Source organism: Amyelois transitella, chromosome 8 (genome assembly GCF_032362555.1).
Source record: "Amyelois transitella isolate CPQ chromosome 8, ilAmyTran1.1, whole genome shotgun sequence".
In the NCBI taxonomy this organism is placed as follows: domain Eukaryota; kingdom Metazoa; phylum Arthropoda; class Insecta; order Lepidoptera; family Pyralidae; genus Amyelois; species Amyelois transitella.
Genome location: NC_083511.1, coordinates 3,121,699 through 3,193,787, shown reverse-complemented (window position 1 = coordinate 3,193,787; position 72,089 = coordinate 3,121,699). Strand labels below are relative to the sequence as shown.

Here is a 72,089-nt window from a genome sequence, read left to right as displayed (position 1 = left end):
ACCGTTTTTTATAATACGAAACGTCAAACGTAATGATCTTGTCAATGTAGTTTTCGTAAAGATTGAATAAGTCACAATACAGTTTTTGCACCTTTCCACAATTTGTTTGACTCAATATTCCTAGCAATTACCCAAGAAACCTCATCATCTTTCCAGTCAGCTTTCATACATTCTAAGGTAATTCTTACGGCGAACTAAGTCGCGGGTAACAGCTAGTTAGTTATATAAATGTACTAGAGCGTTCATTGAAATTACAGTTACTTGTATAATTTCTTCATAAATAGGTTTTGCTCAGTAAATAGCAGCATAATTACTTGGAATTCGTAATTGAAAAGCTAGAGTTAATTTAATAAATGAAAAACGCTTTAGACCATAGAATTTGTAATCATAATAATGTCATCCATACATATAATAAAACTGTAACTCAACTTTGTCTGTACATTGAAGATATTTAAGAAAAAAAATTATAAGGGGTCTTTTTAGGGTCAATAGAAGCCAAAACAATTTTTTTTAGAATTTTTGTCTGTCTGTCTGTCCGTCTGTCTGTCTGTATGTTTGTACGCGCATCACGCAAAATCTACCGAACGGATCTGAACGAAATTCGGCACAGATATAGTTAGTAACCTGGATTAGAATATAGGCTACTTTTTATCCTGAAATTCTATCCCAAGGGGATGAAATAGGGGGTGCAAGTTTGTATGGAACTTCGTCATTTTTGATTTGAATCGATATAAAAAGCTATAAATAATTATACATACATACATACATATGGTCACGTCTATATCCCTTGCGGGGTAGACAGAGCCAACAGTCTTAAAAAGGCTGAATGGCCACGTTCAGCTATTTGGCTTAATGATAGAATTCACATTCAAATAGTGACAGGTTGCTAACCCAACGCCTAAAAAAGAATCCCAAGTTTGTAAGCCTATCCCTTAGTCGCCTTTTACGACATCCATGGAAAAGAGCTGGAGTGGTCCTATTCTTTTTTGTGTTGGTGCCGGGAACCACACGGCACCATAAATAAATAATTCTTATGTTTATTATAATGAAAAATGATGATAATGATTAAAAAAATAGCATTTTATTGATTTAATTCATTATGCTTTGTTTATTGATTTAGTTCCCGTGGTTTAGGTATTTATTTTTTGACCACTCGATACGAGATGGCGCCTCATGAGAATTTAAGAAATAACACGATTGTAGCCGCCGGCAAAATTTTTAATTAATTAAGTTTTAATAAAGTAATTTTAGTTTCGCCAGTACTTACTTCCATTATTATACTTACCTTTTTTTGTCTTTAGAATTTATTCGTTTTTTAACAGCTGCGCCCCCGGGACTTTGCTTTTGTAGGAAAAATAAGTTATGTTCTATTCCAGGCATTATTCTTCCCGTGTACGTAAGTTTCATCAAAATCTATCCAGTTGAATTTGCATGATTGAATAGCATCCTCAAACACGCACTCACGTAGGCACATCTATTTTTTTGCATAATATTAGTTTATGTCAATGCAAGGCTCTTAATCTAAGCAATCTTTTTATGGAAGCGAAATTAACGTAGGCGAAGCCGCGGGCAAAAGCTAGTTACAATAATAAAAATATAACATGGCATAAATGTATATCAAATTAAATAATCCGGTTAAGATTACGTGTTAAAATGATGCAACCATAAATCAAATTAAGTTAGCCGGTTAAGATTTAGTGTAAGGCTAGTAATAATTTCTTACTTACCATAGCCTTAGACAATCCATAACCGTATAATGCAAACATGCATAATAAAGATACCTGAAATAAAAAAAAAAATATCGAACGATCAGCACAAAGCCGGCAAAAGGTACACAATTTCACAATGTATCAGTTTGAAGAATTTTTCAATGGTCCCATCTGGCGTATCACAAATTTTACGTCTTCTATTCACGCAGAAGGATCGAAATTGGAGTCTTATTCTCAAAGGATTTCCGCTACAATAATATCGTAAATTTTTAGAACTACATTGTAAATCTGTATGTATTGACAATTATTTTGCAGGCAAATAAAAATTGTTATTAATGTGAATGAATCGTAAGCACTATGCAGTAATCGTGAAAAGATTTAGTCTCTGCCGATCTCTACGGTGTGATTTTATGAATGTGCTATATTTGTTTGTATTAAAATGCAGTGGTACAGTCAGAGAAAAATTACTACATATATGTATAAACAAGCTTATCCAAGAATCGAATTAAATTAAGGAGTGGATGGCACGCAGGGATAAAGCAAAACGGCGATATAAGAGATGTCCGTCTGAACGTAATTTGCAGTTTTACAAGATGCTTCGCAACCGGTGTAGTCGTTCATGTCGTGACGCCAAGAGACGTTACTTCCACGAATCGCTTGTGAATCGAAGCCCTGCCGAGACGTGGAAATTTTTGAGGTCTGTTGGTGTGGGAAAATCCTCTTCTTCTACTTTCTCTCATTTTAACCTTAATGATCTCAATAAACATTTCTCACATCACCCTATAAGTTTAGATCCAACTATTAAATCTGCTACTCTCTCCAAATTATTAGATATACCCACCCCCACTTATCCTGCCTTTGAGTTTTCTGCAGTTCTTCAAGATGACGTTACTAAAGCTATTCAACATATTTCTTCTGATGCAGTGGGAAACGACTTAGTATGCTCCAAGATGATCAGTTTACTTTTACCCATACTACTACCAGTACTAACTCACATCTTTAATTATTCATTTTCATCGGGTACGTTTCCTTTGGCTTGGAAGCGGGCTAATGTTATACCATTGCCAAAAACTTCTAATCCTTCATCCTTCTCTGACCTTCGTCCTATATCTATTTTACCATACCTCTCTAAAGTTCTTGAACATCTTTCACACAACCAGTTTTCTTCATTTCTCTATAAAAATAATCTTATTAGCCCATTTCAATCTGGTTTCAGACCTGGACATAGCACAACCACCGCTCTAATTAATGTAACGGACGACATCCGTTGGGCAATGGAAAATAAGTCACTCACTTTGATTGTGTTACTGGATTTCACTAGTGCATTTAATTCTATTGACTTTGACGTTTTGTTGGGCGTGCTGCGGTCAAGTAATATCTCTCCCTCTTCCCTATCATGGTTTGATTCATATCTTCGCGATCGTTCACAGCTAGTCCGTGTTGGTGAGTCGGTTTCTGATTGGTGTAAACTTAGTGCTGGTGTGCCTCAGGGCGGTATACTCTCGCCGTTGCTATTTTCGGTATTTATAACATCAGTCTCTAAACTACTGACATGCAATTATCATCTTTTCGCTGATGATTTACAAATATATTGTCATTTTAAAGAGAAAGACTCCTTGACAGCCATTGCGGAGATGAATGCGGAACTTGATCGGGTTTCTGAATGGGCGAAGTGTTATGGTCTCTTGGTTAATCCTGTCAAATCTAAGGCTATGATAATTGGTAGTTATTATATGTGCAATCAAATCAACATTGATATACTGCCAAGCCTGTACTATAATGGTTCTCCAATTGAATTCACCAAATCTGCAAGGAACCTTGGTCTTACTATAGATTCAAACCTTAACTGGTCGGCCCATATTAAGGAGGTTAGTCGTAAGATCTACTACTCTTTTCATACTCTAAGATGCCTTCAATATTTCCTACCTTTTCAAACAAGGGTCTCTCTCATGCAGAGTCTGATTCTTCCTATTCTGGACTATGCTGATGCGTGCTATCTTGATGCCACAGAGGAGCAACTGGATAAATTGGAACGGTTACAAAATCTCTGTATCCGTTTCATTTTTGGCTTAAGAAAATACGATCATGTTTCCATTTACCGTACTAAGCTGAAATGGCTTCCCATTCGCTTTCGTAGAAATACTCGCATTCTCTGTCTTCTTTTTAATATTTTATTTAATCCCGCCTTTCCTTCCTATCTTAAAGATCGTTTCTCTTTCCGTCATTCGTCTAATTCTCCTTGCAGATCCCATTTGCGCACCATTCTTACTATTCCTACCCACAAGACTTCCTTCTACTCTTTCTCCTTCTCTACTCATGCTGTACGACTGTGGAATTCCTTACCGCATGATATTCGCGATTCCCAAACTCTCTCTTCATTCAAACGACGAGTTAAAGACTATTATCTCTCCAAATAGACTTATATATATTATATATATATTGGTATGTTTATGTAGTTTATTACTGTCATTTATTTAAGTACTAGCATGTATGTTTAGTTAAATATGTTAAACGTTATTTATGCACACGCCATACCGCTCTAAAATTCATCTTTCCTCTCATGGGTCTACTGGAAGAGATTTCTTGTGAAATAAGTAGCACCTTTGTACTAGAATTATTGTAATAAATGCTCCTGTATATAATTTTGTGTACATAAATAAATAAATAAATAAATAAATAAATAAATAAATAATCGAACATTTTTTTTAAATTAAAGAGCTAACTCTGTTTAACAGCCGAACTAAAAATAATAGAGACGCCAGGAATAAGGTGTAGCACTAAGTAATCCACACCTATTATTGTAACTGACCGATGTCTGTTCATGAAATATTTTGACAGAAAATCGATTATGTGGGATCTGTTTTCTTTCAGAAGCCAAAAATCTAATGTTCATGTTTGTACCCACGCGTCACGCAAATAGTATTTCTCCAATTTAAATGCGATTTTTGGAAAAGTTCAACTTAAAAACTGATTCAAATGAATGATTTTGTGTTGTGAACTTGTCCAATTTTATTATAGTTTCTACCGGCATACCTCCTTTCATCTCAACTTTTACCTATATCGTATTAAGATATTGTTAAAACGTGTACATGTAAGAAAATACAGAATAATATTGGCCTTTATAATGTCTTATTTGTACATTTCCCAGAAAATATAAATTATTGAACTACAATGAAAATGCCACACTTCAATTTAAATTTTAAACAATTGTAACCGCATTTAATCTGATAATGAATTCAATCCATTGGAATATTAAATTATGCATCCAATTTTAACGTTTGGTAGGAAATTATAAATTTTTAATATAAAATTGTTAATAAATTTCCTGATCCTCTTGGCATGACAACCAGAGTTAATACTGTAATTAAATTAAAAATTTGTTTCATATAGATAGCAAGTCTATAACGTATTGTACAGACTCTAAAGCATTTGTATTGCAACATGGTGTGGTTAAAAATATTTTCTGTAAATGGTATTATCTCGGTGCGACAAAGAGTTGTTATTATTTGATAGCAGTCATTATTTCCATTAACCATAAATAAAAGGAGTGCCGTGAGGTTCCCGGCACCGCTACAAAAAGAATAGGACCACTCCGTCTGTTTCCCATGGATGCCATAAAAAGCGACTAAGGGATAGGCTTATAACTTGGGATTCTTTTTTTAGGCGATGTGCTAGCAACCTGTCAGTATTTGAATCTCAATTCTATTATTACAAACAGCTGAACGTGGCCTATCAATCTATATAAGACTATTGGCTCTGTCGACCCCGCAAAGTCTATAGACGTAACTATGTACCAAAGATATATTTTTTTTTATTTTATATTTTTATTTGTAACTACAAAACACACATACATATTAATGCATACTTACTAAACACATACCCAAAAGTATTTCTTGATCTTCCTTAACAGAAAAAGCAATCAGATACAAGAAACCTTATTTCGATCCGTTTGACACACGTCCTGTCAACCCTTATATTAGCAGAGCCCGCCCTTTTCAGCTCTACAAACCCTAATACAATTTCAAGTCACGCCCGATGTTTTTTTTTCTGAAGACTGTGTTTACCGATTGTTTGTTCCGTTTACAAGTTACCATAGTTGTTTTTAAACGATTCCTTTGTTTAATTTATTACTTATAGGTTTCTAGACATTTAAATAGGCCTGAAATTAAAAAAAAAAATACTGTCTAATTGCCCACTCCCTATGAATTGTTGTAAATTTTAACTCACTAGTTGTTAGTCATGAGCGACCATTTTGAATTTTTACAGAATTGTAAATATACCAAAAACCTTTTTACCGATTTTGATGCCTCACGAGCCTAAAAATCCTCGTAACAAATCCTAGTGACATTTAAAATTTCATCAAAATGTAACTAGCGGTTCGAAAGTTATTGTGTTACAAACAAACAAACATAAATATACACATAAACACACAAAAAAGTAGTAATTTTCACCCCAAGTTGATTGGCAGACGTCACCAGTGTCGCTCGCTTGGTCTAATGTTATTTCAATATCTATTAACTGCAAAGTTTCGTAAAACGTGATAAAAGTATGAAATTATATACACAATAAATAACCAAACTGAATCTTCTCTGTCATTGCTTGCATACCGAAAAATACAGGAGAGGTCATTGGCATTTTGCGTGAGTTAATTAAAATTCCGTTATTAACCCGGTTAAATATCATTTCAGCGAATGAATTAGCAATGAGTTTCATTACGAACATTTGATTTATAATTTACTACTCAAAGTTGAGCGAAAATCTATACATAAAATGTCTGTGCTTGAAAAATATTGAAAAATATTTCCAAAAAAAAAAAAAACGAAATGGTCTATTTAAGACCTACAGAAGACGAAAATTTAGTTTAGAATTTCTGTCTGCCTATATGTTTTTACTCGCATCACGCGAAAACTATTAATTACTACTACTATTACTCCGAATTGAATTCGGTTTTTTCCGATGTATTAGGTTTGGTCCAACTTAAAAACTGGTACACACAAATTCTCTCCCACACCCCTCGAAGGGGGCACCACAGTGAGTCAGTGTTGTCTATTAAACTTACCGTTTTTTATAATACGAAACGTCAAACGTAATGATCTTGTCAATGTAGTTTTCGTAAAGATTGAATAAGTCACAATACAGTTTTTGCACCTTTCCACAATTTGTTTGACTCAATATTCCTAGCAATTACCCAAGAAACCTCATCATCTTTCCAGTCAGCTTTCATACATTCTAAGGTAATTCTTACGGCGAACTAAGTCGCGGGTAACAGCTAGTTAGTTATATAAATGTACTAGAGCGTTCATTGAAATTACAGTTACTTGTATAATTTCTTCATAAATAGGTTTTGCTCAGTAAATAGCAGCATAATTACTTGGAATTCGTAATTGAAAAGCTAGAGTTAATTTAATAAATGAAAAACGCTTTAGACCATAGAATTTGTAATCATAATAATGTCATTTATGGTATAATCGTTTTTATTCTAACGTGCCGTGTGGTTCCCGGCACAAAAGACCAAACAGAATAGGACTACTCCATCTCTTTCCCATGAATGTCGTAAAAGATGACTAAGGGAGAGGCTTATAAACTTAGGGTTCATCTTTTAAGCGACAGGCTAGCAACCTGTCACTATTTGAATCTCAATTCTATCAGTAAGCCTAACAGCCAAACGTGGTCTTTCAGTTTATTCACTGTTCTCTCTGTCTATCCTGCAAGGAATAAAGCCGTGATTATATATATATATATATATGTACATATGTATTCTTAACATAAAATGTTCCTTTACCCCGAACATACCGTCGGTACATTTCTAAAAGTATCAGTTTCATTGCCAACTACATTTTGGCGGGGAAATAAAATTATAGAGTGCCTTTTCTGAGGAGAGCGTAACATGGACGAGTCGCAGCCTGAATACTAAACGGGCTTAGGTATCGGTGACCTGAATATACCACAAATGTAACCACTTCTCTGAATAAAACACGTACAAACTCTTTACGTTCGAAATAAATTTTTATTCGTATCGGCGATGTAAACAGCTCTTATTGGGGTACCTTTTGAAGAAATAAGTGTTACTGTTATACGAATTTAATATTTAACGTTGATTTTCTGTGCGTCCGCGACAATCTATTACTTTTTTACATACATATATTCACGTCTATATCCCTAGCGGGGTAGACAGAGCCAACAGTCTTGAAAAAACTGATAGGCCACGTTCAGCTATTTGGCTTAATGATAGAATTGAGATTTGAATATTAATTTTACTTAATAAATTACTAATTAATCTGGCGGCGCGACATAGTCACTGCATGCTAAAACCCTTTTCTTATATGCACCAATCCAAAAAAAAATAGGATCACTCCATCTCTTTCCCATGGATGTCGTAAAAGGCGACTAAGGGACAGGCTAATCAAGTTGCGCTTCTTTTTTTAGGCGATGGGCTAGCAACCTGTCACTATTTGAATCTCAATTCTTCCTTAAAGCCAAATAGCTGAACGTGGCTGAAAGTGGCCCGTAGCTCTGTCTACCTAGCAAATGATATAGACGTGATTATATGTATGTATGTCGAGTGTTGCCAATAGAAATATACCTATTCCTAACATAATTTTATAGTAGGTACTGTTATATTAGCCTAACACCTAAATATGAATAAAAAATGTTATTGTAGAATCTTAGAATTATGTTTTTATATTGTTCTATTTAACTTAACTGTAATTGATTATAGTGAGCAATAAACTTACATTATTACTAGCTGTGCCCGCGACTTCGTCCGCGTGGAAGAGTTATTATGGGCATCATTGACTATGAATAATTTTCCTGTTATTTTTTTTCACCTTTTCCATTACTCCTTATAGTTGCAGCGTGATGTTTTATAGCCTAAAGCCTTCTTCTATAAATGGTCTATTCGATGCAAATAGAATTTTTCAATTCGGACCTATAGTTCCTGAGATTAGCGCGTTCAAACAAACAAACTCTTTAGCTTTATAATATTATTATGACCATCCTCTTGGCGTAAGCCCCGGCTGCTTCTTCACCACACTTGAGCGCTCTCTGCGCTTAAGACCACGTTCTTGGACTGGGTAAAAGTCATGTTTTTATACCAAACAACTGCACTCTGACCTCCATTATCTTTTGCAGAACCCATATTGGGTTACGCCAGTTACAGATCCAGTTGCCTGAATTTGCAGGTTTCATAACGCTAATTGCTATCTTGGTAAGAACATCGATAAGCAAAAATCTATAGCTGAAGAGTTTGTTTGTTTGAACGCGCTAATCTCAGGAACTACAGGTTCAAATTGAAAAATTATTTTTGTGTTGAATAGACCATTTATCGAGGAAGGCTTTAGGCTATATAACATCACGCTGCAACTATTTAGAGCGAAGAAATAATGGAAAATGTGGGGCTTCAATGATACCCAAAATAACTATTCGACGCGGACGAAGTCGCGGGCACAGCTAGTCGTAAGATAAGCTAATGTGTATTCTCGAAAAAGTGACATTGGTAAATAGCCGTGGTAGAATTTTAAGCCTCTGAACGTTGGCTCTGTCTACCCCGGAAGGAATATACACGTGACTATATGTATAGATGTGTAGCGGTATATACCGCTATATATGTACGAGTATGTAGAATTTGAACTTGTACCACCCTGTGCTTCTCGATTTTTTATTCAACCACTGACACTCCTAAATTTAATTTAACACTTCTATAGTTTATACACTTAATTATATGTACTCATGAATACAACGTGTATTTCAAATATAGTAGGGTCATTATTAATGTGTTATGTGGTGGATATTTATGGCAATTGTTGTTCGCAATGACATAATTGGAATAACTGAAGTCCCCAAGTCCCATTACGGTCGGTATTAATAAGTGTCGTAATGTCCTATGCAATACATTTAAGTTTGTTAACGAATATACCCTTTCATATATATAATTATAAAATAACAATTACTCTTTATTGCACCAAAATAACGTGATTTACAGAAAATTAATGTACAGTTCATGATGTATGAAGGCGGCCTTGTCGCCAAAGCAATTTCTTACAGCAAACCTGCTAGTGAAGATTTCACAAATTGATTTGGGTATACGATGCATATTAAAACAGATACAATATACATACACGCTAAAAGGAATATATATAACCTGTAATATATACAAATTTTAATAGTCCTATACAAAAATTTAGTTTAACCAGAAATTTGACAGCTTGTTACGGCCGTGTGGTTCCCGGCACCAATTCAACAAAAGAATAGGACCACTCCATCTCTTTCCCATGGATGTCGTAAAAGGCGACTAAGGGATAGGCTTACAAACTTGGGATTCTCTTTAAGGCGATGGTCTATCAACCTGTCACTATTGAATCTCAATTCTATCATTAAGCCAAATAACTGAACGTGGCCATTCAGTCTTTTCAAGACTATTGGCTCTGTCTATCCCGCAAGAGATATAGACGTGACCATATGTATGTATGTTTGTTACGGCTTGCTTATCGTCACAGCAAATATCGCAAACCTTTAAACTTTTTTAAGCTGTTTTTACGTATCATTTTAAAGGTTTTGAAATACACATACATAAAAAGAAATTGCTCTCACATTTTCTTATTTAGTTCGATTCAAATATAAAAGCTTTTAGGGTTGTGAGGTAGCAATGTATGTAAAAAGTAGGATCTCTGTCCACGGTGGATGCAGGCTGCATACAAACTACAAATAAATTCGTTGCGGTTCCTGCAATACTTTTGTTCACAGACTTATAAAAAAATAGACACGTAATTCAATCAAAACTAGCACACATACATACATACATACATAAAATCACGCCTCTTTCCCGGAGGGGTAGGCAGAGACTACCTCTTTCCACTTGCAACGATCGCTGCATATTTCCTTCGCTTCATCCACATTCATAACTCTCTTCATGCAAGCTCGGCGGTTTCGAGTACTAGCACACATACCTTACCATATTTATGTAAGCTTTCTTTTTTCTGCTAATATATTTTTTGGTATATAAATAATAATACTTTTGGTAGATAGATAGTTAGATGAAACTCTTTATTGCACTATAAGAGTAAAACATACAAAACAACACAAAATAGACAAGGATGGTATAAAGGCGGACTTATCTATACTAATATTATAAAGCTGAAGAGTTTGTTTTGTTTGTTTGTTTGTTTGTTTAAACGCGCTAATCTCAGAAACTACTGAACCGATTTGAATAATTCTTTCACTGTTAGATAGTGTATTTATCGAGGAAGGCTATAGGCTACATTTTATCCCGGATTTCCTACGGGAAACGTCAACAATGCAGGTGAAAGTTGAATGAGTCGGCCATCTGCGAGCTTTCCACGCGAACGCTGCGCAAACCAACAAAGATATAGTAAAACAATGTACTAAAGATGTGAAGTACTAATTTTTTGCCACAAAAAAGTCCGCGAGAGCATATATCTATCTCTTAAGGTTTACTTACAATAACCACTTTTATGTTCATTTTTTAAGATTATTTTTTCATTATAAACATAAGTTATTTTGAAACCAATTTTCTTTAATTCAGTATTAATCCTTATCCAAATAAATATGTTAATTACTTTCGGCTGTTCATGTAGACTAAAATTGCCATTTACAGTATATAAATCAGACGAATAGGTTTTGAGATATAGTCGTTATAAGCAATTTGCAGCGAAACATTTAATACGGCGAACCAGCGTTCTTTCTAATACGCGTGACCGCCTGACCGAGTCGCATAACAATTAGCAGCTATAATTGATAAAGCCGAGGAGGGTGTTTGCAAAAATAAATATGATGTCCAAAATTACTATTCCACGCGGACGAAGTCGCGGGCACAGCTAGTCGCTAATACAATCTCTTCCAGTTTTTCAATTATAATTCTTGGTAATATTTTTATTAATATTGAAAATTAAGCAACTATGTGCTTATCTGCTTTACATGGTATTTAAAGATCAACAATCATATAATAGTTTCACACTAGTGTATATATGTATATCCAATGAAAAGATGAAATAAGGTAGGTATTTCATTTTTTTTTTCATAATTACATCTGTACTAAAATAATAATTACATCTCAGCCTAACCGAATTAAATTACATACATACATATGGTCACGTCCATATCCCATGCGGGGTAGACAGAGCCAACAGTCTTGAAAAGACTGAATGGCCACGTTTAGCTATTTGGGTAATGATAGAATTGAGATTCAAATAGTGGCAGGTTGCTAGTCCATCGCCTTAAATAAGAAACCCAAGTTTTTAAGCCTATCCCTTAGTCGCCTTTTACGACATCCATGGGAAAGAAATGGAGTGGTCCTATTCTTTTTTGTATTGGTGCCGGGAACCACACGGCACCGAATTAAAGTGTTCTCAGTAAACGTGTTCACTGTATCATGTCTATTTTATTGTTGATCTGTGATTACAGTACTCGTACCAGTATTCGGGTGAGTCGTGCTTGAAAACCGAAAGACCCTGGTTTTTAATCCCGTCGCCGTCCAAATTGAGAGGGGATGAGTTCCGGACGTATTCTGTTTTCGAATATTTGAATTTAAACTCAAAATACTCGAGAGTAACTTATGTTCAAATTCACATTAGTTACGATAGATAAAATAAGGGTGTTATATAGGTTGACGTGTCTTCAATATATATATTTTTTTATTTTGGATTAAAGGTGATTTTCGTGCGAGACAAGCCGTTTAAGAGTTGTGGGGATTGAAAATGGTGCAGGAAGACCAAAAGTCGGCGAATATACTTGAGTGAAAGCTCATTGATCGGCATCGATGTTTTTGAAACTGATAAGAGCTTCTTAAAATACTCAAATAAAACTTTCATAATTTTTCATATTTCTACTCTAGATTACAGACAGAGGTAACAATTTAGTAGATTAAAACAAGATTCCACTTAATCACTCCACGTTCCAAATGAAAGACACTCGAATCAGAAGCAGACAAACGTTTGCAAACGAAAAATTACAGGAAGCGTTTTAAGGCCGCGTTTGAACGAGTGGGATGAGCGTATTGAGGGTCATCCCAAAAAGAGCAGAGGTAAATCCCTACTGGCCAAACAGCACTTAAGGATGTCCACTTAACGTGTCGAGAGGTGGACAGAAAGGCCTCGCTCCTAAAATAAATAGATGAAATTTCTTCCACTCAACTCTGAAGCGGATTTTGTCTGGAGACTATTCGTAGTGTGAGTAAAATAAATGTTGTTTTATTCTCTACTAGCTTGTACTCACAACTTCAAACATTTACAAAATTTGCGCCACCTACGAAAGGTTTTTTTGGAAATCCCAAGGACAGTTGTACCTAGATAAAAGTACTCTATTTTCTTCTCCAGATTCTTAATTTTTTGTACGCAACGTAATATTTCAAGAAGATTGGGTCAGTAGACAGACAATAAACAAATAACTTATTTTCGCATTTATAATATTGATTTGGATGAGGCAAAAATATTTTAAAACGAGACTAATGGCTATTCAAAATAGTTTATAATAATAACTGAAAAGCCAAATATTTCATATTCTGAGTATTCAAAGCAAACAATGACTTATTATGTAGGTACGTAAAGTTAAAATCAATATACACATAGGATAATGACGATAACAAAGAAAGAATTTACGAAAATTTCCACGATAGTAAACCACGATACCTACTAGTATATTTAACATATAAAAAAAACGTTACTCTGTATCAAACTGAACCTTTAGTATTCCATTCAGCTCCAGTTTTTTAAGTACCTCGTTATTTAGTTCCCCAAAGATTTAGTTGAACTCTCCAGTTAGTACACAGAGGCTTGTTAAACAAACGCAGTAAACTTGGAGGTTAACTCGCGGTACGTGACGTCATTCGTCGGTGTACGTCTTTCAGTTTGTTCTGGGAAATTTTACGAGCGACTTTAAGCGGAGCGAGCGTAAATATCTTAGCTTATGACTGTACATGCCAGTGCATGCCAGTGCAATGACTTCAAAAGTGGTGTATAGTACAGTTACTATACACCACTTTTGAAGTATGCCCTTAATTTAAACTGTTTATTTTTGGTTTGGAGGTGTAGGTATGTAGTTCTTATATACAAGTTTGACAGGTAAATGATAGAATTGAGATTGAGAGAAATGACAGGTTGCAACCCATTCGCTAAAAGAATTCCAAATGTATAATCCACTGATTTAGTTTATGCCAACCACGTATTATGAATATACACACATAATTAAACACGATACGATATATATGCGTAGAAATAATATTAGTATAAGCCGGTGACACTTCACGGAAATAAGGCTTGTGTATCGAATCGACAAAGGTTGGGAGTGGACATGTGTCGGAATGTTTAGCGCGCGGACATGTCAACGTGCGGATTGCGGTAGGGCTGTCAAATCTATTTGTTTAATATTGCGAGATATCTCTTCTCGCGGGAATTTGGGGAAATCATCTTTTCTTTAAAATAATCCTTCTTAGCGATCCCAGCGGTCAGTGCTATTCATTAATGTCAGTCATGTACTTTTCTAGACTAACGTGACTAAAAGTAACTTAAAAAATAATTATTAGTAGATGGAGGTAAAGCTTTTTATTCGAACAACTTATAAATAATAATTATAACGGCCAATCGATAAAACGAGAGGGAACAAATACACAAGGTCAGTTTGGCTTTCATGAAACTTCGGATGTTATGACAAACACATTCTTCTGTAATAAGCTTAAAACACATTTGAAATCAAAAAACGAAATCAAATTTTGTTTAGAACATTTTCCACATTTCTTTTTTTTATTGAATACTGTTCAGAATTTGAATAATTGTAAGCAGTTTTCTATACACACTAACTATATCAGCATTAGACGTACCTATTTATAATCTGACTGAGGTAGATATTTATTAAATAAATTTATGTTTCAATCACATCCCTAAATAACACAGGTCACAGGTCAGGGAAAGATAAACTGATAAAGTCGGCACATGCCGTCTCGACAAAACTTGATTTGAGAATGTACAGTACAAAATATTCTTTATCACATTCGACTTTAAACAGAAAAAGCATGATATCTGTTTACTTAGTACGAAAATAGGTTTGGCATTCTTACGGTGAGAGAAAACATCGTGAGGAAACCTGCACATTCAGACAACTTGATGTATAACCATGATCGATCCAATACAAGTTAGGTTTACCTGCAAAAAGGTTGCGAAGGTCGCTACGTGTAAAAACTGACTCACCCAATCCAGGATCAATGGTCAAAGGCATACCCCGGGCTCTTCTTCAGAGTGGTGAGGATGCAACCGGCACTTACGCCAGGAAAAAGAAGAAAGTAGGTTTAACGTGCACAAACAATGCTAGTTTTTTTTAAAATATATAATCAGCAAATATATGATAGAAACAAAGAAGAATAAAAAAGTTCCATTAGTTAATCACTCATGAAACTATAGTGTTAATTGTTAACACTAAGCTTAAATTTCTGTACCACATTTAAAAAAAAACACTATGCTTTTAAATTAATTTAAAGCTGCTCGGCAAGAAATCAAGCCACTTTAAAGTTCACTTTGCTAACTTCATAAAAACCTAGCTTCATCACTATCGAGGTCTGACACTGACTGAAGATCCACTAATCGCTCACCAGCCATCGTTCTATAGAAAAAGTAAGAAACAGAAGGTCATGATTAATTTGTACCGATTAAAAATTTACGCTTTTACTCTATTTTGTAATTTTTAAAACAATTCGAAATTAAAATTACAATTAAAAAAATAAATATATAAATGAACCTTTCTAAACATAAAACTACCTTATTAAACTAAAGTTAAGTTCCTATAGGTACCTACTACAATTAAAAAATAATCGAAATTATTATTAATATTATTGCTTCAATTTATTAAAATTTCTCCAATAATTTAATATTTATTTCCGTGTTATTTACCCAATCCAGAATCCATGGTCAAAAACGCTCACAGTCATGAGGAAGGAAGCGGAACTCCAGGAGGACTCATTTCAGTAGCTGATTCCGCCAGCTAACTTCTCTTCCCGAACAGATTGTAAAAGTCAGTCAAAGGGAAGGCTTAAAAACTTGAGATTCTTTTATATAGAAAAAAAACTACATAGTAACCTCTAACTATCTCTGAATCTGTTGTAGCTTCACGTGCCCCTTCCGATCAAGTAAAAAATTAATACAATTTAAATACCTCGAGGCAGCCTTCTGTCTTTCAATATACTGTGATAATATGTACTTGTATTTCGGTTTAACTGGACCGCTTAACTTTAAACGCTATCGGTCAACACGTTCTTTGAAGGAAGCCAACGGAAATCTTGCAGCTTTTAGTAAAGTTTAAATCCACGTTTTGAAAAATATATCTTAATCTATTTACTTCACTACAACATTATGTGAATTATTAAAAAATTAGCTTGTATCATTTAACTATATTTGAAATAACTTTCATCAAAAACTAATTTTATTTAACCTAGAAATAGGGTACTTTCTATCCCATAATTCTCACTGGAGCGAACCTACTTAAAGGTATAAAAAATCCTTTTTAAAATATTCTTCCAAATTCACACTAATACCTGTGCTCTAAATTAAACCCTTGCACACAAATTGCCTGAAATGTAACCCTAAAATCCCGCAGCCCCATTACACAGCACAGTCTACTGGTTATGTAATTATTCCCTAAATATTTAGAGTCCGGGACCACACATAAAACTCTTTAAGTTATGGCACTCGCCGCGACGGGTGTCCGAAAAGCCCACAAAATGCATGGAGCAAATTAAGGGGCTTAAAAAATTTATTCGATTTTATTTTGCATTTGATGTCTCTTGTCATACGATATTTTTTTTATTAAATATATATTTTAGACAAATTATATTGTATATATTGCGCCAAACGCCTTTATTTCTTTAGATTCCTTCCGTCCTAAGGTTAAATAAAACAGATTGCATTAGCGATAATAGTCTATCTATGTACCAATATATTTTTTGTAGTTCTATTTTTTTCTTCTACGCTATAAAGAGTTTATCTATCTTTATTTATTTATTCTTTATTGTAACAATTACAATTTGTAAAGTACAATAGGCGGACTTAATGCTAATAGCATTATCTAACAGTCTACCATTGGGTTAAGCAGAGAACCTTTGTGTGGGTGATAATAAAAATTTATAATAAACATACTTACTATACCATTTATACTATAAACCTATACTTAATATATACATATTTATACCCATAATGTACACTACACATACATACATATATAAATATACTAGAGGCCGCCCGCGACTTCGTCCGCATGGAAACCCTATCAATCCCGCGGGAACTCTGGGATAAAAAGTAGCCTATGTGTTATTCTGGGTCTTCAGCTACCTACATACCAAATTTCATGGTAATCGGTTCAGTAGTTTTTTCGTGAAAGAGTAACAAACATCCATACAAACTTTCGCCTTTATAATAGTAGTAGGATATATACATATATATATTTGCAGCAGATTACATACAGAGATTATTTACTCTCTCATGACTGGGTCAGAAACAACTGGACCACGTGCGACTTAAAACTGGCGCGGCTCGGAGAAGCTTGAACGGAATCGGGAAGTGCATTCCAAAGTCTGACAGCTGTAGCAGCGAAAGAATTTGAATAGAAACCTGTACGGTGAAAAGGTGTTGCAAGGGTCAACCTGTTAGAGGAACGTAGGATTCTTTCATGGGTGGAACTTAAAAGTTGAAATTCGGATCTAAGATCTTTCATTCAACATGTAATTTTTTGTGTGATTTGTTATATAAATAAACTAGAGGCCGCCCGCGACTTCGTCCGCATGGAAACCCTATCAATCCCGCGGGAACTCTGGGATAAAAAGTAGCCTATGTGTTATTCTGGGTCTTCAGCTACCTACATACCAAATTTCATGGTAATCGGTTCAGTAGTTTTTGCGTGAAAGAGTAACAAACATCCATACAAACTTTCGCCTTTATAATAGTAGTAGTATGACCTGATAAACTTGGGATTCTTCTTGCATGCGGTGAGCTAGCAACCCTGTCCATATTAGTTTAAATCTCAATTCCAACATTAAGCCACACAGCTGAATGTAAGTGGCCCTTCAGTCATTTCAAGACCGATGGCCCTGCCTACACCGCAAGGGATGTAAACGTAATTATATATATGTATGTATTACCATTGCTTTATTTATTTCTTTTATCAAAACAACACCACAACCATTTAGTTTGTACAATATACTTTAAATGGGAAATATCTAAAACATTTGACACGCAAATGTCAACAATTATACTTGAACTAATTGAGTTGCAATCAATTAACTTCAGTCGAACAAATTTTGCAACTATAATTGAGTTGACTGGGAATTTAATTGGCTGCAGAGTGTGACTATAAAACGGTGGTAACAATAAATACCTTTTTCACCTCATGTTTTTTCCTAAGCAATTTGGTGTGTGGTGTTTAATTTTTCATCAACTTATTGTACGTAGCTACTGTACGAGTAAGAACATTCGTTGATCGAATCAGAGTCGTGCTTGTCGTTCAGGTTAAAAACCTAAGGGCATGACAAGATTGATATTGAATTGGCATTAAGTCCACCTGTTGTAAATTTGAAAATGAAGCAAAATATTCAGCTATTTTAGCATACATACATATCGTTACATCTATATCCTTTGCAGGGTAATAAACCCAGCGTTCTTTTTACGACTGATAGGCCATGACTGACGACTTATGGACTAGCAACCCGTCACTATTTGAATATCAATTCTATCACCAAGCCAAAAAGCTAAACGTGGCCTATTTTAGCAAGTGGAAAGAAATCTCCATCCGTACCTACGGGAGTGGTTTATTATTTAATTTGAAACATATCTTGTAACAAGTATTTTAGTATTTAATTAGTTCAAAATACGCTGCAACTTTTGGGGCTTACCATTTTAATCCATGCACGCATATCGTAAACTCACCGGAGTTACGACGCCACCGTGCCTACTTCGGATCGCCACATTACCCTGTTTGTACAACAGTATAACCCTGGGTTTATGTACTACGCCACACACAAGTTTTACGCAGAATTCTAAAATAACGTGTTTAGTGGAGCAATAGGCGTAGGACAATTCATTCTCCTTAATAATACTAAGATTTACACATTATCAAAGCCGTGTGGTTCCCGGCACCACTACAAAAGAGAATAGGACCACTCCATGTCTTTCCCATTGATGTCGTAAAAGGCGAATAAGGGATAGGCTTACAAACTTGGAATTCTTTTTTTAGGCGATGGGCAAGCAACCTGTCACTATTTGAATCTCGGTTCTATCATTAAGCCAAATAGCTGAACGTGGCCATTCATTCTTTTCAAGACTGTTGGCTCTGTCTACCCCGCAAGGGATATAGACGTAACCATATGTATGTATGTACATTATCAATTTTCGTGTCTCTTTGATAGCACATTTTCAAAATACCTTGTGTCACATCATTTATAAATATGTAATATAAAAGCCAATTGCAAAACTTAATCAAAGGAAAGACTAATTAAATTCGATTCTTCTTGTAGACGATGGGTTAACAACATGTCATTATCCGAATTTCAATCCTAAACCATCCAACTGCATGAATGTGACCTTTCGTCTTGTCTGTTAGCTCTGTCTACCCCGCATACAAGTAATGTGTAATTATTAGTAATTATTAATTAAAATCTTAAACGATTGCTTTTTCTTGTCTTTGTAAAGTTTTTGACACTAACAAAACTACTTCAAATGATTACAAATTTGTTTGAATAGCCAAAATCTCTAAAATATCTGACTCATCAAAACTTGCCAAAATCCCTTGAAAATGTACTTACAAAATATTAGTTTTCTAAGAGCTGATTTCCTAAGTGATTTCGTCCATTAGCGCATAAGTTCCTTTTAGAATCTAGACAGAATAAGGCCGGTTTCCGAAAAGTTTTCTAACTAATAATAGTTACAGGCTTTACCTAATGGAAGGCGAAGGATTCCGTATTTCGCCAATTCGATTTGCATACATTCAGAAAGATGAAAGATGTTAGAAATACCATTAAATAACTAGTGAACTGTAAGGTCGAAAACACAGATACGGAAATAAATATAATTTGATAAATTAAGTGTAAACTTCTGCCCCCGTATCGAGGCTCACGAGACGCCGTTTTTATCGCGCAAAAAAACTATCGCTGTTTCTCTTTTTATTATGACGAGAAACGAGACAGTGATAGTTTTTCTAAATTACTGCAGGGGCTGGTGCATGCAGCAATTTTATAAATAAATGCTATCTGATGATGACTTCATAAGTTTGATTTTCAGGTACTAACACCTGTAAATAAAATTTAATATAAGATCGCTTATTCAATATATAAGGATCGTGGCAAGTGGAAAGATGTAGTCTCTGCCTACCCCTCCGGGAAAGAGGCGTGATTTTATTTATGTATGTATGTGTTAGTACCTACCGGGTGCATATGTTACTTTTCATTTCCATTTTTTTAAGACTACATTAGACTAAATACTATTAACAAAAAAATATTTCTAACATTAAAATAAGATTCTCTAAAAATTGTTAACGAAATTAAGGCACAGTAGCTGGTATGCTTTCTCGAAGGTCGTGGCGACAATATGTCACGCCATATTCCGTGCCAATTACACTTAAAACACTCAAATTGAAATAAGGGACACAAACCATTTGGATTAAATGCCTAATTGGATTGGTTTATTGTGTTTTTCACGTTATAGCTTCTAGGAGGTCGTCGTGAATTGTAGTGATAGTATATTATTTACGGAAAATTAGGAGTAATAACGTTTCATTATGATAATGTAAGTTATGTAATGTTATTATATTTATTATTAAAATGATACTTGGATGATGAAACTGAAATTAGCCTGATAGATAAAGAAATAATTATTTCAATTTGAAAACAAAACTCAAAGTAATTCAATGGGTACATTACTACCCATTGAATTACTTTTTGTTTTGAGATTCATATAAAGTAACAATCCGTCGCCTAAAAGAAGGATCCCAAGTTTATAAGCCTATCCCTTAGTCGCCTTTTACTACAACCATGGGAGAGAGATGGAGTGGTCCTATTCTTTTTTTTATCTTAACGATACTTGCTAAAAGTTCAAATTCTCTGGAAATATTAAGATTAAAAGAACAATAGTCTTCGTTCACGTACGGGAATATTTCCAACAATTTCTAGCGCAATTTCGAAAGTTCCAACAAAACCTTAGACCTCGGCTCATAATGTAGCCAGTTTATGAGTGCAGTTCGGCTGTACCAAACTCAGCCCTTCGAGATTCTAAGTGGTTTCTTCCATTAGCAAAAGTGCTACACAGTCATTTCAACTCCATGCTTTAATGATACCCGCGTTGAGTTTGCTTTTTAATTCACCCCGCGGGCATATAAGACGTGCTTGCTTTGAATGTGTGTAATAAATTGACTGCGAACTCTAATAACTTCATTACATACCTCTATGTATTTTCAAGCACGGGTTTTTTCAAACTTATTTGCACCGAAACTTGATGTTATAAGGAGTTTGTGAAAGTGTGTGTGTCAATTAAGAAAATAGTGACAGAAATGATACTTAATATAAGCTTGACTTTATATGGTCGCATTTCCAACTGTTGGAATAATACATGAAATCACGTCTTTATCCCTTACGGACTAGACAGAGCCAATAGTCTCGAAAATACTAGAAGTCCACGTTAAGTATATATGTTTTATGTATGATAAGTAGTAAATAACTGCCTTTGATAGTCTACATTTTGTGGAACTACATTACCAAGCAACGGGTTCCGTGGAAGAAAACGAAGTGCATGATTTAGTACGATAAAAATGGTTGACTGGTATAGATGTCGTAATGCAAATAAATATCAAAATAAAATCAAAGTATTATTTATATGCATAAAAATAGGTTAATTCTATATAACTAATTACTTCAAAACAGTTATACTTTAATTGTAATAAAAACTTCAACGGAACGAGTATGAAACTAGTCTCAAGGTAATTCCAACATAGAGAATTATTTACATTTTCTTTAAACCCTGAAAACATTTGCGGCAAGACACGATGCGACTTTTTTACTAGGATGAAAAAAAACGCAAAAAAATGAGACTTCAGAGACGTATTTACTTATTAAAGGTACTCGTACTTTTGAATTCAATATTTTTTTTCCTAATGTCTGGATTAACTACAAGCCCTGATGCAAGGTCTTTTTGGTTCCCCTAATAAGTGGCGTAACAGAGGTCAGAGAGTCTTGTTGTGTAAGTGCCAGACTTTCCTACGCCCCCCTATTGTGGTCATAAACGCACCTCGGGATTACTTAGGAGTACATGAAGATTGTGGAGCGAGGCCGGTACAAACTCCTGGCACCAATGTGGTAGGGGTTGGCACCGTGTGGTTTTGGTGAGTCTGAGTTCCGTCCGGTCTCTCGTGGCTGGGAAGGCAGACGAGTGTTTCCACACGCTAAAATAATTACAATGATGATCATGCCGTGGTCGTCATTGTGTTTACTCAGTCTGTTAAAATTCTGCATACTTTTTTAATTTCGCTCGTATTTTTCAAGTACTACGAGTATCTTTTACAATGAGGTCACGTTGCGTCCATTTAAAAGTTATAATACATTTTTCAAGACTAATTAGTGCGCTATATCCCAGGGCATTCATAGAGAAATTAGCTCGGAATTAACATGCATTGTTCGTTCTTTATACCTTGAAAGTGGAACGTACAAGTATAAAATACAAAGGATTTCTTTACAAATTTTATCAACTTGATTTTAGAGAGTTATATATTTTATTCTCAATGAAATAAGAATATTTTCTCGGACACGGACATATCTTTAGACAATTACACATCTTTTGTATGTCGGATATTTCATAACTCAAGATCTTCTTTAACAAAGAGCAAAGATAAAACTGATAATAATCTCAGTGAAATATTTGATGGATGGGACCTGGTCAAATTTAGTGAACAATTCAAGGAAAATCTGGATGGGACTAGAGCAACTAAACGTCGGATGTTTAGTTGCTCTAGTCCCACATAACACAAAATTGCCAAAATTGTAGTAAATATTCGTGAAAAAATAAAGTACAAACAATTCTATACTCTAAACATGAACTTAGAACCTCCAATAGAAAGAACAGATACGTTGAATCACCACGCTACGAAGGTCGTGAATCGAACAATAGTAATTTTATTCAATCAAAAGCTAACTTTCCGATTTCCCGTTGTAGAATCTTTCTACGCCAGAAGAGTCGGACGAAACAGGAGGGAAACTATCTTGATTTATCTTTATTCGGCAGCTCAATTTGTTTGCAATAAAGAATGCAAATTGCTAAATCCAATTCGAAATAGACGCTCAAATATGTAGCTGGAGTTAGAAAAATCTCTATTCGTGAAGGGGAACGCGTACAAGATACATAGTTTTCGATTTTGTGTTTTAGTGTAGATTTCTTACAAATATTACGTCAAATTCCAAACGACACTTTCGAGTGATAAATGTATAAAAATGTTGAATTTGATCACGCAATGAAAGCCTCTGTAATGTATTACGTATCAGTAATCATACAGCTAAACGTGGCTTTGAGTCATGTGACTATTGGCTCTGTCTACCCGGTAATGGATGGTATATGTGTGTCCTCATCTTAATCAAAAGTCGCAGCGCTGATACTCTCGATTGTTTATATAAAGGTTCTTAACTATTCATTCCATAATAACAACGTTCATAAACATAAGCAAGTTTATCTTCTGAAAATATGTTGCCGTTTATAACGCTATAACCCGTCCTATAACTTTGTACTCAAAATATCCACATAACTCCGAAACTTGCTATGCGAGCTGAAACACGATAAACGATACAAGATTATGCAACGGGCTCGCTTGGCTGACCCGGGGGTTGTATGGAAATAGGGTAACGAGTACATCGACCGTAATCTCAAGTTCGGTGCAAGATGAGATGGACATACACACCTACATGTATTCTATATGGAACATGTTGCTTGTTAGTTCTGGCATTACAAACAGTTCCATAGTATATTTAAAAAAGCCTGTTGGATCAAATAATTTTATTAACAACGTTGATTTGTCTGATAATTTTTTGTACTGAGCTTTGCCAAAGTTATCACTGAGCATAACAAATATTCAAGAAAACTTTAATAAAATCTTAGATCATAAAAATATCAGAACTTTCAAAGCACCTTCAATTTCGGTAATTCAAGTCTAGTAATCTCAGTTTTTGTACTTGGATAATAAAAACTTGGAAATGTAGGTCACTCGAATGAACATATTGATATTGTGTGACAATTTGTTCCATATAATGTGTGTATTTGAAGTGTGTTGATAGAGTGGGAATCACCAGATACGGGTTTTTATAAACTAAATATTTGGACTTCGGTGGCTGTCACATCTTCTTGAGCAACGTTATTTTAATAAAATATTTTACCGGATCAATATTCTGTTCACAGAAATACGTCTGCAATCTGCAAAGTTTGCAAATAGATACACAACTTTACAGAGACAGTAATTACCAATTGCCGTAGGTTCCTTAGAGCTCCAAGGAACTCGTAATTCCATCTTAGGACTTCAACTTGTATGCTGAAAGCGTTCACAAACATGAAAAGTCTGAACGTTACCAATGACATACATATTGTAGACATGTAATTCTTCCTTTTAATAATAACAATTAGCGGCACGAGTAAGAGCTGAGAAGGATGTGTGGAGTTTAGTAGGGAGACTGTGTGAATATCGAACGCTCTTTTCCGCGCTATAAGGCAATAATAAATATGTGTACCAATGGTGCCGTGTGGTTCCCGGCACCAATACAAAAAAGAAAAGGACCACTCCATCTCTTTCCCATGGATGTCGTAAAAGGCCATTAAGAGATAGGCTTACCAACTTGGGATTCTTATTTAGGCGTTGGGCTAGCCACCTGTCACTATTTGAATCTTAATTCTATCATTTAGCCAAATAGCTGAACGTGGCCATTCAGTATTTGCAAGACTGTTGGCTCTGTCTTCCCCGCAAGGGATATAGACGTGACCATATGTATGTACCAATGGTCTTAAAACTAAACCGCAGGCAAAGTGGAAGGAAAAGTGTTGGAAGGCGGCTTCAAAACATTAGGGCATAGGGTGCAACTGGAAAAACGAAAAGATGTGAGACAGAATTGCAAAAATGAGGAATAATTTCACACGTAACGTATCTTCAATAGTAAAAACATCAATGTTAAAAGTTCGAAAGCAACTTACATTTGAATAACTTTTTTCAAAGAGAAGATGTTAATTCACGTTATTTGAGATGAAACGTCTCGCTTTTAAGAATCTTTGAAACTTCACTAATTAAATCCTCAGTGTGATGATAATGTATCTCTAAATCCACTTTAGCACCAGACGAGTAGTGAAATGAAAATTTGCGATCGACAATTCACGCTGGATTACTTGGTTACTGAAGATGTGATGTGAACAAAGTATCCAGTGGATTTTATTGTTTGGATTATCTTAAAACATTAGGTTTCCAAGCCGCAAAAGAACAACTGGATCAATCTTTATAACCTTGATATGATTACGCTTACTGGTTGTTAAAAAGCTTAGCCACTCGTCCACATTTTAAATCTTTAGCTGCTGATCAAGCATGATGGTCGATTTAAAGTATCTTTGCCTGGTTTGTCATCAGAACGTCCCCGATTTGATAGAAGGGCGCTCGCCTCGTTATTGACCTGCCGCTACCAATGTTCCATTTACTCACCTTGTTTATCTACACAAGATAAATAAAAACATCGAAATCCTATCTGACCATCATTCGCCAGACATGAAGTGGAAGAGAGATAAGAAATAGGTTTATTGTTCCACCGAGATCGGAGTGCGGAATCCTTTTAGGATAAGGGGCCCAAAACGACACCATTTTGTCAAAACCTTTCCAAGGCTTGCCGGTGAAAATTTGATGTCGCTAGGTACTCCTAAACCGACCTCTTTGGACCCTTTTAAAAGATATTACGAAGTTTGTTCTTTATCTCTTTACACAATTGCGAAATAGGAATGGCTTTTTTCTAATAGGTTCTCTATTTCTTTGTATTTTATAGAATGATGTAAACTGTTTTTTTTTATTATTTAATTTATGTGTTTTAATAAATTTGACGGACGGCTAACATCGGATATCACATGATTATCTACTTTAAAAGCAAAAATAAAATAGACGTGCTCCGCATAGTATTAAAACAAATCTGGGTTTAAAAACAGTGACTCTACCAGTGCCTAAAAATATCAAACCACCACAACTGCAATAAAGATTATTAACACAAAATGAAGGAGAAGAGTGTAATGAAAACGTACTTTCAACAACAAACAAGGACAAAGGAAATTTAAATGAAAGCAGTTAACATTTAATCTAAAAATCTCGGAGTCATAATTCAAATAAAACGTTGATGCTACCCTCTGCAATTAGATCTTACAAACAAATCACTAGGCTGCTTCACTTTCGTCTTATTATGTCGTGATCAGAGATCAATATAGAAATGGATGAAACATAACGTGATCCACGCCCAGATACTTAGCGGTTCAAGGCGTAAATTACATACACACATAAAATCACGACTCTTTCTCAGAAGGAAAGTCAGAGACGCCCGCTTCATTATTGCATTCACATTCAAACTGTTATTGTGTGTAACTGTTGTTGTTTACTAGGTGTCCCCGTGACTTATTTGTATAAAAAGAGGAATACAGAAATGGAAACATTACATCATGATTTTTCTTGATTTGTTGATATGAATAGACGGGCTCACAAATATCATAAACTTTCATTGTCTATCAAACAAGCTGTTGTTAGTCAATGGCTTAGGCGCATTTAATTAAAATTCACCCTCTATCTCACAGGGTTTGTCGATCTTGTTATTAGCACATTCTTTAAGAGATAACCCCCCCTTGATATTACACCCTAACGGCTAATCTTGACCTCGGGATGTGGCGGATTAAATTAAATGGATCTTTGACAAAGATATTTTTGTAGCAGAAGCAGATATTTTTATCCAATTTCATACTGTAACACTTTGTATGTTAAGTATCGTTGCACTTTATGAACAGATTTAAATTTATGTCTTTTCTACACTGCATTGATAAACTACATTGATTTATACGTGATAAGTTACATTATGAAATAAATAAATGGAACCAAACATCATTCCTTTATTCAGTAGACCCACTTCACATGCATATAGGTAAAAACACCTAACCCTAATAAAGACATTATTTAACAAGCAGACTCTTAATTTAAAACGAAAACACTAATACAACTGCGTACAGCTCGAAAAATAGAGGTCGGACGTAATCCCACATTTCGTTTTCTGTGATTATGCGGGTCTGAGTAAGATTGATGACTGAGTGCGCGGCCGCAACCCACCGGATCCCGAGGATTATGAGCCATAAATAGCAATTCATACAACCTCTACCTTTGTACCCCTATGAAGACCCTAGGCTAGACTTAATTGGTCTGGAATTATGAAGATTGATAAAAGGATAATACTCTGTGTTTAGGATAGAATACATGATAACAGTGGAGCAGTCACTGTGTTCTTCTTGTCAGATGTTCGTGTTTTATTAATATGGCGGAATAACGGATGGACCTCCATCCGCTAATTCTGAATAGGACACTGATTGACTAACTGACTGACGTACCAACGTCTAGTGATTTGAAATTTTGCATGAAGGTTTTGTATGTGGTCTACGGCTGCACTAGCAGAGGATTTCGCGGAATTCCCGCGGAAAAGGAAATCAAATCAATTTTTCGGTTTACGTGAATGGAACCGAGGCTGTTCTCTAGTTTTCAAATAATAAGCTAACAAAATCTAAGTAAAATAAGACAAATTATAACATCTTCTATGCATAAACAAAAAAACATTCATAAGTAAGTTTTGTTACCATAAAATCAATTAAATACCTAGCATACATTTCTACCATACCAAAAATAACGGTTCAAAATGAAAAAAAAAGCTAAAATATTCTCGACAACTTGTAGCCGCATACGCAAATTTTCACGACTCCACTTCGAAACAAAATGTTTTTCAATTATTCAACCACCGACGCATGCTAATACTTTACAAGTTGGGCATTCCTGAGCCGGGCTTTGTTCGGTAGCTTCACATGTTTCACTTGACTGGGGCCTCGGATTACGGAGGCCTAAGCCTTATAAACGTTGCTTCAAATCGGCATTATTTAACGTCGGCCCCTAATTAAGGAACGGCCTAACTTTTCTTGACATCTCACTCGGGACGTGTGTTGCGGATAGATTGTTTGGACAGTCGATAGGCAGAAACGGATTTGGACGGATTAAGCGAACTTTGTTAGGGTAAGTTAGGTTTATCTGCGCGCAGATTTATTTGCGCTCTCTATGGATATGCTGTCCAAATTCATAGAATACAAGCCATTTTAGCTGTTTTCTATAAATTGCCGTTTGGTTACCGGCACCAATAGGCTTATATATTTGGGATTGCTCTTTTAGGCGACGGGCTAGCAACCTGTCACTATTTGAATCTCAATTCCATCATAAGGCCAAGCGACTGACCTGGCCTTTCAGTCTTTTGATGACTGTTGTTTCTGTCTACCCCGCAGGGCAAAAGGCGTAATTATATGTTATTATGTTTCTTCAAATTGGGACGCATAAGATTTTATTTTTATTTGAAAATTGTTAGTCGCAACGAGAATATTTACTCAAACAATTTCTTATTCGAGCAAACCAATAAAACTTGCTCATTCCGTGCATATTCGCAGAAGTAGACATTTTAATGTTCACGTGCAACCGTGAAAGAAACTCTTTGGGAAACGGCTGGCAAATTGAAAAGCCCGTCCTCTCATAGCTTCGTGGAAATAAAAACAAGAAAGAAATGAAAATGGGTTAAGCGTCCCCTGGGGGCGGGAGGGCCTTGAGATCGGTAGCTGAGGCACCGAGAGGGCTAGTTTGTAATGCCCGTCTCTAATAAAAATTTAGCAATGTTCGATTGAGATCGTATTGGAGTCATCACGATTTTTTGTACCGAATGTTTGACGGATTTTGTAAATAAAAATTAAGGCTATAAACAGAAGTTCAGTATGTGAAATGTGTTTACTTATTATAGTTCAAGTTTTGGAATGTACCAAGATAGTTTGATTCCCAGACAGACCAGACAGAGAGACAGTTACTATAATAATGAGTAAGGATATAAAAACTAAACTAAAATTGAATTTATAAATTGTGTAGACCCCCTGCAAATCGATCACCTGTGACAACGTGCCCAGAAGGCTGCCACGTTGAATGGCATGTTTAATCTTTGACCTAAGAAGTTTTAACCCCTTTGGTCAAGGGATTTCTTTATTTATTCTAGTAAAAATTAAACAATTACAAATGAAATGAACTTGTGCTACATTACTATTATTTTTTTGTTTGCACGCGAAATTTGAGCGTTATCCATTTTCTGGTTTCAGCTGTTCGTTCTCCCACAAAGTTAGGATTCAAAGGCTTTAATGTGTTAATATTATCAGGAAATAAGCTACAAAAGGTCCGTAAATTTGTCACATCTGAACGACTATCCCAAATTCCATTATTTGCCACCCTACGACATCCTCAAAATCAGATTCCATCTGATTTAATTTCTATTAGCGTAGGCATAAAATATCGAACATTCAGAAGTCAAATTTTATTAATTTCTCTTCATTGTAAAAAATAATCTAGAGATAGTAAATAATATATAAATAGTGATCGTAAAACACGATTGTGTTTTGTGATTAACTTATCATGATACGCGTGATTCTCAGTCTGTGAAAAATATTTTTCACTTTTTTCTTGAAATCTTATCATGGAGTATTTTACAAAATACTTTAGCCAACTCAGACTGCGAAAATAATCCCGAATAAATAATTTACTTATTATTATAAGTTATTTATGTGTGTTTAGTTATTTATTTGCCTAACTCATTCTACGGTTTGAATTTCGGTATCCTGCATTAACTAATAAGCTGAGATTAATGACTACAATAAATTGATTATCCTCTACAATTAAGTGACTTCCTTTTTAACTTCAGCCCAAAACTAAGACAAAGCAATACAAGGCAAGATAAATTTCCTCAAAAGCAGTTAGCGACCAAAGCGAACCCTAGGCCCGAAACATAGAAGCGGGAGTGGAACTAAGAACACGCATGAATGAAAAAGAAAGCAGGAAAGAATCATCCTCGCTTTGTCAGCCTATCAAGCTATACTTCTATACTCTCCAAAATTCGTGGTCTGTACGTATTCAACCGATAGGATTCCGACCCGGACGAGTCTTTGATCTAAATCGCGATGCCCGGCAAAAACCGAATGTTATTACCCTTTAAAAAGGCCTAATTTTAACATCAACCAAATGCCGTGAAAGATTCCTGTCCCCTAAATTTGATGAGAAAAGGACAAAGGGTAGACCTTTGATGTGTTAATTATTAATACGACGATATAAGGTCTTTTTTGTTAGTCGTATATGGGTGAATTCGCGTTTTTTTTCCTTGTTTAAATAAAACCATATTATTGAAACTGATGATGCAAAAACTTAAGAAAATGCAGTGCCGCAATAGAAAAGATAAGGACTCCATCTCTTTCCCATGGATATCGTAAAAGTCGACTAAGGGGTATCCCTTAATCCCAAGTTTATAAGCCTATGCTTATAAACTTGGGATTCCTCTTTAAGGCGATGGCCCAACAACCTGTCACTATGTGAATCTCAATTTTATCATTAAACCTAACAGCTGAACGTGGCCTTTCAGTCTTTTTAAAACTCTTGTCTCTATCTACAACGCCAGGGTTATACGTGATTATATGTATGTATGATAATCAAATTCGATCTATCCTACTAGTACCACTGAGTTATTCCTATAACCCTATAAGTATTGATAAATCATATATTTTTTAAAAAAAGGCAAATTGAATGATAAATTTATCGCTCTCATTACTTTAATAAACCACACGTCAAACAAATATGTAAGCCTATAGGAATATAATTTCTATTTTCTTGTTACTGTGTAAATTTCTATGCAATAAAGATAACATAACATAAAATCACGACTCTTTCCCGGAGGGGTAGGCAGAGACTACATTTTTCCACTTGCCACGATCTCTGCACACTTCCTTCGCTTCATCCACATTAATAACTCTCTTCATGCAAGCTCGGCGGTTTCGGGTACTCTTGACCTGACTCTTTACCAGGACGTCCTTACAAGATACGTTCGTCTAGGTCTTCCCACTGCGATAAGGATATTACAAACAAATATATCAAAGTTGTTGCCCATATCTGTCAATATTACGATAGACATTCATCGTGGCCTGAATCGACAGGACGCATCTCTATTGAGTATTGAGACCTCGTTCCGTTTACATCGGATAATAGCCTCGCAATGGATAATCCCAATATGGCCAATTTGCATAGTTGTTGGTTTTGTTGATTGCTGTAGGTATTGATCAAAATTATATTAACAGATCATATGGCTGTTTATTAGTATTACTTTGTTATTTAAGCACATACATATGGTCACGTCTATATCCCTTGTGGGGTAGACAGAGCCAACAGTCTTGAAAAGACTGTTGGGCCACCTTCAACTATTTGGCTTAATGATAGAATTGAGATTCAAAAGAATCCCAATTTATAAGCATATCCCTTAATCGCCTTTAACGACATCCATGGGTAAGAGATGGACTGGTCCTATTCTTTTTTCTATAGGTGCCGGGAACTATACGGTTTTTTAATTATATATAGTTGTTTAAGTACTGGTTATTATCCGCGACGTCCGCGTGAACAATGGGAACAGCGCAGCCGAGATAGCTTTTAAAAGGCTAATTTTTACCAACTTGCTTGATAGGTATATTAAGATCAAATTATAAATTTCAACTTATTATGTTATTCCAAAGTCTAAACTTTACTACTGCAAAACTTAACTTACCTTTATTTACATCTACACATCCTTATAAATTTTCGCAGTTATTTTATTAATGAGATAGGATTTTGATTGCTTGGAGGCCTCTGTAGCGCAGCGGTAGCGCTCTCATACATACATATTACCACGTCTGTAGCCCTTGCGGGATAGACAAGTCTTTAAAAAAACTGATAGGCGACGTTCAGCTGTTGTGCGCTTCTCTGTGTCATAGAATCCCGGCCAGGGCATGATGAGAAACAAACTTTCTCTGATCTGATGGATATTAATCTTTATAAGTATTATACAATTAAGTATCATTGCGTTAGTATCTCGTTACACAAGTACTTCGAGGCTAACTCAATCTGTGTAACTGTGTAATTTGTCCCGCATATATTTATATTTATCTATGGTCCTTGGTCAAAAGAGACATGTAAAGGCGTCTTACAGCAAAGGTTAGTGAAAAATCAACTCCGCAAAAAGTTTCCGATGTAAATTGTTAGTATGGATGGATACATGGACGAGAAGGAAAGTCGGAACGGTCAATAATCAACAAGGTCACGGTCACATTCTTTTTCAAATAGAACCCCTGGAAGATGTAAGATTACAAACATACAAACATAGATTTGTTTCGTATCGTACAGGTAAAAATTGAGCCATTGGTTGCCATAAAATTTTGCGTAGGTATTGACTACCGCATACAATTTAGTTGGTCTAGCTTTTCAAAAATGTTCTACATAAGTACGTACATGTAAACACGTTTCTATCCCTTGCGGGATAGACATAGCCTAAACTCTATATAGAATATCAAATAGAAAGATAGAATATCGATACATAGTTGTCTAGATAGAATATAGACAGAGTATCGATAGAATGTGCCGTGTTGTTCCCGGCACCAGTGCAAAACAGAATAGGACGGACCACTCCATCTCTTTCCTATGGATGTCGTTAAAGGCGACTAAGGGATAGGCTTACAAACTTAGGATTCTTTTTTTAGGTGATGGGCTAGCAACCTGTCACTATTTGAATCTCAATTCTATCATTAAGCCAAATAGCTGAGCGTGGCCTATCAGTCTTTTCAAGACTATTGGCTCTGTCTAACCCACAAGGGATATAGACGTGACCATATGTATGTATGTATGTATCGATAGAATATCAATAGTTGCATTATTGAGCGGCAACACTACTAGCTACCCAAGACATGTTAGATCCCTAGGCAATACTCGTATGTTTGGCTTCTGCAACTAATTGACTCCCGCTAAGGACCAGGAGTTAGTTTGAAAACTAGACAATGCGGTAGGTTTCCCTCCTACACAGGCTACCAACTTAGCTTTAGACCTGAGGTAAATTAGTTAACGTAAGTTTGACGTCACAGATTTGATACTGTGGAAAGGTCACACGGTCATGTTTAAACATCTTCTAAAAAGAACCTCTTGAACACTTATTTGTTTGGTTTTCACTTAGATAATGTAAAAAAATACTAGACGAGGGGGCGATTCCCGCGGCTTTTGCGCCACCTCCTCCGCCGCCCGCGTAAAAAGTAAAATAGCAATAATTCCCGTTCCCGCGGGAATTTCGGAAAATCCTCACTTGGTGCACCGCGAGACCAAATAAAAAATCTACAAGCCAAATTTCAAGACTCTAGACCCAACGATTTGGGCTGTGCGTTGAAATCAGTCTGTCATTCATTTTAATCTTTTATCAATTTAGATATCAAGTCGGCTGTTTAAAAAAAAGATATCTTAGTAGCGTAACTTTTGTCCATCCAGAGCCGAAAAAATACCTAGAAATGATATCTGTTCAAGACAGACATTCTTGAAAAAATTAAAATAAGCAAGAATTAACCTCAAAAAGTGGGAATTAGACTAAATAAATTGAATTGTAAAAACAAACAACCTTTAACCAGAGAAACATTCTAAAGCACTTTAACGTTATTATCCTCAGACATCAAGTCACATTAAATTCTTTATTCATTTTATTTTTGCGGGGTCACGGGCCACGGCCGGAATTCCCGCGATGTCTTTGATCTGAAGCGAACAAGAAAAAAAAACATGGAAAATGCACTTCAACTGTCTTCATAAAAGGGGAAAAATATAATTTATTCACGAGATAATTTTCTCCTCCCTTTAAAAGATAGACGTCGTTTGAAGTAGGGTGGCGAATGAATGTTTGCACAGAACCTGGCCTCACTATCTCTCGGGAGGACTTTGTCTTGTCCATTCCACTTTTTTTGTACTTTATATCGCTTTAGTTGCAACTGGCGAGGCAGACGCAATAATAAGGTTTTCGATTGATGATAGTTCAACCTTTTGTTTAACCTCGGATTATTTCGGATTTTAGAATTATTGTGTAGATATTTTTTCCTGATTATGTGTACAACACCATGTAGAGACTACGTGGATACTAAAGCGATATTGCATCCTCCTCGTTTAATATTAAAATACACCGCAAATAGAGTTGGCTGTCAATAACGGTAAGTTAACAAATAGTATTCAACTAGCCAAAAGAAAAATAAACCGGTATTAGCGCATCTCAACAAAAAGTTTCAATCGATGTATAACTTACAACAAAAAATATCTCTGGTCCAGTCTTCTTATGTGGAAAGGGAGATTACTAGATATATACCAACTCATTCCTAATAGTGAGAATTAAGATTTATGAAGTTTTATGGCGGTTTGAGATTCATAAGCGGTCTCCACATCACCAGTTTCCAGAAGACCCATTGTACGCATCCACACCGGCAATTGTCTTAAGACTTTTACATGGTCTTGAGAATAAAGGTCATACGGTGTGGATGGATAACTTTTATAATTCACCACTGTTTGCGCGCCGGCTCAAATACTTTCCTGCAGTGCTCGTGCCACAGAAAATTATAGTGTCCTTTTCTTACCATACACAGTTATACTGGTCTTAAAACAAATCTTATAATACAGCCCCAAACAGAAGCCACAAGAGAGCAGATAAGTAAATAAAAGCAGACGTAGATCGCCTTTTAATTTAATTAATTTTAATGTCCTTTCCTCTGAAAGAGTATCTATTACATTACCCGTAATATTTTCCATTAATTTAATCAGCCATTCACTGGAAGCAACATCGTTACCTTTCACCTGAAAAGGTTTTACATAATTCAATGTTGAGATGGCCTAAATGAATTGAAAACAGAATTATTCGTTGCTTTTTGAGTGAAATAGAAAGTGACAAGTTTTTAATAATATATTTTAGATATAAATAGAATAGAAACTCAAAATCAAACACATGATATTAAAATAAAGTTATGTTTTTTAAGAAACTATAAAACTATTAACATTCACCCGATATCCTAAACAATATTTATTAATCCAGCGGCTGATATAACAGTTCGTTGACACTAGTACCATGGTATACTCGTAGTTCCATATACTTATTCTGAGAGTTCCATGATAGAACTACTGATAATAATTAATAGACCTCGCGATAATTTTCAGCGCCACCTATTGAAAAACTTCTGTACTACAGTCATATATATTTTTGAAAATAAACTTAAAAAATTTAAGTAACCTTTCCTTTATATCCATATATACCATACACCAAATTTCATCAAAATTGCACGGACGGTTCGAAATTAAACGCGTTACAAAACTACATACAAAAAAGTATTTTACGGATGGGATAGACAATTACACCTTTCAAAAACGTTTTCATTACTTGGATTTTTTTATATTTTGATAACACAATATTCACAATAACTTACGATAGCAGCCAATCTCATAAATTGTTCAAGAAGTTTTAAGATAGGGTTAAAAATAAAAATCAAGACCAAATTAGGATTTAAGATAATTTATTACTTCATTTTGAAAACAAATGCAAGTAGAACTTCTATGTTTCATACAAACTTGAACAACGTGTTAACATAACGAGGATATTGCAAGCAATAAAATACAAAATTAGACAAACGCTGTAATATAATCATACATGTTGTTGTTTTTCTTCACAGAGTCAGATAACTTTACAAACAGACTTACTTCTGAACTTTATGACTTCAGGCTTGGATCAGAGATCCACATTTTGCCTGAATAAACAGGTTTCTACATGATCCGAAATACTTTTATTCATCAGTAATACTCACTGTTACAGCTTGGCAAGAATGTCCTGAAACGGAACAAAATTTTTTGCACACAGGCAATACTCGTTTATGTCACGTGACCTGAGTAGGTACTTGATGTGTCAGTCCATCGTCATTTCTGTGTTCAGTGAACGATTATTAGAGCTTTTTCCCAAGTTTTACCAACTTTAACTTGTGAGAAATAAAATATGTCTCATAGAAAAAGAAATACAGTTCGCAGTTCCGGTAGAGAAGTTATATATCATGTCTACAAACGTTGTTTAGCTAAATCCGAAGCTGGGACGATTTTATCCGATATCAGCAATATTTACACAAGAACAGCTGAAATGACCGGTACGTTGTGATGTTATTTAATCAACCACGTAATATTTGACGTATTGTATGCATAATATAACTCTCAAACGGGAAATAAAATTTATAAAATTTTGAGGTTATGTTGACATTTAGTTAGTTTTTACTTTATAATTTTCTATAGTGCTTTAGGAAAAATTTAATATTATTACATTTTTGCAAAAAAAAATTCTAGGCAGCAGCTGAGCAAGCGTTTGCGTCTATTTCTGCCGAAGCGTGGAGAAATTCTTACAGCCATGTCATGAAAAAAGATAAAGAATATTATGAACGAGGGCAGACGCTTTACGAAGACATAGACAGACTTGTAATAAACCTGCCAGATGACAGTAGTAGTATTAGCGATTCCTCTAACCTAGACGAGATTGAGAATTTTGGAGAAGGTACGAGCCAAGACACAGAACACTTCTCTGGTGTTGAAGTTTATACGAAAGTCTTCTGACTTCAGACTCTGATTAAATAAATTAATTCTTTAAATTTTGTTAGTTTTATTACTTGCTCTCTATACCTGGTAATCATCGTCATCTGAGTTTAGATAATTATCTAGATTAAGTATCCTGTGGTATTCCAGATGTTACCCGTGTACCAAATTTCATCAAAATCCATCCCGTAGTTATTGCGTGAAAGAGTAACAAACGTTCATTCATACAAATCTACATCCTCGCACACTTTCGCATTTATAATATACTAGCTGCTCCTCGAGACTATACTCGCGTATGAATATGGGATAAAAAGCCTATATGTTATTCCAGAAACTCCTTCACTACATGTACCAATTTCATCAAAATTTAACGGTTTAAGGTGAGGGAATAACAAACTAAATATATTTTAAAAAATACTCCATCTATCAAAATCATTTTTGTCGCAGTATATGGGGTGATCACATTACACGACAGTGGCGCCCCTATTACTGTCACGACCTTCTTGCCAAGCTGTGCTTACTAAATGTAACTTAATACGTTTCTCTTTTAATTAGGATAAGTTGACAAAACATAAAAAATAAAAATAACAGTTGGTCAACTCATCCCATGGGATGAATATCAATCAAGGTGTCTTAATTCAATAACCGTAAGAAGATCGGTTGGCATTCAACCTTATTCAACTTTCCTATGTAAGTTACATTTTTATTAAGAAAGATTGTATTAAAAATGATTTACACGGACGCAACAGAATTAGTACCCAATTAACCACTCGACAACCGATGCTCTTAACGCTCGAACGTTAAAATCTCAATACAATTACAAAAAAAAAACTGCTGTAAAACAGAATATATTTTTACAAAAATATAAAGCCTTGTTATCGAGGACAATTATTGAAAAAAAGAAGCGATCTAAACATACCGTAGCTATTTTAATCAAGCTTATATATTATAGGCCGATAACATTCATAATTTAATTGATGTCACATTTAATTGACGCCATATTTTTCTATGGTAAGCAAGCTTATTAGTTATCAATATTTGGCACATGCTTCGTACCCTGATTAGATTTTAATACTATGTATATAATTTCCTATTTACATTCGTTATTCATTCATATTTCCATACAAAATATTGCAATTAAAATACTTTAGACTGTATTTCTTTTTTTAAATAACATCGAGGTAATAGCTCAAGAATAGTTTTGTTTATAAGGAATTTCTAATTAACAGCTTACTAATTATTATATAGGGTAAGATTCAATTCTGCAGAAGACGACTAAAGGACAAATAATGAAGAACTAGTAAATCAATAAATCCCAACATTTTTTGCTGGGATGGCAACTGACCTTAAAATCTTTGAAGACCTTTCGGGCCAATATCTAAAAATACAATCAGGAATGTACGATGATAAAGTAAATAATTGCTTGAACCCGAAACCGTACTACTATTAAATAAGATTTTTTTCTGAATCTAATTTTAAAATCTGTTTTATTTATCTATCTAATTTCTCTATTTAAATCTTTCGTGTAATTAATGAAAATTTAATTTCAAAAGATTCAATATGCAGATACCAAATAGATATACTTAAAAAAATAATGGTATTCAGACGAGAACTTCAATTACAAAAATAAGAGCCAAATATCCTGACCAAACAAATCAAAAACTTTTAACTTTGGGCAACGTCAAAGAGTCGAATTTCTAGTTATATTTCTTGGTTCAGAGACATTTCACATTTTTCAGCGGCACAGTGCTGCCCTCGTTTGATATAAATCATTAAATCACTTTAAATATTATCTAGTAATTTAATGTAGAAAATTTATAATTTTAGAATAGAATAGATTTATTTTCAAAATTAGATACAAGGTTTGATACTTATTGACGTCACATCACTAAAATCTAAATATAACTACTACCGATTCCAAAGCGCATGTGTAGAAGAAGCGGCAGAACAAACTACACTGCAGCATTTTCATCGGACGTCAATTTACAAATACAGATCTCTTATATATTCGTCTTTGTTTTAGATAAAATTATTTATTCCAAATGAGAGCAGCCCTGGGCGGTTGAAAAATGTAAAAGCCACTTTTAAATATGCGATAATAGAAAAAAAAAACACTTATTAAAAATAAGTTTCTACATATATTAGTAATATCTACTGGAGATAATATAAGCCTTAAATTCCAACAATTATTTAATTTCTCCTCATGCAACTTTACCTAATTTTTTCATAAGACTTAAACCTAATTTCTTAGAACATACCTTATTTGTTTAATTTATTACTAAACTACCCTACACAGCATTGGACCAACTGATTTTTATATGGTTCATAAATAAATAAATATTTTAGGTCAAATATATAACTTTTAATAAATATTACAAAATATATATATATACATATATTGGGACAACATTCCTGATTTTATTTGCGGAAAAAATTAAAGAAGTATTCTCGTAAAATATTTTATATCCACTTTTATTGCATATTATTTCTACCCTAACGTTACCTCTAAAACCTTGGTCCTACAAGGGATACTAAAAAGTTTTAAATCATTCAATACTATCAATTAGGCCCTCTGAAACCACTTTCGTTCTTAATTTAAAAACTATCGCGTTCAATACAATATCTTATAATTTACACAGGTTACAATTTAAATTGCACGACTGTGTATACAGCCGCCTGCAGAGTAGCATGCCTGTTCATACGAACCAAACCTGCAAGTTTGGTCTAACATTTGGGTAAAAAGAGCAGACACTAATGGGTAAAGTCGTATAAAACTGTACTATTTTGAAGTTTAGAGTGACCCCATGTTTTCTTGAAAATTAAACATTTTATTTACTACTTGCACTTTTTTTATTTAATTAGGATGGAGTAATAATACCTCTGCAATAATTAAAAAATAGCCATGCTTAATTTATGGCCACAATTAATATAAATACACTGATATTTATAAATCAGTAAAATAACAACTAGTACATGAATAATTTGTCTCCTAACTACACAGTGGTATATTTGAATTAAAAACAAAATTTTGGTCCATTTTTAGTTCAGAGTATTAACCAGATGCTAAATTAAATCCTAACAAAGTTCAAAAATTGCAGATGAGAATCGCTTCATGTTTCATCAGTAAACAAAACGGCAGGTTACAGCAAATAGAAATCTTCACAAAGTGAAAAGATCAAGAATCAATTATGATAGCAGCACTGATACGGAAATTAGTGAACAATATTCTCTTCATAACTCTTCAGACGACGAGTATTTTATGTGTGATGGACTAGAACAGTTTAACGATAGTACTGACTTAGAAAACATAAAATTTCATGATATTGAAATGACAAAAGTGCAAAATAAATGCATAAATATAGATTTAAGCCGTTTAGGGAGTGAACTAAATGTAATACAAAATGCAAGTACGGGACAAAATAAAATATGAGACTGATAACGATAAGGACCAAAAAGAAACGAGATAAGGCATAAAGGACTCTTTGAACCAAAAATCAAACCAAAGAGACAATAAGACGTACACAAATAAGAAAGGTATGATAGAAGAAATCAATATGCAATCGGGTTTTGAGCCGTCGTCAGAAATAATAACAGATAAAATTGAAACAGAAATATCAGAGTTGAATCTTCATATAAACGATAGTGTTCTGGTAAGGTATTGTGAAAAAAAAGCCTGGAGGTATTGGTTTTATAGAGAAAATCATTACACAGTACCGTTCCTAAAAACTAAAAAAAAGGCCAAAATTACGTTTTGTTCATACCAAAAAAAATGATCGAGACATCGTCACGGCAAATTTGATAGTGAAAAAAATTGTGTTGACTCAAAATACTGAAAATTCCAAGGAATTTTTCATTTGAAAGGATGACTACATTTATTTTGACGATTGAAGTGCATTTAAGAGGCTTAGTGCACTCAGTACTGCCACTTTTGTTACAAATTATTTAAGAAAAACGGAAATGTTTTCTATCATTTTAAAACTAAAGTTATTAAAAGATCTTTGAGGATATTTTATGAACCATTGTTTAAGAACTTGATATTTCCGTTTTTCTTCAAATAATCTAAATCCCTGAAGCAGCGAGTGAGCTAAGCACATTTAATTTTTAAAATGTCAAAATATTTACCTTACTATTTCACTGCTTATTTTTATGATTATATTATGATAAACGTTGAAGACACATTCTGTTTTTGTTGTGGGACATAATGGCTTGTTTGTAAATGAATAATTTATGATTACTAAAATCAAGCTTCATCTTTTGGTTTCTGATATTGTTAGTTTTGGTGTTAAAGCTTAGTTTGTTGAGTATGTCTCCTGAATTTTGGTTTTGAAGTATTTGTGCGATTTTGATTAATATTTGTTTTGATGTTTCAGACACTTTAGTTAAAAATTATACTTTTGCTTTTATAATTTTGGTTTTGAATTATTTGTGCGATTTTGATTAATAATTGATTCGATGTTTCAGACAGTTTTGTTAAAAATTATACTTTTGCTTTTATAATAGGAAGAAAGCCTGTTTTTAATAACATACATAACACTCATAGTTTATTAGTAGATTTTAATAACGTACCTATGAGTACTAATAAAAATATTAAAATAATATTTCCTTTTTTTAAACACCTAGCTGTATATGTACATGCACCTTTACTATAACACAATAACGCACTGGAACATTTCCAGTGCGTTATTGTGTGTATGTATTGTGTATTGTGTTTGTGCGCACTTGAACAGTGCGTTTTATTACATTTTTTTACGACCTTACCCAAATAGTTCGTCACGAAAGTAGACCACGCGATTATTTTCAGCGCCGCTTAATAAGAAAATTTTAAACTACAGTCATATATTTTAACATCATTATTATAATTTTGCAAACTATCGAGTTAAAAGCAATTTGTTTATACTAAAAACTAATTTTTGCCCTAGTTTATTGGTGGACCTCATTCATTCGCTCGGTCATACGGTCAAATCCGAATTTTAAAAGTCTGGTATATGCTGTATAGATTAATTATCCAGTGTTTTCCAAACGCATAGCAACCCAAGCGTCAATTGAAATATCTATATGAAAATCACATTAAGCATGACTTAGGCCAGTCATTCATTTTCATTTATATTCTCTTAAATTTTACTGGACCTTGCACCCTTCCTAATAATTTAGTACTAGTTATTTAGAAAAAACTCCCATTGATCTGAAGTTTATTTGGATCTGAATACATTGAGAGTATTTGATATCAACTGTCTGTATGGAATAAACAACTTTCGTTTGATAAACTCGTATTTTATAATAACGTAAAATATATCTATCCTTGTCACTGCAAACCACTTCGCAACTCAACCGCTGTAGCCAACTTCGAAATCTGCAAAATATTTTAAATATTTTAAAAATAATATACCTAATAAGAAACCTTATGGAAGATTTTAAGGATAATGCATAAAAATGTATTATGGCTGCTAGCCCAACGTCGAATAGAAGCTGAAATTTATAAGCAGCAAATACAACAGACTACATTCTTCTTTTTCTTTCTCTTGACGTTATTCCCAGTAACATTCTCCTCTCTCTAGACAGGAGCCCGGAGTGCGCCTTTTACAAAAAGACATTCATCCTCTCTCATCTCTGCATGTTCCCCGTTGCACCCTCCACAGAAGTGATTCGGGGCCCGGGGTCCGTCTGACACTGCCTTTCCCAACAGACATTATTTATGGTAAAACACATATTTTGAATGAATGTCTGTAACGCCATAACATTCGAAACGTTGATCAGATTTTAATCAAATTTAAAATGTGTATAGGATCTGTCAGTGGATTTATTAGTTGGACATGAAAATCCGTTAATTTTTTTTAGGCATTCCCATTTCAGTTAAAATTGAAAGTGTTGTGATACAATATAATTACATAGTTGGCATTACTTTATTTATTTGTCGCTCTGTTTGTCTATTATAAAAAAGAAAAAAGCTATCATCTTCCTTTTAGGTGACGTGAGCGCATTACGTAGCTACCTAGTGCCTTGTAAGTTTAAAGTGAATAAAATAAAGCATTTGTACGTTCATCAAAAATAAGTATTTTATTTAAAAACAACAGGTTATAGGCCCAAACACATAATTTGTTACGAATTAAATAAAAGTTGTCACTAAATCATTGCACTTCGACTAACCGGCAATTTGATGTTAGGCTGTTGTCACGTTGTGAAAGACTAACTGCATCGACCGACAGAGCCAATAAAACGCTTAAATCATGTCGCCATACGTTATCATTTTGTAAAAGATCTTATAAAAAATAATAAGATAATTGTAAGTTATAAAAGTTCAAGTGAACAACCAGCTGATGTTTTTACAAAACCTCTAAATAAGGAATTATTCATAAAATGTATCAAGAAGTGTGGACTAGAATACAAGTATTTTTTTTTGTAAAATCATATTTCATAATTGTATGTTGAGTAAAACTCTTATAAAAGTAATTATATTGAGAGGGGGTATTGTGATACAATATAATTACATAGTTGGCAGTACTGTGTTTATATGTCAATGTTGTCGCTCTGTTTGTCTATTATTTAAAAAAAAAAAAACAAGTCACATAATAGGAAAAAGATAGTTCTTTTTCCTATTATGTGACGTGAGCGCATTCCATACCTACCTAGTGTCTTGTAAGTTTAAAGTGAATAAAATAAATCATTTGCACGTTCATCGAAAAGACGTATTTTATTTAAAAACAACAGAAAGTGTTCGCGAGGTCTAATTTCGCGGCGAACAACTAATCTGCTCATCGCTTATATCAATCTATCAATCTTGTATCGACTCTAAATATCAATACAACTTACTGCAACTGGCTTCGCCTCGCTATATTCCGAGCAGGCAGAACGCCAGCAGGTTGGAACATCAGTCGTCGGCGTCAATCTCTTCATCGCTCATGTCCTCCTCACTGGTACAATCAGGTTGCGACGCCTGCGCATTGCAACGTTCGCACCAACACACGAATAGGTAGTTTTGAGCTAATTCCTGCAATCAAGGGGAATGTTAACAATTTAACGCTTGAATGAAAAGTGATTAATGAGAATGAAGCAAAGTTCTAAAATGACTAACTGGACTGTGCTGGACAGTTTAAAAGCAAAACATCTGAATATTAAAATCAACATTCTAAGAAAAAATACACATACATGAAAATAATCTACATATATGTATTGAGTAACACATATTTTAATCGCGCGGGAATTTCGGGAAATCTTACAGCATTTCATTTGATAATTTGAACTTCCTACGCCTAGGGGTTTCAGCTGTACGTTATCTGTAAGTCAGTCTCTTAGTAACAGAATAGTTTAAAATTGGAATTAATAGAAATAATAATAAGGATAGGAAAAAAATACCTTTTGCCTAGAGTGCCTAGACCTTTGCAGAGCACATTCGTCCAAATAGCTTATACATATTTCTTCTCCAGGCGCTATAGCCCTCAACGCTTTGAGTTGTATGCGATGGTTGCCATACGGGAACGATGACTCTGCATTCGGTTCACAACTGTGGTTACTTGCACTTTGCAGTTGGTACAACCCCGAGCCCTCTGTGTTCAGGAATGTTCCAGACTCTGCAAGTTAAATATTGCTGTTATATTTACACAACATACAATAAAATAATAAAGAAAATTAAAAAAAAAAACAATCATACCCTTTTCGACATACTGATAAAGCTTATCAATGAACAGATCCAACTGCTGCCTCTCATCATCAGACATAGTCAACTCCAGCACGTTGTTAACCCACATCGCTAAAGGGCTAGTACCGATGCCTTGACCATTAGTGCCAATCAGCGCCATTAGGGTACAGAATCCTTCTGGTGTTAGGAACTGGGAACATTACATCATAATTTGATAAGTCGCGAAGAAAAAACATAATGTGTGCCGGCTGCTTCTCTTCCCGTGCAGAATTAAAGTCAATCAAGATTTAATCAGAATTTGAGTCAATTAGGCCAAACAGCTAATCGTCACCTGTCAGTCTTTCAAGACTGCTGGCTCTGTCTACCCCGCAAGGAAAACAGACGTGATATGGATGGAATCAAGAGAAAGGCTACTAAACTGAGAATTTTATTAGCTGATAAGCTAGGAACCTCTCACTATTGGAATCTCAGTTCAATCATTAAGCCATACAGCTAAACCTGGCTAGTCTTTTCGAGGCTACTGACCTCTTAGGTGATAAAGACGTGATTATATGTATGTTATAAACTAATAACATACCTCTTTAGCATGATCACCACTAATAACGTTACTGGTCAGTTCTCTCAATGTGATGAGCTGATCAGAGAACTGTTCACCTAGTAGTTTATGAACTAACTCTGCATCTTCGTTCACTGTTCTGTGACAGAACTGTTTGATTTTGGCAACGGCCGCTGGTGGTTCCGGACTTTGTTCAATGTATGCTAATATCCGGACAAGTAACATTATGCTCGTAGTTTCTGGTGGATAGTGCATTTGTCTGAAAATAATGTGGGAAAGAACCATTTAAATGTTGCAAGAAAAACTAATTGTTTCGCTGATTAAATCTTCCGTAAACTACCTTGCTTAATTCCTAAACTTTTTCCTTTAGATTAAATCTGGTACTAAATCGTGGTGGAGATCAAGGTACGGTATGTTTCACAGATGAAAAAAAAATTACTATACCATAGTGAATAAGCAACTCAATTTCACTGATTAAAAAATATTTTAATAACAATTCTTATTATAAGTCATACTTTGCAGGAAGCTAAATCAGATACAGTGTGGGATCAAATGGACACCATTAAATTTTGGGAATCACACTACCCCATAGGACTGCACTAATTGTAATAGAAATACTTACTTCCACGCTTCCAAAAGCACCATAACTGGATGCTGTACATCACTAACATCATAACACAGCGATCTGTGATACGTCACATAAGCCTGCTGCTTACAGCCCTCGCAACAGTACAGCACTCCGCACTGGTCGCACGTTGTAATGTTCTCCAAGTTGGTCTCGTAACAGTTTGAATGTGGGAGCACAATGTCTGGCTTACAGGACAGACGCCTTACGTTTTGTTCAGGTGTTTCTATTGGCCTGGAAGACAGAAATTTATCAACTTAAGTTGGTTTAACACTTTATTATCAACCACATTTGCAAAAATAAAGAATTTAAATGTACAATGCACTTACAATTCTTTGATAGAATTCATGTAGACAGAAAAGAATACAAAATGGTATAGTATTTATTTATTACTTGCTTTGGCCCGCATTTTTGTCTGAGTGGTTTCCTTTTTCGCAATAAAAAGTAGAGTATGTTCTTTCATCTCCGTACCGAAGTTCATCATAATCAAATCAATGTAACATGTAGGTGTAACAGCGTAAGAGAGTCAAAGTAACATTCATACACAGATTTAACTGATTGAACATATTACGAGTATATTTTTTTCCATAAAAGATGGATGACAGAGTGATACAGGGCTTGCCTTGTTGAACTTTTAATAACCAATTTCGAATGTCCTACAAAAGGGAGATGGAAGGAGTACCCATAATTGTCGAAAATGCATAATGAGTGTGAAGGAAGCAGGAGGTCTGTAAGGATCTTAGAAAGTGGAAATTCATAGCCTCTATACCCCAATGGTCGACAGGCAAAGTGGTATGTATGTGTTTTAAAATAATTTATCATTAACATCACACGTCAACTGTCAATCATAGGGAAGAAAATTACATGCTCAGCCAATAGCAGTGAAGAGTCTAATTCACGATTACAAAGAATTCATAGATTGGAGCATAAATACAACCTCTAACTCTACATTGTCGGAGCAACAGTTCCCCTGGCATACCACCAGCTAGCCTGGCAGAAGATTTTTTCTTTGTGGAGGTCGAGCCTGAACTATCGCTCTTGCTACAGTGGAGCCATTTATTTTTAAGTTTGTTTAAAAATAATAACACAACTCCTAAAACTCTCTCTAAAAAACATTAAACATAATGATAGGGGTATATTTATAGGATAACCATGGTTCCCGGCACTTTAAATAGGACCACACTATATCTTTCCCATTGATGTCATAAAAAGCCACTAAGGGAATGAGTGACAAACTTGGGATTCTTCTTGTCAGTGATAAGCTAGCACTATTTGATTCTCAATTCCATCATTAAGCCATACTTGTCAGCTAAACTTAACAAGTTGGCTGTGTCTACCCTTATGTACATAGTTCTATATAATCAGGGACATTCCCAAAATAACCCGAAACTGACAAGCTTTTGTAAAGCTCGCCGAGCCCGAAAGAGATTTTATGAATGTGGATGAAGTGATTGAAGTATGGAGGGATCATAGCAAGTGATAAGATGTAGTTCCTGCCTACCCTACCGGAATCCGGGCGTATGTTCTTCGTAATAGATTCCTGAATGAGGTGTTAATATCTCAAGTCTCTGACCAATCATACATTTCAGGCTAGACTACATTTTAACATTTTCAAGAGGTTTAAATATAACCTAGGTACCTCATACAATGATCACAGGCCAGGTATCGGTAGGCGGCATTCCAAGCAAATTGACATGACACCAAAGGATCTTCTTCCAAAATGACATCACCCTCATTATAGTGTTTCGTTGCAAACAACCCTTTCCCCTGAAAATACGTACAACGTAAACGTTATGAATAATAAATCAATAAATATTAATTTAGCCAAAATATGTAGGAGAATTTCTGCTTACTTTCTTGCTACTCGAAGAACGTATTTCATAACCTGCCATGACACTACGCTCAATCAAACGTGGAAAATGCCTAGTTGTAATTAAAACTGATTATAATGAATTGGAAGTCATGAAAACACCATGGATAACCTAGGTATTTTTATTCAAATGCAAACCAACCAAACCCACCATTAACGCATGAGTGTCATTGTCAAGTCAATTACAAGTGACATTGACATGAACAATCTACCTATTTTTGTCATAAAGACCTATGTTATAGAACCTATGGAGAGACCGATGTTAACACATACGAATTTTTCTTATACATTTATCAAGAATTATGCTAGAGCGTTAACTCTTACCCGATACAACGCCATATATGGCTTCTAGGTTTGTTTATTTTTTTAAAACATATTAAAATTATTATTTTTTCTAAACCAACTAAGAAAAAATATTACAAAATTCTCCGTGGAACGGAATGTATTATTTGTTGTCTATGGTAAGGTCTATCTGTCAAGTAAAAGAAAGCTGCAAACCAATGAAGAAGTATCCTATGGAAATACCGTAATTGTTCAACTTGAATCAGAAATAAACAATATCTGTCTCTTTCTCACAACAGTGGTTTTAGGGGAGAAATAACGTTTACACTCTTTTATCAGCACCCTCTTCATTGGCTTCGATGTACTTTTGCTGCTGCACCGCCGTTTAGTTTACATGTGTGAAGTTGTCACCGTGAGGTTTTTACATTTCTCCGAGGAAATCCCGTGTTTTTCGACTTTTTACCAAGCTGTGCTAATAGTAATCGTTAATAAACTATAAAACAAAGTGTTCCATAGCATATTGTGGCTTATGCCAAAGCAAAAATAAGTCGAATTTAACCTTTCACCGGTAAATGGTTAACATTTGGTAAAATTATTGTCTATCATAAAGTGTTTTTAATGAAATGTGTTTAACCCTTAAATTGTTTTTGTCCGTTTCATGTGACATGTAATAAAAACGCACTAGAGATGGACGATATACATCGATTTATTTAAAACACTCGATGTATAGTTACGATGCATCGTATTAAACCGATGTATTGTTAATACTTGAACATCGAATATAATAGGGAACATGCAATAATTTTAGTTTTGATTTCATTTTAAAGAATTCCATGTAAAATAGGTCTTAACATATTAAAAAAATTGAAACAATCTAATTTATCGTAAAAAAATGCGGCTTTAAACTGATCGTTTAAATTTTCGCGCCAAAACGGACCTACACTTCCAATGACGTCACACGTGTCTGACACTGGTCGTGCTTGCCTTCGTTGATTACAGTGTTTCCACAATGAGGGGAAATTCCCCTTTTAAGGGGTAATCAGGGTCCAGAGGGGAAGAAAAAGGGGAAATTTTAGGTAATCATATATTAATTTTTATTATATATAAAATTATATCGACGGCCTCTTTGGCGCAGCGGTAGTACGCCTGTCTGTGACACCAGAGGTCCCGGGTTCGAATCCCGGTCAGGGCATGATGAGAAAAGAACTTTTTCTGATTGGTTTGGGTCTTGGATGTTTATCTATATAAGTATTTATTATAAAATATACAAAGTATCGTTGAGTTAGTATCTCGTAACACAGTCTCGAACTTACTTCGAGGCTAACTCAATCAGTGTAATTTGTCCCGTATATATTTATAAAAAATATATTTAAAAATTAAACTTTTAGTTACAACAAAAGTGCCAAAACTACAGCAAAATAATTTTTGAGGGGAAAAAAGTTCTGAAAAGGGGAAATCGGAATTGAGGCATGGGGAAAGAAAATTTTTATAGTGGAAACACTGGTTGATTATCATAAATTGCAAGTTTTCTCGACTTTCCACTAAGTTTTTTGTAATAATTTAAAATGGAATATCCATCCACATCAAGTGATTACAAGACATAATACCGAAAAAATTCGGATAAAAAGTCGTGTTGATTCATGTTTTGTGCCTATGTGTCCATCTACTTTAACAAAGTTTCTAAATGCCTGTGTAGATCATTTTCTCATACCCCAAATAGACTATAGTATAATCATTTGTTGTGCACTTGTTAATCACCTTTAATTAAAATTGAATAAAAAACAATATTTTCGAAGCATAGTTTTATTTAATAAATTTATGAAATATTTGAAAAACAAAAAAATGTGCTTATATATTATATATATCTTTTAATTTCGGAAATACAGCATCTATCCAGAATTTCTTTGCAATATTCATTACAGATACAATGCTGTTATCATACGGCACACAACATTTTGGTGTTATTTTATTGTATTTCACATAGGAAAGTATGGCAGCTTCGGTTGAAGGATATTTGACTTCTATTGTATAATTTTCAGTAAGCCCGTCAGGTGTTGCTCCAAAAATAGGATACTCGGCATTAAGAAGTAGTCCAGCTTCTTCAATTTCAATCTGAATTGCAGAAACAAAAATATGAATTATGTACTACAAAAGCCTTGAACCAAACATTACAAATTTCTTTTATTCATAATATTCAAACAAACAAAAACCACCGAACTTACCTTTTCTTTCTTGCTTACTACTTTGAGAACTTTTTTTTCTAGTATTTTCCCTCTACTCATCGCAATGGAAGTAAATTTTGAATGTTCTCCCATAATTGCGTTCAGAAGGGAACCATTTATAGTTCTACAGTGAGCGGCTTCATAAAGAGTTGAGCCAGTAATTCTGCCGTACCTGTAAAATAGAAAAATAAACTTATATACAGCTAATATGCCAATCAAGTTTATGTTATGTGAGTATGATAATGAGTTTATTTTGTCAAAATATTTTTTTTATTCATGGTATTTTAGTGATAAATACAATAAACAAAACTAAGTTAGAAGTCTTACTACTTACCTCAACTCAAACCACATTGGTGAATCACTTTGTTGTTTGGTGGTGGAAAATACCATATTTATATTATCAGTGGTCATTTGCTTTGATAATGCTTCAAGAAATGATTCTGGAGAGTCCAACTTTCCAATCAAGCTTGAACACACCTTATGAATGCTTGTCTTATTGAAAGTAGCGAAGAATACTTCCCTGACAATCTTTTTTATTGACAGCATCTACAAATTCTTATAAAATATCCACCTAAAAATATGCAGTTATTATTGTAACACACATTTAACTTCTTTTCAATCTTTTTAAATAAAAAAGCTGCTTACTTGAGAGAAACTGTGATTGACTGAAACTTAACCCATTTCTTTGGCTTTTATGACAGATTTTCCAGAAGCACATATAGATAATTTCGACTTCTTCCAATAGCATGTGACGGACGTAATTAGAGGCTGCTCAGACCTTCTGTGCACCATAGCAATAGTGCAGCAGCATGCTTGCACCCACCTGTATATGATAAAGTTTTAGTCATGATAATAAATACCTCATAGCATTTAAAATAATCTTCTTTATGAACAGTTTAATTATTCATTAATGTCGTAATACTTGACCTGCAGAAGCTGCACAATCTTCGCATTGGCAGGACAGAACTAAGCTTTGTGCTTCATTTATTACAGCTGTAACACGATAACCTTCTTTTCGTACTTTGTGCTCTGGAGTAACTCGACTTTTCACTGTACATAATTAATCCATCTCCATCTCTTTTAATTTGCACATAACCGATTGCGTTATCGCCGTAAGATTCTCTCGTTGAGCTAAATTATAACTGCTATGTTTTGTTTAGAAATTGCTGAATAAAATGCAAACAACGTTTAAAAACATTCATGCATACCGTACTAATTTAGTGCCTTTCATTTCTACACTTGAAAACTCTGCACTCACGACAAAAAATTTTTTTTTGGTAAATTTTTGGAATCTGTTTTATTAAATCTAACTTCCATTTTTATTAAAAACGTAAATAATACGTAAATAAAGCACTACTGCCTATTAATCGCAAAGTTAACTTCTAAAAGTTGACACAGCACGAGTGACGTCACTGAACGCTGATTGGTGTTTTGAAATGCGTTTCGTTTAACGTAATTTTAATTCGTAATAATTGCTAAAAATCAACATAATTTAAAATAAAAACGTTGAAGAAGTTCTTCTTTTATATTTTTTTAACATTTTATACGTAAAATTTTCATAAATATCATATTTGCATCTTCCCTATTATATACGGGAATATATAATTATATACGGGAAAAATTACACTGATTGAGTTAGCCTCGAAGTAAGTTCGAAACTTGTGTTACGAGATACTAACTCAACGATACTATATTTTATAATAAATACTTATATATATCGATGTTTTTCATTCGATGCATCGACCAAGCAAATTATGAATGGGCGCCGAACTAAGTCCTTTTTAAACGTATTGATTATACTATGAGTGAAACTACAGTGGGTTGCCAAATTAATAGGGACAGTCGAAAAATATTGTTTTTTTACACTTTATTGGTCCATAACTAATTAAAAACGTTGTTTTGAGTTATAATTATATTTAATAATATTAGACACACATCTTACAAGTAGTTTAAACAAAAAAATAACAGTCTTTGGGTAATTAGAAAATATTAGCAGGTATTACGAAAATGGCAATGAGATATTGCTAATATTTTGTCACATTTCCTTTAGCCTGAATGAGTGCTTCGATCCGCCTCGGCATACTTTCTATGCACTGTTTGGCACTTTCCTTTATTTTAGGGTTGTGGTGCCACACATTTATTAATTTTTCGATCAGTTTTACCTTGGTGGTTATCACTTCCTTGGCAATTTCCGCCTTGGTAATTTCCCATAAGTTTTCGATGGGGTTCATGTCTGGAGAATTGCCAGGCCAAGGTAAAACTGGTATATTGTGGTCTGCTAAAAATTTTGTTACACTCCTTGCTTTATGGCATGGTGCTGAGTCATGCATGAACATGAATTCCTCCCCCTCTGAGAACCATTCCCGGAGTTGCGGCAACAAGCGAGTTTCTAGGACCTGCCTGTATTGGTCCTGTCTCATGGTTCCCTGGACAATGTAGAGACGCCCAACCCCTTTAGCACTTATGACAGACCATACCATTATTTTAACAGGGTGTTTAACGCGTTCCACAATGCAGTCAGGGTGAAATTTCTCGCCTTGGCGCCGCCTGACAAAGTTGCTTTTGTCGGCAAGAATCTCAAATGTTGATTCGTCTGAGAAACACACCTGAAAAAAAATATTTATAACTTATATGAAAATCTTTTTAGATAATATACCATAATATTAATATAAATTATCAATTGACATTAAAACTGACCTTGCTCCAGTCTTCAACACTCATCAGACGGTGTTCACGAGCCCAAGCAAGTCGTTTCTTCTTCATCGCCTCTGTCAGTCGCGGTTTTTTAGCTGGGCGATGTCCGGTCAGGCCTTCCTCTGCCAACCTACGCTGTACAGTTCTCTTCGAAACTTGTATTCCAGACTCCTGTACCATCTGGGTTAACAATCCAGCACTTTTCTTCCTGTTTTGCAAACACATATCCCTGATTTTCCTATCGGACCGTGGTGTCGTAATCCGTTTTCTTCCGCATTTGCCTTTTCTTTTGGGCAAAAGTGGCTGATCTTGATCCAGATTTATTTTTATTTTATTTACTACCGACTTAGAAACACCAGCCAGTTCTGCTATCTTCCTCTGAGAATGACTTGTGTGCAAAAGAAGGGTTTTAACCTCAGATTTTTTTCTTGGAGACAAATCTACCCCTCGACCCATAGTGAAAGCTGTAAAAATAAAAAATTAATTAATTTCGTCCTAAAATCAGCCCCAAAATACTTAAGATTTAATAAAAATAAAGTAATACTTACTTGCAGTCAATAATAATTTCACAAAATCACAAAATAACTTTTTAAAATAATTAGTTACTTATTTTACTTTTACACGTGTGAAGGACTGCGCGTCTCTCCCGATAATAAAATATTTTTACAAAATAAACAAATCCCATAACACTTGAAATTTACTTTCAAGTTGATCTGTAGAGGTGCTGTGAACATAAAAATACATTCCAGGACCACTTACACCACTTGAAATAGCAGTCAAACGCGCCTGAAGAAAAAATATGATAAAAAATGTGACTGTCCCTATTAATTTGGCAACCCACTGTAAACGTTAAAATCAGTGCTGCCAATATAACAAACGCGCCTATCATTTTTCGGTAGCGGGAGCGGTTAGGCTAGGCTGAATTGGCTATGTTTCCTTAGCCGCGGAGCCAGTATAGCAAAATTTAAAGTATTTAAACCAACAAAACAAAACAACAATATGGCCGACCGAGTCTCTGCCTGCTGTGCTGTGTAAATGTGTATTGTGTTTAGATACAATTGTTTGAAGCGTTGCCAGACCGTACCAAAAAGTACGGTTTTCCGTACTATTCATCACACAACCGTACCACTATCGTACCTCAGTGCAGACCGTACCTTTTTCGTACCTTTTCCATATTAGTAGTTTATTTTTCACTACAACCTACAAAGGGTAAAAAACAATAAAAAATCGCCTTTTTATGTTTTGCTCAACATTCTGAATTTGTGTTCAAAAAACTTTTTTCTTCCAAAGAAATAAGACTTAGCTGTTTGGATTACATTCATTGCCTTTCTTACTAAGAAACGATGAACTTAAAAAAAAAAACAAAATATAGTCTGCGGTCTGCAGGACTCAAAGAATTGGCGGGACTATCACCAAATGTCAAATAGTCAATCTGAAACCGAGATCGAACTAAATATTTAAAGATAACTTATTTTCACAAGTATGATTAGAATTTGGTTTTAATATAAAGTATTGTGTTCTGTTGTTCGGATAATCACATAACTGATTGAGAAAACAATACGAATCTCGAGACGGAAGAAAAGTTAAGTCAAGGTAAGTTGATGTTGATGATGGTTTGCATTTTTCATACATACATACATACATACATAAAATCACGCCTCTTTCCCGGAGGGGTAGGCAGAGACTACCTCTTTCCACTTGCCACGATCTCTGCATACTTCTTTCGCTTCGTCCACATTCATAACTCTCTTCATACAAGCTCGGCGGTTTCGGGTACTTTTGACCTGACCCTTTACCAGGACGCAAACAAAAATCATGCATGGCAAGAAGGCAAAGTTGTGTGACTAAATGACAATGCTATTTCTTTTCTTATCACCACAGTCAAGGTGTGGTTTATTGCCTTTCATTCATTCTTATTAAATAGATACTGACAAACAACTTAAAATTTTGCAAACTATCTGTTCCGATCTGATGGTCAAGGGTAGAACTATATTTAATTATTTAATCGCCTTGGACGTTTGATATAATAAATTATTTATAGGTCGACCAGAAATATTGCAGACCTGTCAACGAGGGCGCTAATTATGCATTTTACACAATAACATTATACCCTAAACAGGATTGATAACTGATAGATACCTAGCGAAAAAACGACCCGAGCGAGATAGGTAGTACGGGGGCCGGCTGTCCCTTTTTAATAGGGCGACTTCATAGTCGCGATAGAGGCGATTTGGCTATGTGAGACAAATTAGAATTTGCTAAGATTATTTAACTTTGTAAATTTGGAATTGTTTTTATATAACATATGCTATAAAAAACATTAAATACTAAAAAGATGCTAAATCATCCGACGCCATGACATGATATGATTTTCAGGGTTACCATAAAAAATAAAAAAGCGAAATATAAATTTATATTTTCTTTTTGATTTAAAAATACATGCAAAGAAATTAATGCGATTGTTATTTGTTGACTTAACAATTGTTAAAATACCATAAAAATATAAGTGTTTCAATGAAATTTTTGAGTAGCCAAAACTGTTGATTAAAATAGTGTTCATTTTCGTAAATATATATTTTATATCAGTCCTTTTTTAGCAAAGCAACACCAAATAGGTATGTCATATTGAGTAAACTGTCAAATTGTCAAATATAATCAGACTTATTTTAGAAGATGTAAGAACAAGCAAGACCATAGAGCAACACTGATTACTGAATATTGTCGGGTTATGGTAACATTTTTTTTTAGCCTTGTTGCCAGTTATTTTTTTTTTGTTGCTTTTTTATCCGCAGTGTGGCAAAGTCTGCTATATTTCTGGTCGACATATAAAATTAATAATCACCACTAGCGTCAAAATGAAACAGATAAATTTGATGCTAAAAATCCTGTTTTTTTAATGTTTTGTTGGGGTTGCCATCTTGTGAATTAACAACCGAATTTAGAAAATTCCGGAGTATTCACGTATATCACATAAATTCATTTAAGTAATTGGCTATTTGATAGTTGTAACGATGAAACATCAAATATGTTAAATATGATACTTGAGATAGCTTGTAACCAAAGAATAATGGCACAATAGATATCGCTTTATAAGAAATTTTAAATATTTTATTTTCGCAAAATAGATTTGTCTTTTTTATCTGTGGATATATTGTGATACGTCACATACATCTCACAGAAAATGTCAAGCAAAACGTCACCTGTCAGTTTCAAACAGCGTTCACTGATTGGCGAGAAATTGTAATGTGACGTGACCGGCTGTTTTCGCGCGAATTTAAAGTAATGAATATTTTTTTGTAAATATTTTTCCGAAGGCTGGCACGTAGCCAATTGTATGAATGCATGTGATTCTAATATTTGATATTCAATAATACGAAATTATACTTTGTTTTAATATTTTTGTTTCATAACTTTCTTTTCTACCTATACTTACCTACATTTTTAATAAGAAAATTATTAATATTGTGAACGTATATACTCTGTAAACGGTCAAAGTAAAAGTTTGCGGAATGCACAGAACACAATGAATCAGATAGAAATGAAGACAATTGAAAATCTAAGTTATTTAAATTGTTAGAACTTTCATGAACAGATGGCGCCGTCACATGCTTATATCACACTAATATTATAAATGTGAAAGTTTGTTTGTTTGGATGTTTGTCCGTCAATCACGCTGAAACTACTTAACGGATTTAGATGAAACTTGGTATACAGACAGGGTATGAGCTGACTTGGGTAATAGGATACTTTTAACGCGGGCGGAGCCGCGGGCGGAAGCTAGTAGCTTATATATTTATATTGTTTCTATTTAATGTCCCTTTCAAACTAAACTATATATATGTACCTTACCGTACCTTTGCATGGAGCTGTGTGTGATGGATGGCATGTTTTTTGTCTAAACGCAGGTGTTGGAAAATGGACAGATTTATAACGAAGCGAAAACGTAGCCCTCCTGATAATAACAGCTCTCAAAATAGTAACCAGACTACTAAACAGAAATGTTTAAGTCCTAGCATACCTGGCCCTTCATGTACTGACGCACTAACAAAACCTACCCAGCCACAAGAATCAAATCATTCCAACGGTTTCAGTCTGCTAGACAAATCAAATCCATCTTACAAAAAAAAACCACAAGCCTTTCTTGATACTTGTAACGAAAATGAAGGAATCCAGATAGCAACAAGTAATGACGAGCATAAAAAAATTATTCCAACCAAATCTAAAAAAGCATCGGATAAGACTGAAAAACATTTATATGTTTTTAGCGAGAAATGGTTGGAAATTAAAGAACTCTCAGAGTGGCTAGTTTCAGACACAGTTAAAGGCACAATCAGTGCAAAATGCAAATACTGTCAAACTACGTTACCCAACCACAAGCCGCACTTGATACGGCACTCTGAAACTGATAAACACAAATCAATAATGAAAGCGATTAAATCCACATCAAATATTAAAGAATCATTAAAACCATCAGATGAAGATCTCTCAGCAAAAAGAGGTGAACTTAAAATTGCTGCAATGCTGGCTACAAATAATTTACCATTCCTCTTATCAGACACTCTAGTTAGCTTAATAGCGGACATTTGCCCTGATTCGAAAATTGCTCAGAAGATGAAGATGGGTCGTACGAAAGCAACAGCAGTTGTAACACAAATTTTAGGGCCCAGTCTTCGAAGTACTTTGCATGATTATTTAAAACAACTCGGTAATTTCTTTTGCCTAATAATGGATGAAACAACTGATGTTGGAACAAAAAAACAATGTGCGATGACAGTAATATATTGTAACAAAGAATTAAAAATAGAAACAGAATTCTTCGATTTGCTGGAAATGGCTTCAGGTACGGCTGATGACTTGTATAACGCATTAATACAGAGCGTTGAAACTAAAAAAATCCCACTAGAAAACTTAGTGGGATTTTCTTCAGACACGACGAACGTAATGGTGGGTGAATATAATTCTGTGTTCGCCAAATTGAAAGAAAGACTTCCTAATATAGTGTGTGTCCGCTGCTCTTGCCATATGATTCATTTGGCTGCCTCTAAGGCTTGTCTAAAACTGCCAAAATCAGTAGAAGATATGTTACGGAACATTGGTTCCCATTTCAACTGCAGCCACAATCGACAACAGAAGCTTGCAGAAATGCAACGCTTCTACCAAACAGAAATTCATCAGATTCTTTTGCCGGCAACAACTCGGTGGCTTTCTTTGAAGGCATGTGTCAACCGAACGCTGGAACAGTATCCTGCCCTGGAAGCCTATTTCAGACTTGAAATCGTGGAAGATCCATCCAGAATAACTGAAAGTATCATTTCCAGTTTGCGTAACCAGTTTACAAAATTTTATCTCGAGTTCATGGCATATGTGCTAGACCTGTTAAATGACTTCAATATTACTTTTCAGTCTGAATCGCCATTACTTCATAAACTGAAACCAGCCGTAGAAGGGCTCATCCGCACCATTGCAAGTAACTTCATTGATTTACATCACGTCAAAAACACGCCTCCTCTAGAGATCGAACATAAAAACCCAAGGTTGTACTTGCCTTTGGAAAATTTGTACCTTGGTGTTCTTGTGAACTCAAGCCTCAACGAGGTTGAAAATGAGGTTAGAATAGAGGACCTGGAAAGATTCAAACTAGATTGCCTGGCATTTTATGTTGAAGTTATAGAACAAATAAAACAAAGATTTATATTTACAGACCCAATTTATGACATAATCCAAATAGTCCAACCAAAAATTATGAAATCCTTTGATCCACAAATGATAAATTCAATTTTAAACAGATTTCCTTTTTTAGCCCCCACATATCTGAATAAAAATGCATTAATAAACGAATGGCGGGAGTACTGTTTATTAGATCTGACAAGTTTGGACGACAGTATATCGATTCAAATGAATGCTGCTGATTTTTGGACAAAAGTGTTTAAATTAAAAGACATTGGTGGCACAGAAAAATTCAAAAATTTAAAAATTCTGATAGTATTTCTATTAATTTTGCCTTTTTCTAATGCCTCAGTGGAAAGAGTATTTAGCAAACTAAAGCTGATAAAGACTGAACATCGGAATCGCCTCAATACCGAAACTATTGCCGCATTAATGGCTACTAGTTCATCTATACAACAACAAGGTGGTATAAAAAATTTTGAACCCAGCACTTTTATGTTAAATAAGAAGATACAGTACTCAAATTAATGTGATTTAGTAGTGAAGTGATACAACATGAAATTACCTCTTTTGTAAACTTTAAAAACTCATGATTTCGACATACCTAAATAAATGTTTATTGTATCTGTAGAGAAATATTACCAATTTTGTAGATTGAAATGAAAACTATTAACTTGCATTGAGCATGGGTGCAGGCTAAGTATTACGTATTTTGGAATGAAGTAAAGCATGTCTACAGACAGAATGAAACATATCCAAACTATTGAAGCTTCAAGCATGTATTAGCAAGTTATTTATTTATAAACTCGTGGTAAGTTAAATTATTATTTTACGAGCATTTTTCAACATTTCAGCAAAACCATACGGGTCGGGATACTTCTGCAAGAACTAGATAATAAAGTAGAATATTATTACCGATTGCCAATATCGAACAAATTCATTTGTAAATCAATTATATTATATCGCTTTTTTCTAACCTATGGTCGCAGACAGCCAACTCGAAGGAAATCTAGTTTTTGCAGAATCCCGACCCAACCGTACCTTGAAGTTGAAAACCGTACTTTTTCAGAAATTCAACAGTCCTTTTTTGGGAAATCATACTGGTAACACTGATTGTTTGCTTTGTTTTAAACTAAAAAGAAACTTTGATTTATCATCAGGTATGTGTATTAATAAATAGAATAATGTATTTAGTGATAACGGGTTCGAAATTTTACTGGTAATATTACATTGTTTTGTTGTCAAAAAGTAGAAAGTAATTAATTATTTTACGTTTTATACTGCGCGTGTATATAACTTATCAACATAGAAAAGAGAAGATTACGTTACGAAGCTTGCATTAATTTCACAATGTAATACAGTCCGCGAGGCTTAAGCTGAGCTTTGCATTTGTGTGAGTGATCACTAAAAGTAGGTCAGATAAAAAACTTTTAACTGTAGGTAGTGATTCCAAGTTATCGATACTATATTATCGATTATGATGCGTCATAAACATATTTGTATTCTACTAGGCAATTAATAGGTATTATTATAAATACCCCGTAAACCGTGCTATAAAGATTATTTTATTTAACTTTCAGTTATAATGGGACCTAAGAAAAAAAGTTCAGTTTGGCAGTTCTTTGACAAAATTGATGAAAAGAAAGCGAAATGCAAGCTATGTCAAAAGGAAATTAAGTCTGCTGGAAATACTACGAACTTACTTGGGCATGTTCGTAATGTTCATAAGGCTGCTTATCTGGAAATTCAGCCAAAACAAAATACATTAAAAGCAGTAAATACTACTGAAGAAATATCGAATCCTCTAAATACCAAGGTAACGCCTAACGATGACATTGATGATGGTTTACTTCAATCTGAACCGATTCCTAGTACAAGTGGCAGTGGCAATAAAAGATCCTGTGAACCGTTACCGAAAACCGTAAATGAAACTATTGATTTTGACTTGAGAAAACTCCACTAAATGAGCCTAAAAACTTGTTCAAAAGAAGCGTATTTTCCATATAATAAAAGCTAAAAAAATTGGATTCCAATCAAAACGGATGTATTTCTGCATTAAAATGTTGTCTTGGATTGTTTTAAACAAAACAGGCATATTTCTTCGACAAATATCATCTTTTATTTATTGTTCTGTTCAAAAGGTCATATTTTTTTTCATACATAACAACTTTAATAAAAATTGATTCGTTTGACTTAAAAACGGTATCGAGTATCGGTATGATGGCTGTACGTTGAATGTTATTGCCAATAGCAACACTGTAAAAAAAAAAGTAACTCTGCATCTCCAAATATGACACTGACAGAATATATTATTTTAACGTTCAAATTCAAATTCAAACTTTTATTTGCATAATATGAGTACAACAAGGTCTTAAATATAATGTATAACAGATCTTCATATTTACCCTTTCGGGTGTTGCAAACATTTTTATGTATTAGTAGACATACAAACTTATACATAAAGGTACCTACTTAGTATCACATTATAATTTTAAATCTAATTAGAATTGTTTAAACCTAGTATTGCACAATTTATATTTATCTGTTAATAGGTGCTTATTTATTATTATTGTAAATATTTATAATGTTCTAATGTTTTCAAGTTTACAATGTAAAACTATTATAATCCTACTACCTACTTATTTAAATTAAGGTACTCATCTATAGAATAAAAATTGTTTTGAAGAAGCATAGACTTAATTTTTTTATTAAAGTGAGTTAATTTATTTTCATTTTTTATAGAATTTGGTAGTTTATTATAAATTTTTATTCCCATATGAAATGGGCTTTGGTGGAGCATTTTTATTCTTGCAGGTTGAATGCATAAGTTATTTTTATTTCTTGTGTGATATGTATGTGTATCTTTTATTTGAGTGAATAAATGCTTATTTTTGTGTACAAATTGACATATATCCTGAATGTAAATTGAAGGTAGTGTTAGTAATTCAAATTTTTTATAATATGGTTTGCAGCTTTCAGTATTTTTTATTTCTGCTAATATTCTAACACATTTTTTCTGTAATATAAATACTTCATGAGCGCTACTGCTATTACCCCATAGCATTACCCCATACTTTAGCCAGGAGTAAGCATACGCATAGTAAGCCGATAGTGCAGTTTCAAGATTTGTGCAATGTTTTATTTGACATAGTGCATATATAAATTTACTTAATTTTGCTTTGACATTTTCTATGTGACTTTTCCAGTTAATATGAGAATCTATATGTATGCCTAATAAATTAAAAGTATTCACTGTTTCTATATCTGTTTTATTATATTGAATAAGAGAAGTATCTAATGGTGCTTTGTTTACAGATGTAAATTGCATTAGCTTTGTCTTTTTGTAATTTATTTCCAGGTTATGATCACTAAGCCATTTTTCAGCTATATTAAGTTTATCTAATACTATTGATTTTATATCTATATTACTATTATTATCATGTCCAATCAAAATTGACAGATCATCTGCAAAAAGAATACTAGTTGTATTTTCTTTATCAAAAATTTTTGGCAGGTCATTAATATATATTATAAATAGTATACATCCTAATACGCTCCCTTGAGGTATAGCACATGTTAAACTTGTTTCATTAGATTTTATTATTTCTATTGTATTATTGTGGTCATTGTAAAACGTTATTTGTACAATTTGTTTTCTATTTTGCAAGTAAGATTGGAACCACTGATATGCTCGTCCACGAACCCCAGATCCATATAATTTGGACAATAATATTTTATGAGATACTTTATCATAAGCCTTAGTCATATCAAGCAAAAGACCAAAGGCATGTTTCTTCTCGTTAATATGTCGTAAGGCGTTTTGAATATAATTGTACACTGCAGTTGTAGTAGATTTTGTTTTCCGAAAACCGTTTTGCCTGTCATCGAGAATTTTAAATTTTTCTAAAAACGAATATAGTCTATTGCTCATTGCTTTTTCAAATACTTTGGAAAAGGTGGATAAGAGTGCAATCGGTCTATAATTGTTCGGGTTTGTGGGATCATCTTTTTTATGTATCGGTATGACTGTTGATATTTTAAGAAGATCTGGAAATGTACCTTCTTGAAAACTTTGATTTATCAAAAGAGTAAGGGGTTGTGTAAGTTCATCAGCACAAAATTTCAAAAGTATTGTTGGTATTCCATCGCTACCGAAACTGTGTTTATTTTTCAAAGATTTAATTATATTTTTAATTTCTTTTTCATCAACTGAATTTAGGAACATTGTAGTGGTTGGAGGATTCATTACAGGGTAACCTTTGTTACTGCGTTGTGAAGTTTTAGTCTGTCCAATAGAAGCAAAATGTTTGTTAAAAGTATTAGATATTTTATAAGGATCTTCTGAAATTTTATCATTTATATTTATTTTCAAATTGGATTGGAATTTTTTTGTGGTTCTACCATATTTTGTATTTATAATTTTCCACATTGTTTTGATTTTATTATCACTTTGCTTCATTTTACGAATGTAATCATTTTTCCTTGAAATTTTTATACATTTTTTTAAAATTTGACTATATGATTTAAGATGGCTTCTAATGATAGGGCTATTTGTTTGGTTAAGAATTGTTCTCATATACCTTTTTGTCTTACAAGAGTTTTTTAAGCCTGTGGTTAGCCACGTTTTTCTTACTTTATTTTTTATTTTTATTTTTTTTACGGGTATATATTTATTTAAATTGGAAAGTATAATATTATGAAATGAACTATAGTTTTCGTTAATTGTTTGACTAGTGGTTATTATTTGTGTCCATTTAAGATTGTTCAATGAATTTTTAAAATTACTCATATTTTCTTTGTTAAATAATCTTTTTGTAGCATACCTAAATGTATTATTGTTGGAAAGAATTTTTTCATATTTTATTACTATATTAGTACTCTTGTGGTCAGAGAGGCCATATTCCTCTACAGTCACATTAAGTACATTTGACTCATTATTTACAAGTACTAAATCGATACAAGAAGCAGTTTTATCAGTTACTCGAGTTGGCTGTTTAATAAGTTGTTTAAAATTATATGAAGACCAAAAATTTAAAAATGTTTTACTTACAGAGTCATTTATATTAACTTTAATATTAAAATCACCGCCAACTATTATAGTTTTATTTTTTGTATTCAACTTATCAAGAACTTTAGTCATCTGTTCATAAAATACATTAATATGACGATCGGCTCTGTATACTCCTAATAAAATTGTATTAATTTTTGGTAACTCTATAGCACAAAGTTCAATTACTCCCTCTACAGAAAAACCAACAATATCTTTTCTCTGTATGTATTGAATATTTTCATTTAATAATATTCCAACCCCTCCACCTTCTTGTTTCTCTCTACATAATAACGATGCAAAATTGTATCCTGATATATCTATTGAATTACAAAAATATTTATTGCGCCATAGTTCAGATAATACAAGTATTTCAATATGTTTATCTAGAAGTAGTTGTTCAATTAAATGCACTTTGTTTCCTATGCTTTGTATGTTTTGAAAAGTTATTGTCAGGTTTTTACTATCTGTAGAGTGGTTAATTAGTTTTTTGAATTTTTTGGGCAAGAGTTAATTGGACATATATTATTGGAGGATAAATGCTTATCTAAATTTACATTTTCATTTTTATCTATATCTATTAACTTTTTATTTGCTTTACAGGGGTACATACTTATATCAGTGAGCAAATAGGAATTTAGTGACTTATTATTTTCTTTTCTCTCTTCTGTTGGGATACTAGTTGTATCACAGTTTTCCTGTCGGCATGTGTCTTGCTTGAATTCTTGTCCATTAATGTAAAGTTTGTTGTCTTTAAATATCGCATGTTGTCCATTTCTTCTGCTTTCTTCTAATATTTTTCTTAACTCGTTCCTTTTTATAACTTCATCTTTGTTTAGGTATTTTGTAACTGAAAGACCTATCTTGTAGAAGGATGATGAACATTGAAGTATATGTTTAGTCATTCTCTTACTTAATAATTCAATTACTAATGGTCTGCTGGTACTTTTGCCATAGCGGCCAATTCGGTACGAGTTTTCTACATAGCCCAACAGATTAACATTTATGACATTTTGAAATAAATAAATGATTCGGTCATGAGTTTCTATTTCAGTTTCTTTATGTGTTTCTGGAAAGCCATGTAGTACAATTTTTTTATAGTTAAGATCACCTGTGATAAATGTTTCTTTTTCTTGTTTTAATAACATTTTGTTTTTTGCATCGAGGTCTGAAATTTGTTTTCTAAGATTTATCGTTTCTATTTCTAAATTTTGAATTTTTACATTAATATCTGTAATCTCAGTATTCATTAATTCTTGTTTCACATTCAGTACCTCAGTCTTCCTATTTAAATCTATAGCCAGGTCAGTTACGGCTTGTAGTATTTCCTGTTTAATCACTTCTTTTAAACCTGTTATAATCGATGTTTTGTTATTCTCTAGCAATTTAGTTAATACTTCAACTGTAACATATTGCACAGATTTTATATCTTTATTAAAAGTTTTATCCTGGCTATTATCAATAAATGTGTCTCCTATTGAACTTAGGTTGTTGAAAAATGACTCTTCATCAGAATCGTTACAGGATTTTTGTTGTTTTTTTCTCAGTGTGATATTACATTCATCTTTACTTTCTGTACTCTCTATAGTTTTTGTTGTAGGTATAGTCACAAAAGGTGTTTTATGATTTGATGGTGTTTTATGAATACATCCTATGCAACGCCATTTCTTTTTATGTTGCGGGGTCAATGTATTATAAAATCGTTGTTCAGATACATTTGCGCATTTTAAATCATAATATTTTTCACATAGAGAGCATTTTAAAAATCGTCTATCATCGATTTTTTTCTTACAATTTGCACAAAGCGTCATCTTTATGTCAATATATTTTATACTATATTGACGTTATACTATATTGAGGTATTGACGTTCTTTTCAATTAATTGTGCAACAAAGCGTATAGATGGCGTTACTGGTAGAATGAAGTTTGTTCTTTTAATTGTTACTCTGTGCAATAGGTAAATTTATAGTCTTCATACAACTATTGAACAAAGTTGATAAAAGATGTCGTTAGTGACTTAACGATTAGCTGAGTGACCTTGGCATGGGTCTATAAGAAATGTTTAGCGTCACTTTTCGAAATATCTAATTGTTTTGAATTTCATAATTATTACCTTATGAGCCGAAGTTTCATAAACATTTGAGGATATTGTCGACACTACACTCCAGAAATTTTTCTTCTGATCGTTTTAATTGATATCTTTCACTATGTGGATATTCAAAATAGTAACCGCTACAGTTTAGTATTTTATCAATTATGTTCATAGTTTGGTACACAATGTTTGTGATAACACTTTCACTTATTGCTTTTAGATAGTCCTTTGTTCAAAACATAATTTTTATTACTATTTCGTCTGTTTTATATTTTTAAAGTTTTTTTTATTACAGAGAGCTTGTTTACGCGAGAGCAGCGCCCCCTTCTCCGATAATCTTTCCGTTCTATCTTTCGTTGCGAGTATTTCTATTTCGATGGTTGCGAGTAATGAAGTTAGTGAATTTTTGAAGTTTGGAAGGTATTAATAAGTAAAAATCATATTGAAAATGGATGAGCAAGGTTTAGTCGAGACCTTGAATGCTGGTTCAAGGAAAAAAAAGCGTAAAGATCGTTCGGAATATCGCAAAACGTAAGTGACATTCTAATGTAGGTTACTTCAATATCCTGTTTTCTTATTAAGGTTATAACTTATTAATTTACTTTTTCTTTGTATTTTTTCAGGACTTACACAGATAAAGATCCCTTGTGCATAAATTATAGATGTCCATGTAATCACAAGTCGCTAAAAACTTTCAAATGCAAAAGGTTGACATTACAAGATATCATAGAAAACAGAAAGTTGTTTTTTAAACGGCGTGGGAAGGTAGATCAAGATATTTATCTTTCTAGACTCTTAGCACCGTATGAGCCATTAAATAGAGGAAAGTCAAATCCAAGAGCGACAACGAAAAATCGAAAGGTTAGTTGCACCTACCATCTATATATAAATAAAAAACTGACAACAGTGTGTAAACAAGTGTTTCAAAAAACATTTGCGATTGGAGAAAAAAGGCTAAGAAACTTAAATGTTAGGCTGAGTCAAGGGGAAACACCTACAGAGAAGCGAGGTGGAGACAGGAAAGCAGCCAAGTCAAGAGAGAAAAAAGAAAAGTTAAGAGAATTCTTGAAAAAGTTACCTGCTCAGGAAAGTCACTATAATAGACAGAAAAGCAAGAGAATATATTTGTCATCTGAACTGAACGCTGCTAGATTACTCCGTATCTATAACCTGTCAGTGCCTGAAAATTTAAGGGTTTCCCGCACCATGTTCCACAATATATTTTACAATGAATTCAACATTGGGTTCAAATCCCCGGCTACTGACGCATGCAGTGTTTGCATATTGTGGACAAATAAAATAAAAAATGAAACCAACAGTCAACGAAAGCAAACATTGATGATTGAAAAGAGGGTTCACAAACTAAGATCCAATGTTTTCTATGAACTATTGAGAAAACCAGTTGCCAACAGCATAAGGCTGTGTTTTGATTTGCAGAAGGTATTACCATTACCAAGAACACCTATACAAGACGCATTTTATAGTAGGCAAATCAGTTTTTACAATTTTTGTATAACAAAAAAGACAAAAACCAACCTGACTTTTTTATATGGGATGAGACACAGGCTTCTCGTGGATCTCTAGAAATTGGATCAGCACTGCTGGCATACTTAACCAATTTAACTATTCCTGAAAATGTCACGTCATTGAATTTGTTCTGTGATGGTTGTGGAGGACAAAACAAAAACAGCCACATCCTACATTTACTAATTTACTGGTTAGCTAATAATAATAACACAATTGAAGAAATCACAATAACTTTCCCTGTGCGTGGGCATAGTTTCTTGCCGGCAGACCGCATATTCGGTAGAATAGAAAAAGATATTAGGAAAACACCTATTATTACACACAGAACAGGATACATAGAAATCATAGAGAAACATGGAAAAGTTCATGACATTGGCTTTGATTGGACTCTCAAAGATATAAAAAAGTTAGAGCTAAATTACAAAAAGCTTTCAAAAATTCAAACTGCTAAGAGAATTAGAATTAAAAAAGTTAAAGGTCCAGGAGGTCGTTTCAAAGATGTCAAAATTTGTGCATTTGAAAATTATCGTTTTGAATCAGGTCAAGAAGAATTTGAATCATTATTGAAACGTGGTAAACGACATCCTAAACAACTGCAAGAACAACCAACAGGCAAAGGTCTTTCTGAAAACAAAAAAAAAAGATGTCACATTATTATTAGTGAAACAATTTGGTGAAGATTGGGCCTTGATGGAAGAATTACAATGGTATAAAAACATTCTTCTGAATGAGCATAACACACTCAATGAGAATGTGGATGAGGATCATGATCATAACCATGACGAGGACTGTGAATGCATTTGCATGGAACCTGACATTGGGGACGTTAGAGTTTAAGGGATTGAATAATAAATTTTGTAATGATTAATGATAATTAATGATAAAAAAATAAATGATGTGAAAAATAATTTTGTATGTTTCTCATTATAAAGACTAATTTCAGCTCAAAGTAGAGGTTAATAATAAACATCAAAGTATTGCTCATAAGATTTTTTCTTTTGACAGAGTGGCAAAAAACTTCACTAGTATTTCTCATTATTTTATATTTCCAAAAAGTCCGTTCACAAAGCCTTATTTCTAAAAGTGTTAAATCAAAAGGGCATATTTCTAGAAGTGACAAATCAAAAGGCCGTATTTCTAATTTGTCCGATCAATAAGTCGTATTTCTGAACTAAAATTTTTAAAAAAAAAAGAAAAGGTGTATTTTTAAAAATTTTTTAAATGCATATAACATTGTAATCTTAATCTTCACAATGAGCTTACATTAATTAGATTTTAGCATTTTTATAATAGGGACTAGATGTTTTTTTCTGTTTTTGTAAAGTTTGTTTATCATAGAAATACGACCTTTTGAACAGATGCTCCTCTATACAGGCCGCCTTTAAAGATATTTCTTCTTACTCAGAATCGGGACTGAAGACAAGGAAACTGAACAACTGTTTATTATTTATGATTTGCAAAGACCATCAGCCTTTCTCGATAGTTGAAAATGAAGGCTTCAGAACTTTAATGAAAACAGTTGCTCCTCAATATAAACTCCCAAGTAGAACAACTCTAAGACGCTGGCTTGACGATAAATATGAAGTTATTTCAGGAACAATAAAAATAATGCTGTCCTCTATAGAAGATTTAACCCTAACAACGGATATTTGGTCGGATACCTTAAATATGAAAAGTTTTCTGGGCATCACAGCGCATTTCGGAATTGACATTCAACTATACTCAATCACTTTAGGCGTGTACGAATTGGATGAAAGACATACATCAGATTATCTTTCTGAAATTCTCTTAAAGGTATGCCAAGAATGGAACGGCTCTTGTTACTGACAACGCAGCCAATATAGTAAAGGCAATCGATATAGCGTTCGGTAGAAGGAAACATATCCCGTGTTTTGCCCATACTTTGAATTTGGTTGCTGAAGGCACAATGATGTGTACTGAGTGGAGGAACATTGTTTCTAAAGTAAAAACAATAGTGACTTGGTTTAAACAGAGTTGCGTTGCTAGTGACGAGTTACGTAAAGCAACTACTGCGGCTATAGAGTCTCCTGCTGGGGTAAAATTAATACAAAGCGTGGATACTCGTTGGAACAGTACATATTATATGTTACAAAGATTTCTAGAACTCCGTAGTGTCATAAATGATATTCTCTTCCGCCACCCCAGAGCACCTGCAATGCTCAGTGCATCGGATATATCTACTGTATCTTCTGTCATTGTGGTGTTGCGACCCTTGGAAGCGGCTACAAAAGAAATTTCGGGTGATAAATACTGCACAAGTAGTAAAATTATTCCCTTAGTTCATTGCATGCTCTCTAAAATAACTTCAGCTGTTATAGAAGATCCCGTAGCGAAGGAGGTGCAAAAACTTGCTATTAATGAAATAAATAAAAGAATGGGTTCTATAGAACATGTAAGTGCTCTTGCTATCGCAAGTATTCTAGATCCACGTTTCAAAAGAATACATTTCAATGATGCAATAGCTTGTTCGAATGCTGTTTCAAAAATTAAGGATTTAATGAAGAAGAATTTGCAAAGCAATGAAGAACCTGAGTCAGATTCTGACAAATCTGATAAAAATGAAGAGGCCTTTTCATTATGGATTGATCACCATAAGTTAGTGCATCGTAACTGGAAAATTAACAAATCTGAAGATGTTTTGTCTGACGAACTTTCAGTTTATCTCAGAACTCCTGTTGGAAGACTGAACGAAAATCCGTTAGAAATCTGGAGGGATTATAAAATACAATTCCCGAAGCTGTTTAAAATAGCTTTCAAGTATTTGACAATAGTTGGCACGTCAGTACCTTCAGAAAGACTTTTTTCACAGGCAGGGCTAGTTTTGACCGAACGAAGGAACCGATTGAAGGGGAAGAGATTGAGTAAACTTTTGTTTTTACATAGTATTGACAAAAAATATTGGGATATGTGAAAAAATGTTGGCTGTGTGAATTTGAATAAATATATTTCCTGCGTTTTTTTATACATATTTTTGTTTTAATTAAGGTCTAACTTAACCTAAAACACGTCATTGCGAAAACAATCGATTTTTAAGAAACATCGATGTATTTCTCAATACATCGTATTACCATCGATGTGACCGATCGATGCATTACATCAAAAAAAATATCGATGTATATTTTAAATGTCCATCTCTAAAACGCACACAAGTATGATTTGAGTTTACGCCCGCCGCATGTCACGTGATATACGCGTCATATAGGCTATCCTTGTCACACTCGCGCATTTGAATCGCTGTTTCGCTCGATGGATGAGTCGCGTCGATCATTTAGAAAATTTGCAACGGCAGACTACATTTGCAGGGGTGAATTTTTTTTTATTATGTAAGTATTTCCTTGTTTTATATTATTTTAATATTTATTTTAGATAGAATAATGATAAAACAATAGTGTTTCATAGTTTTTATTACAGAATTATTCGTAGTTTTTTTTCAATAACAAAAAAAATCTTATTGTCACTTATAACGGACATCGACGCTTACTCTCATATGGAGTAACTTTTTTGTTTGTCATTTATAACGGACATTGCCATTTACTCTCATAAGGAGTAACTTTTTTATTAGTCAATTATAACGGACAATGCCAGTTAGTACTAGTAGAATAAAAATTCGTATTGTTCTTGATTTTACCGTCACTTGTCCATACTTATAGTACTTATAAGTTTTAAAATTGACTATATTCATTTCAGCAATATGGCGAGGAGAGGTTGGCGGTCTAAGCAAATTCTTGCACTTTTACCTCCACCCGATTCTGAAGATTCAGAGGTTGAATCAGATGCTGATGAAGAGGGAAGAATACTAGCGCGTGAGTACTTCAGAAATAATTACGCTGACTCTCACACTTCTTCGCCGGTGAGAAGCATTTCACCTGATCTGTATAATCTCATGCAAGATCTCAGCGATGGTGAAGAACAAGAGGCAAATTCTAGGGATCTTATATCAGATAACCACGTAAACCAGCATGGAAATCCAACGCCTATGCCATCAGCATCATCTTCGGTAGTAGCTCCAGTTTTACCACCTTGCATTATACCGGAAACACCATCCACATCTTCAATAAGATCTCCGCTCACACCAAGTACAGTTACAACACGTCGCCGTACTAGACAAGTTGCCAATATTGAGTCGTCCCCTTTGCCACCTTTACCTGCAGAACCTGTTGCGAAAAAGCGCAAACTACAACAATTAGTATTTACATTTAAGAAAACTAAATATACAGGAGGCGTGGAAGTAGATACAAATGTTAGTTTTGCAGAACAGTATCAAATGCAATCTCCCCTGCAATATTTCAAAAAAATTTTTAGTGACGATCTGTTGGATTTTATTGTACTGAACTTAACTTAACTTTTACTAAATTGAACTTATATTCAGTACAACAACAAGGTAAATCTATTTGTGTAACAAGAAAGGAAATAGAAATAGTATTAGGGATCGAAATTATTATGGCGATTGTAAAGATGCCAGCTATTGAAGATTATTGGAGTACCTAATGATCTTAGGTTTGAGCCAATTGCGTCTGCTATGGGAATAAAAAGGTACAGATCCATCAAACGTTTTTTACATTTTTGTGATAACACAAATGTAGACAAGAACGACAGCTATTACAAAGTGTCTACCGTGATGGAACATATCCGGCAGGGGTGCCTCAAAGTGGAAGAAGAGAGATCATTTGCTGTTGACGAAATGATTATACCATACAAAGGTAAAAAAGCTGGCAACCGCAAGCAATATGATCCCAAAAAACCGCATAAATGGGGTTTTAAGTTTTTAGTTCGAGCTGGCACTTCAGGGATGGTGTATGATTTTTTTGCTTATGATGGGGCAAACACTTTTCAAGGTGTCCCATTTACAGAATGGGAACAAAATTATCTCGGGGTTGGAGGTAAAACAGTTGTCAGACTTTGCAAAACCATATCCAACCCGGTTCTTGCTACGGTTTACTTCGACAACTGGTTCACATCTTTGGAGCTGCTTTATTATTTACGTAACGAGATGGGGTTACTGTCATTGGGTACAATCCGCAAGGACAGACTGCGCAATTGTCGGCTGACTAATGACAAAGATATGAAGAAGAAAGGCCGTGGAGCATTCGAAGTTGTTTGCGATAATACAAAGAGATTGCAACAAAGTGGGTAGATTCGCAATGTATACACATTGCGAGTTCTTTCTGTGCCCAAGATCCGGTCGGAACAATAGAGAGATACGACAAGAAAGACAGAAAAAGAGTTTCTGTGCCATGTCCACATGTGATCAAAATATATAATACGCACATGGGCGGTGTCGACATTGCTGACATGTTGACTGCATTGTACAGAATACGCATGAAGACGAGGCGGTGGTATATGTCAATATTTGCCCAGCTTATGGATATTGCTCTCAATAATAGTTGGCTGTTGCACCGCCGTGATTGTGCACAGCTTGGAAATGAGA

At 34.1% G+C, this 72,089-nt stretch overlaps 4 protein-coding genes across 5 annotated transcripts; 2 read left to right on the top strand and 2 right to left on the bottom strand.

Moving 5' to 3' along the window:
• Positions 1-35,354: 35,354 nt before the first annotated feature.
• LOC106139398 (histone-lysine N-trimethyltransferase SMYD5) lies at positions 35,355-47,370 on the bottom strand. The gene is made up of 8 exons (XM_060945358.1): positions 47,093-47,370; positions 46,879-47,006; positions 45,237-45,473; positions 44,636-44,873; positions 44,071-44,248; positions 43,776-43,990; positions 43,233-43,410; positions 35,355-41,775 (listed from the first exon to the last, which is right to left on the bottom strand). The coding sequence occupies exons 1-7, from the start codon at positions 47,129-47,131 to the stop codon at positions 43,291-43,293; spliced, it is 1,155 nt and encodes a 384-aa protein (XP_060801341.1). The 5' UTR covers positions 47,132-47,370; the 3' UTR covers positions 35,355-41,775; positions 43,233-43,290.
• Positions 47,371-48,271: 901 nt separating this feature from the next.
• On the bottom strand, positions 48,272-51,193 carry LOC106132155 (uncharacterized). 2 transcript variants are annotated; one of them, XM_060945368.1, is made up of 5 exons: positions 50,541-51,193; positions 50,259-50,436; positions 49,948-50,184; positions 49,614-49,785; positions 48,272-49,503 (listed from the first exon to the last, which is right to left on the bottom strand). In XM_060945368.1, the coding sequence occupies exons 3-5, from the start codon at positions 50,157-50,159 to the stop codon at positions 49,240-49,242; spliced, it is 648 nt and encodes a 215-aa protein (XP_060801351.1). In that variant the 5' UTR covers positions 50,160-50,184; positions 50,259-50,436; positions 50,541-51,193; the 3' UTR covers positions 48,272-49,239. The 2 variants fall into 2 exon arrangements, with proteins under 2 accessions (XP_060801351.1, XP_060801352.1); XM_060945369.1 differs by having other exon boundaries at positions 49,948-50,436; positions 50,541-50,744; positions 50,822-51,193.
• A 5,029-nt stretch (positions 51,194-56,222) lies between these two features.
• LOC132902029 (uncharacterized) lies at positions 56,223-62,422 on the top strand. Its single transcript, XM_060945611.1, has 2 exons — positions 56,223-59,134; positions 59,555-62,422. The coding sequence occupies exon 1, from the start codon at positions 56,223-56,225 to the stop codon at positions 58,500-58,502; it is 2,280 nt and encodes a 759-aa protein (XP_060801594.1). The 3' UTR covers positions 58,503-59,134; positions 59,555-62,422.
• A 3,019-nt stretch (positions 62,423-65,441) lies between these two features.
• LOC132902028 (uncharacterized) lies at positions 65,442-66,697 on the top strand. Its single transcript, XM_060945610.1, has 2 exons — positions 65,442-65,644; positions 65,737-66,697. Exons 1-2 carry the CDS (start codon positions 65,562-65,564, stop codon positions 66,695-66,697), a joined length of 1,044 nt encoding a protein of 347 aa, XP_060801593.1. The 5' UTR covers positions 65,442-65,561.
• Positions 66,698-72,089: the final 5,392 nt, after the last annotated feature.

What these genes read in the sequence shown, in the direction of transcription:
- LOC106132155 (XM_060945368.1), bottom strand. Translation starts at nt 50,159, where the DNA reads ATGCTGTCAATAAAAAAGATTGTCAGGGAAGTATTCTTCGCTACTTTC. An exon ending in CCAATGTGGTTTGAGTTGAG is followed by an intron (nt 49,786 to 49,947) that starts GTAAGTAGTAAG and finishes TCTATTTTACAG; the next exon opens with GTACGGCAGAATTACTGGCT. An exon ending in TAGTAAGCAAGAAAGAAAAG is followed by an intron (nt 49,504 to 49,613) that starts GTAAGTTCGGTG and finishes TCTGCAATTCAG; the next exon opens with ATTGAAATTGAAGAAGCTGG.
- LOC132902029 (XM_060945611.1), top strand. Translation starts at nt 56,223, where the DNA reads ATGGACAGATTTATAACGAAGCGAAAACGTAGCCCTCCTGATAATAAC.
- LOC132902028 (XM_060945610.1), top strand. Translation starts at nt 65,562, where the DNA reads ATGGATGAGCAAGGTTTAGTCGAGACCTTGAATGCTGGTTCAAGGAAA. An exon ending in CGTTCGGAATATCGCAAAAC is followed by an intron (nt 65,645 to 65,736) that starts GTAAGTGACATT and finishes GTATTTTTTCAG; the next exon opens with GACTTACACAGATAAAGATC.
- LOC106139398 (XM_060945358.1), bottom strand. Translation starts at nt 47,131, where the DNA reads ATGGCAGGTTATGAAATACGTTCTTCGAGTAGCAAGAAA. An exon ending in TTATCAGTATGTCGAAAAGG is followed by an intron (nt 43,991 to 44,070) that starts GTATGATTGTTT and finishes TTTAACTTGCAG; the next exon opens with AGTCTGGAACATTCCTGAAC. An exon ending in CTAGGCACTCTAGGCAAAAG is followed by an intron (nt 43,411 to 43,775) that starts GTATTTTTTTCC and finishes CCTTGATTGCAG; the next exon opens with GAATTAGCTCAAAACTACCT.